Source organism: Scyliorhinus torazame, chromosome 31, assembly GCF_047496885.1.
Source record: "Scyliorhinus torazame isolate Kashiwa2021f chromosome 31, sScyTor2.1, whole genome shotgun sequence".
NCBI lineage: Eukaryota > Metazoa > Chordata > Chondrichthyes > Carcharhiniformes > Scyliorhinidae > Scyliorhinus > Scyliorhinus torazame.
This window is the reverse complement of record NC_092737.1, coordinates 15,210,198-15,271,631: the sequence shown is the minus strand read 5'-3', so window position 1 is coordinate 15,271,631 and position 61,434 is coordinate 15,210,198. Positions and strand designations below refer to the sequence as shown.

The following is a 61,434-nucleotide window of genomic DNA, read 5'->3' as shown; positions in this document are numbered from 1 at the left end:
AGCCTCCCCACCATGGAATTTGCTGGGTCACTCCCCCCCACCCCCCCACACAGTATGAAGGTGACCCAACACTCCCTGCCCCCCCTCCCTCCCCTATAACAGCCCCCTACCTGGAAGTCAGAGAGCAGTACAGCCAAAGACAGTGAAAAACTCACCTGTGCTTTAAAACTCACCTGTGCCTTACACCTGATGACTCAGGCAGAGAAAGCAGCACTTGTAAATTCCTGGGGGAAAAAATCCACATCCCAAGGGTTTACACCGCCTGAGATGTTTGACCTGCAAAGCTTCCATCGACATCAATGGGAACTTGTTTGTACTAGGCTGAAAGTCACAACTTCCAGGCAGCTGTCTGGATTGTTTACTTTTATTTCCCTTCACGCTTGAATGGACCTCAAGAACCCTGCCGTGTAACTAACCACAATGTTCACAAACATGATTGACGGCTCTTGACCACATCAAAAAGCGGGAGTGAGAGCACTTTACTGCATTTGATGTGGCCAAGCGCTGATCAAAGATCTGGGACAGGGTTCTTCAGTCTGCCAACTGCATTCGCCGGCAGTGGGATCCTCCGTTCCGGCAGCCGGCTAATGGACTGTCGGGAAACCCGTGGGCCTGGGTGAGCTGCTGGAGGAGCGGAGGGTCCCGTCGACGGAGAATTCCACCGCAGGCTCTCTGGGGGGGGGGGGGTGACTCTTGGGGGGCTCTATTATGGGGGAGGGGTGACGACTGGGGGGGGTCTCTGTTGTGCGGGGTCTCTGGTGGGGGTCTCTCTTATGAGGGTCTCTGGTCGGGGGGGGGGCCGGTGGAGTCTGGTGGGCAGGATTTGCATTATCGGGGGGCGGGGGGGGGGGGGCGGGAAGGCCCTCCAATGGACTTTGGGGGCGGCCACCTTGAAGGCTTGGTCCACGAGGCCCAAAGTGCCACGGCCCCGCTGGGAAATACCTACACGAATCTGGGACCCGAGAGTCAGAAAATCGCGGCGATTCCAGTGCCCCGTCTGTTAATCGGACGCAAATGGGTCAGTTTGATCTATTTGCATCTTCCCTCTGGCGCAGGGCGCGATCCTCGATGGCGCTGTCAGCGGGGGGGGGGGGGGGGGGCGCGGAGCATCAGAAACGGGCGGCGATCCCGTTTTTTCCATGATGCTGGATTCTCCGCTGCATCGGGAACTCCGCTACCCAAGGCGGGCAACGAAGAATCCAGCCCATGATTTCGTTCAACTGGCTGCATCCTCAAGGCGCACGTGGGTCCCCAGGCTTGGCGGAGATCACGGCTGAGAGTGGGCCACGCGAAAACCCCCACAGAGAAAGTATTTGAGATGGGCAGGTCTCCCTCTCCTCATCGCCGCTTAGCTCTGATTGAGGCCTTTATCCAGTCTGCAATATTATTGGCGATCCATAGTACAGGAATCTGCTGGATGCTGGTCTCTCTGTGGAGGAGGAGCTATTTCAGTGTAGCACTGACCGCCCCCCCCCCCCCCCCCCCCACCCCCCACCCCCACTCCACCCCCATTCTCTACAATTCAGCTCAGATGTAGACTATGTCGTGTTAGGTACACTGGTCTAACACTGGCTGCAACTGGATGCAGCTTAGATCAGAAAGATGCTCCAGACCTTGAAGTTAGTCCAATCAGGTTTATTGAACTAATAGCACAGTTAACACAGTTCTCCGCGAGTTCGACTCTCTGCTAACCTAAGTGTGGTTACTCTCTCTGACTGAACCAGACTAGCTCTTAGCCACGTGGTGGAGATGTGAGATTGTAACAACACCCTTGACTGTCTCTCTAGACGCTCAGCAGTGGAAAGAGGCGGAGTGTGAGTGTCTCGTGTCTTTTATAGTCAGATCCCACCCCTGAGTGTCCTGCCTGCTTATTGGTCATGTCCTGTTCTCTGTGTCCATTAGCTGCTTGTCTGTATATCATTCTGTGTGTGTGCCTGAATATCATGACAGATTAATAGCTACCTTAGAGAGACTTCGAGATTATAATCCCACGCTTGAAAGTATAAAATATATTGTGTATGGAAGAAAACATGGGCAACACTCACATCTCCTGAAAGCTATTGAAATAGCTGAGAATGGAATTGAAAACCGGGGTCTATCAGTGATGCACGATCAATGACCACTAAAGCGAGGTTGTAGTCCCACTGAAGGCTTTAACAAGCTAGATGTTTCCCCACGCAGCTCAGGTACAGAATGAAGGCTGCTGGGGCGGCATGGGCTCTTATACCCTGCCCAGCAGGGCGGAGCTACCATACATCCTAACCAATAGAAAGCATACAGTTTCCACCAATGGTGCTCCAGCCTATCAAGTACCGTAATACCTCTAATACCACAATCAGTAAACTGAATCTTCTGCATCTCTAACTGAGCTCTGCTAGCTCAAGGGGAGCCCAATAACTTATCCCTCTTGTCGCAATCCAGTATCGCGCTCCGTCACAGTCCAATAAACCCCGCCCTCCCGAAATCTAATCGGCAGGATGTTTGCCCCTGGTTATCAGAAAGATAGGGAACAGAGAAGGAATTGAGACAGTTTGCTCAGCGCTCCCGGGGATATTTACTCGAGCTCTTGTCGCTGTTAGACAAGGGCGGAGATGTGATTGACGAGGTGCCTTCCCAAGAATTCAGTGAGGCACCTGGTTTATTTATCTTTCATTCGCCAAGCTTTGTAGCCAGAGCCAGCAGGAGGGGAATGTAGGTGGGAATGCAGGCCGCAAGCTCAAGGTGGACTTGCATTTTTATAGCGCCTTTCAGCACCTCAGGGTGTCCCAAAGGGCTCTGCGGCCAATGAGGTTCTTTTTGAGGTGCAGCCGCTGTTTTAATATCCCCTTCACTGGGGGGGGGGGCGGCTCTGATGGGGTCTGGCCCGCGATTGGGGCCCACCAATCGGCGGGCCCGCCTCGCCAGCCCCGGTCCTATTTTGTTACGCGACCGCGCTAATCCCACTTCCCAGCACTTGTCCCATATTCTTGAACGTGACGGTGTTTCAAGTACTCATCCAAGTGATTTTTAATGTTTGAGAGGTTTCCAGGCTCCACGACCATCCCAGGCCGTGCATTCCAGACTCTCACCACACTCTGAGTGAAATTGTTTTTTTCCCAAATCCCCTCGGAATCTCCTGCCCTTACCCTAAAACGTTGCCCCCTTGTGATTGACCCCCTCAACCCAGGGGAACAGCTGCTCCCTATTTACCCTATCCAAACCCCCTCATAATCTTCGACACCTCAATTATATCCCCCCCCTCGGCCTTCTTAGAACATAGAACATAGAACATACAGTACAGAAGGAGGCCATTCGGCCCATTGAGCCTGCACCGACCCACTTATGCCCTCACTTGGGCCTGGTTTAGCACACTGGGCTAAATAGCTGGCTTGTAATGCAGAACAAAGCAGCAGCGCGTGTTCAATTCCCGTACCAGCCTCCCCGAACAGGCGCCGGAATGTGACGACAAGGGGCTTTTCACAGTAACTTCATTGAAGCCTACTTGTGACAATAAGCGATTATTATTAGGGGCTGGTTTAGCACGGGGATAAATCGCTGGCTTTGAAAGCAGACCAAGGCAGGCCAGCAGCGCGGGTTCAATTCCCGTAACAGCCTCCCCGAACAGGCGCCGGAATGTGGTGACTAGGGGCTTTTCACAGTAACTTCATTTGAAGCCTACTTGTGACAATAAGCGATTTTCATTTCATTTTTCATTTTTCACTTCCACCCTGTCCCCGTAACCCAATAACCCCTCCTAATCTTTTTTGGACACTAAGGGCAAGTTAGCATGGCCAATTCACCTAACCTGCAGGCCTTTGGACTGTGCTCCAAAGATAACAAGCCAAGCCTATCCAGTCTCTCCTTACAGCTCAGATGCTCCATCCCAGCCAACATCCTGGTGAATCTCCTCTGCACCCTCTCCAGTGCAATCGCCTCCTTCCTATAATGTGGCGACGAGAACTGCACACAGTGCTCCAGCTGTGGCCTCACCAACCTTCTGCATAGCTCCAACATAACCTCATTGCTCTTATATTCTCTGCCACGGCTGATAAAGTGTCCCACATGCCTTCTTAACCACTCTTTTCACCTGCTCTGTCACCCTCAGGGCTCTGTGAACAAGTACCCCAAGATCCAGCTGTTCCTCTGAGCTTCCTAGTGTGCTGCCGTTCATTGCATCCTCTCTTTCTCTGTTCCTTCGTCCAAAGTGCATTGCCTCGTACTTATCAGGGTTAAATACCATCTGCCTCCTTCCTATAATGTCTCTCCCCCTGACTTTCTCTTCCCCTCACTCTCTCCCTCGCTCGCTTCCCCTCTCCAGAATGAGACCGTAAGAAGCAGGAGCAGAAGTAGGCCATTCGGCCCATCGGGCCTGCTCCGCCATTCAATACGGAGGGGAGCAGGAAAGTGGACTTAATTTGTGTTAGCTGAGCCACGATCTTATTAAACAGCGGAGCAGGCTGGAAGGGCATCAATGGCCTACTCCTGTTCCTGGTTCTTCGTTTTATGGTCAACTAACGAGGCCACTGTGCTACTGTTCCCAAGTTATAGTGTAGGAAATACAGCAGCCAACTCCTCCATTTATCGCCTGATCAGAAAGCCTTTACGGAAGGCCTGACGGCGAAGCGGTCCCCCAGCTCTGGGCGGGACATGTCCCACAGCCCCTGCAGTGGGAGTTGAAGGAAAACCTTCTGACCCAGACCGTCTGTGTCACTGCTGACGCTGTATGTGAGACCCTTTCTGCCCCCCCCCCCCTTTGCACCCCCCCCTCATCCTCAGAATGACTATCCTCCTTTCTCCAGCCCTGACGATGGGGTTATTTTTTGATCCTTGAGAGTAAGGGAGGAACAGTGAATGAGCGTTCTGTGTCGATGTGAGAGACTGATTGTTAGCAGATGACCTCAGATCATGGATTCTCTCGGGGGACGTTTTATTTTAGGAATGCGGCATAAGTCGTGACCTAAACCTTGACCCACACAACCTTCTGGAATGCAGAGATGAATAGAACATTGCCCGTACTATGTGTACTGCAGTCTTTTTAATAGCTCTTCCCTTTCCGTTGGTTGAGCAATTGGATGTGGTTCACTCATTCCAGGGATGTTTAATGCCAGTATCAAATTCACGAAGAGCATCCTGTTTCCCATGGATGTTCTACCAGTTGGCTAGTTCCTTCCAAGGGCCAACACCAGCACAATGGGCTGAATGGCCTCCTTCTCTGCTGCATAATTCCACGATTCTTCCTATTTGTCGCTACAACCTGGTGATCGGGTTTCAAATCAATCGTGACGCCAAAGCCTGAACGAAAGTGGCCCCCGTGATCCTTGGCTCTGCAAAAGGCATCGAATTTTTTTTAAAAGGGAGGTGACTATGCTAAACATTTATTCATCGCTGGTGGAATCGCCGCTCATTTATCCAAATCCATCTGGTTCAAATGTCGCAGTGCGCCCATGTGGTGATACCAGGTATTGCAGTACCTGAGAGGTGGATGCCCATTGGCTAGACCTAGGGGTCTACCATTGGCCAACGTACGTAGCTCCGCCCTGAGAGGCGGGGTATAAGAACCCATGCCGTCCCAGCAGCCTTCACTTTCTGTATCGGAGCTGCTGGGTACAGTTCTAGCTGATTAACGCCGATTAGTTATGACTCACCTTGTCTCGAGAGTAATTGATTGTGCATCAGCCCAATTCTGGGAATCATCCTTTAAGGGCAGATGTCAAGGCCTTGGAAGACATGTAGATGGGATTTACCAGAATGTTTCCAGGGTTGAGGTAATTTAGTTCCAGGAAAAGACTGGAGAACCTGGTTACGTGCAGCTCCCAGCGACACTCAAGAAGCTCGACCACCCGGGACAAAGCAGCCCCGCTTGCTCAGCACCCCACTCCCCACCTTCAGCATTCGCTCCCCGCCACCATTGACGCACAGTGGCGGTCGTGTGTACCATCTTCGAGATGCACTGTAGCAACAAGCCAGGGCTCCTTCTCACCGCACCTTGGACTCCGCCACCAAGAAGGACGGGGGGCAGCAGACACAGGGGGGGTACATCACCCCTCGTAAACCCCCTTCCAAGCCACACACCATCCTGACTTGGAACTGTGTCGCCGTTCCTTCCCTGTCTCTGGGTTGAAAGCCTGGACCTCTCTTCCTAACAGCACTCAGGGTACACCTACACCACATCGGTTGCAGCGGTTCAAGAAGATGGCTCATTCTCGGGGGCACTTAGGGGCGGGCACAACATACATAATCCCACAAAATAATAATTTTTTTAAAAGCTGGGATTGTTATCCTCGAAGCAGAGAATGTGAACGGAAGGTTTAGTGTGCGTAGATGTTCAAAATAATGATGGATTTTGATAGAATAGTTGAGGTGAAAATGCTTCCACGTTTACACTGTCAGAGGACACAGATTTAAGATTAGGTTGTGGGCCGATGAGGAGAATTGTTTTTGAACAGTTGTGACCTGGAAAGGTGGAGGAAGCAGACTTAATAATAACTTTCAAAGGAGAATTGGAGAAGAGTTGCAGAGGAAAAATGTCACAGCGCCAGGGTCCCAGGTTCGATTCCGGCACGGGACACTGTGCGGAGTCTGCACGTCCTCCCCGTGTCTGCGTGGGTTTCCTCCGGGTGCTCCGGTTTCCTCCCACAGTCCAAAGGTGGATTGGTGATAAATGGCCCCTTAGTGTCCAAAGGTTGGGTGTGGTTACGGGGATAGGGCGAGGAATTGGGCCTAGGTAGGGTGCTCTTTCGGAGGGTCGGTGCAGACTCGATGGGCCGAATGGCACTGTAGGGATTCTATGATTCTATAAAATCAACTTGCCTTACTTGCTTCCAAGAACGTTGTCAAGCTTTTCCCATCGTCCACTCTTCTGGGCTGACTCGTTGATGACGGCACAAGGCAGCAGCTGTGTCAACGAAGACGCCCACCTGAATGCAGAGGAAACCGCGGCCAATGGTGACAGGGGTAACTCCCCTACTCACCTCTACCCCGCCCCACTGCTTTAACAGCTAACTCGGGTATGGGGTGTGGAAATTACACAGTCCCTGGGCGCGATTCTCCCAGCCCCGCGCCGGGCCGGAGAATAATGCCGCCCCGACGCCGGTGAGCGGGGCTCCAAGGTGCGGAGATGGCCCCCTGTAGAGGCCAGAATCGCTAGTGCCCGCGCCCGATCGGAGAATCGCGCCCCCTGTGTGTAAACCAGGACCCCCCTCGGGCGCCGGTTTTTGGCAGGACGGCTGCCCCCCCCCCCCCCCCCCGACCACAGCTTGCCTGGGAAGTTCTCAGGTTGGCCTTTCTGTAGTTGCACAAGTCAACCACTGTCCCACCCAAAACCAATTTCGAAACTAGTCTTGTTACGAATGCCACAGCCGGTTAAATGGGCATTTTGGCTGCTGTTGAAAATATGTTCAAGACCTCCACTGCACATCGTGCATCCACCCCCCCCCCCCGCCCGCCGCCTCCACCCCCCCCCGCCCGCCGCCTCCACCCCCCCCGCCTCCACCACCCCCCCCGCCCGCCGCCTCCACCCCCCCCGCCCGCCGCCTCCACCCCCCCCGCCCGCCGCCTCCACCCCCCCCGCCCGCCGCCTCCACCACCCCCCCCGCCCGCCGCCTCCACCACCCCCCCCGCCCGCCGCCTCCACCCCCCCCGCCCGCCGCCTCCACCACCCCCCCCGCCCGCCGCCTCCACCACCCCCCCCGCCCGCCGCCTCCACCCCCCCCGCCCGCCGCCTCCACCCCCCCCGCCCGCCGCCTCCACCCCCCCCACCCGCCGCCTCCACCCCCCCCCGCCCGCCGCCTCCACCCCCCCCGCCCGCCGCCTCCACCCCCCCCACCCGCCGCCTCCACCCCCCCCCGCCCGCCGCCTCCACCCCCCCCCGCCCGCCGCCTCCACCCCCCCCGCCCGCCGCCTCCACCCCACCCCCCCGCCCGCCGCCTCCACCCCCCCGCCCGCCGCCTCCACCCCCCCCCGCCCGCCGCCTCCACCCCCCCGCCGCCTCCACCCCCCCCGCCGCCTCCACCCCCCCGCCCGCCGCCTCCACCCCCCCCCGCCGCCTCCACCCCCCCCGCCCGCCGCCTCCACCCCCCCCGCCCGCCGCCTCCACCCCCCCCGCCGCCTCCACCCCCCCCGCCGCCGCCTCCACCCCCCCGCCGCCTCCACCCCCCCCCGCCGCCTCCACCCCCCCCACCACCACCACCCCCCCCCCACCTCCACCCCCCCCCCCACCTCCACCCCCCCCACCCCCCCCCCCCACCTCCACCCCCCCCCCACCTCCACCCCCCCCCACCTCCACCCCCCCCCACCACCACCACCCCCTCCCACCTCCACCCCCCCCACCTCCACCTCCACCCCCCCCCACCGCCTCCACCCCCCCCGCCGCCTCCACCCCCCCCACCACCACCACCACCACCCCCCACCCCCCACCACCACCACCCCCCCCCCCACCACCACCACCCCCCCCCCACCACCACCACCCCCTCCCACCTCCACCCCCCCCCACCCCCCCCCACCTCCACCCCCCCCCCCCTCCACCCCCCCCCCCCCACCTCCACCCCCCCCCACCTCCACCCCCCCCACCTCCACCCCCCCCCCCACCTCCACCCCCCCCCCACCTCCACCACCTCCACCCCCCCCCCCCCCCCCCCCACCACCACCACCACATCCGGTTACTTGAATGTGCCCTGCTTAATGTCTATATTTGAGTCAATGGGTTTACGAGCAGCCGTATAGTCAGTATAGTCTGTCAGTAAAATCCCACCCTAAAGTGATTGGAAGCATTGTAAGCAGTGGACAGGACCCTGTCGAACCTCAACAGGACATAGACAAGAGCGGGCACGTGGCATAATGGTTAGCACTGCTGCCTCAGGGCGCCGAGGTCCCAGGTTCGATCCCGGCTCTGGGTCACTGTCCGTGTGGAGTTTGCACATTCTCCCCGTGTCTGCGTGGGTCTCGCCCCTTCAACCCAAAGATGTGCATGGTAGGTGGATTGGCCGCGCTAAATTGCTCCATAATTGGAAAAAAAAATTTAAAAATTGGGTACGCTAAATTTAGAAAAAAAAGAGGACGCAGACAAGTTAGTGGAGTGGGCAGAGAGGTGGCAGATGCAGTCCGACGAGGAGAGGTGCGAGGTGATGCATTTTGGTAGGGAGGACATGGAGGGATAATGGGCTGGATTCTCCAGTCCTCCAGCCGCGATTCCCCAGTGGCGGGCCATTCACTGGCAGCGGGATTTTCTACTTCCGTTGCTTGCCAATGGGATTTCTCATTGAAGCCACCCTTTGCCACCGGGAAACCCACGGGCAGGATGCGCTGCCAGCGGGAATAGAAAATCCCAATGCCGGAGAATTCCAGGCAATATAAAATGAAAAAAATTCTTAAGGGGGTGAGGGAGTAGAGGGACCTGAGTACAGGTGCAGAGGGACCTGAGGGGAAAAAGGTGCAGAGGGACCTGGGTGTACATGTGCAGAGGGACCTGGGTGTACAGGTGCAGAGGGATCTGGGTGTACAGGTGCAGAGGGACCTGGGTGTACAGGTGCAGAGGGACCTGGGTGTACAGGTGCAGAGGGACCTGGGTGTACAGGTGCAGAGGGATCTGGGTGTACAGATGCAGAGGGACCTGGGTGTACAGGTGCAGAGGGACCTGGGTGTACAGGTGCAGAGGAACCTGGGTGTACAGGTGCAGAGGGACCTGGGTGTACAGGTGCAGAGGGACCTGGGTGTACAGGTGCAGAGGGACCTGGGTGTACAGGTGCAGAGGGACCTGGGTGTACAGGTGCAGAGGGACCTGGGTGTACAGGTGCAGAAGGACCTGGGTGTACAGGTGCAGAGGGACCTGGGTGTACAGGAGCAGAGGGATCTGGGTGTACAGGTGCAGAGGGATCTGGGTGTACAGGTGCAGAGGGATCTGGGTGTACAGGTGCAGGCAGATCTGGGTGTACAGTGCAGAGATCATTGAAGGGGGCAGGTCAGGTGGAGAGAGCAGTGAATAAAGCAGAGAGTATTCTGGGATTTATTAATGGGGGCGTAGAGTACAAGAGCAAGGACGTTACACTGATCTTATGCAAGACATTAGTTAGACCTCAGCTGGAATATGGGGCAGGATTCTCCGGCCCCCCGCTGGGCTGGAGAATCGGCGGGGGTCGGTGTGAATCCCGCCCCGCTGCCCCGACTCCTGGATTCTCCGGTGCCGGTTTTTCGGCGGGGGCGGGAATCGCGTCGCGCCAGTCGGGGGCCGTTGGCAGTGCCCCCCCCCCCCGGGCGATCCTCCGCTCCGCGATGGGCCGAGTGGCCGCCCGTTTTCGGCCAGTCCCGCCGGCGTAAATCAAACAAGGTCCTTACCGGCGTGACCTGGCTCTGCGGGCGGCCTGCGGATTCCCTGGCGGGGGGGGGGGGGGGGACCACGGTGGCCTGGCCCGCGGGCGGGCCTGTGCTGTGGGGGCACTCTTTCCCTCCGTGCTGGCCGCTGTAACCGTCCGCCATGGCCAGCGCGGAGACGAACCCCCCTGCGGATGCGCTGGGATCACGCCAGAACACGCTGGCTCTCCCGTGCATGCGCCAACACGCGCCGACAGGCGGAGGCCCTTCGGTGCCGATTGGCGTCGCAAACCCCACCGGTGCCGGCCTAGCCCCTGATGGTGCGGAGGATTCCGCACCTTCCGTGCGGCCCGATGCCAGAGTGGTTCACGCTACTCCGTGGCGCTGGTACGGCCCACCCCACCAGGTAGGGGAGAACCCCGGCCATTGTGTACAGTTCTGGGCCACACTATTGGAAGGATGTGAACACATTGGAGAGAGCGCAGAGGAGGTTCACAAGAACGGTCCCGGGGGTGAGAAGCTTCAGTGATGAGGATCTATTGGGAGAGGTTGGGACTGTTCCCCTCGGAGAGAAGACGGAGGGGATTTGATAGAGATGCCTCGGGGTTACTTAATCAACTTGTCTCAGTTCCACATCCCAACGAGGAGCTAGAGACAGGCAGACCAATGCTACATCCTGATTCCGAGCTGGGGACCGAGTTGAATCCGAGAGAACAATTGCGACTGAATTTTACTGAAGAGGGAGGGTTGAAAATGAAGCAAAGGAATAAAAAACTGTGGCCATCTTATGCTTGTTAAGACAGATATTTATTTTAAATCTTATTGCAAATCACAGAAAATACAAATGGCTCTATTTTTCCCTCACAATAAATTGAGTCACGTAAACAATATAAAAATACTCTTAAGGCCTGGGTAGACATTCATTCATACAATACGAATAAAAGAAACCACTTTAGTCATTTCCAAGTGGAGGACAGCCCAACTTTATTCCTCTTGGTCCATCCACTGGTCGATCTCAGTGTGGCTGGATTTAAAATATTGCCTGAACAAAAACCCTGGGACAGATGACCAGCGATCTGTACAACACTGGGCGGCGGGTCGAGGCATCAAATCGCCGACACCGGGCTGTACGTTTGTGGCGATGCATCCCGGCCGAAGGATCGAGGGAGCGGTCTTTCCCCCGGCATGTCCGCCAATCCTTGCTTAGTGCCGGAGCAGGAGGTTGGGGATCAAAGCTTGACGCTCGGTGAAAGTGCAGCGAGGGCTTTTAATCGTCCCACTGACTACTCCTTGCGAGAACTCATTGGGGGGGCTTGATGGCAGTGTAAAAATATTTCCCCGCTCCCAACCGAAGTACGGACTCTATGGTCAAAAAGCGGAAAGCAGAACTTGCGTACAGGAAATCTGGATCTCTTCCCCCCCCCCCTACACCACAACCTTAGGGGCGTCAACTCAAATTCCAAAACTGAGAGAGGTTTTCGTTAGGCGAGGTGGTTAAGCAATGGGGAAACAATAGGCAGGCGATTGGAGTTAACCGTGGTCGAGTTGAATGGTGGAGCAGGCTCGAGGGGCGGAATAGCCTCCTCCTGTCCCCAGAATCCACTACCTTCGTTGCACTGGGACCCATTGGAATTCCACTGAATGTCAAATTATTCCACAACGCTTACATTCCACGTATCGATATAGCTTTTAGGGTTTTCGTTTTTAATTAAAATACTAAACTCCGAAGAAATAAATTACATAAATCCCAAAAAATATATTACAAACTATACTATGAGGTTTCATATTTTCAATAGGAAAGCATTTAAAAAAAAATAATGCAACAGTGCAAGTCTTGCTATAGAGCTATACATGTAAATAAGGAGGGAGCTTGAATTTGTGCCCACACGCAATGGAATGGATGACGGATTGCTGGTCCCAAATATTCATCTCGAGCGACACCCTTGTGGGAAGTCAATGCAGGGTTGGAACTGGGGCAACAATTGGTTCGAGTGCCTCAGAGCTCAGGGCAGGGATGAAAGGGCGGCGCGAGTAGGGGGGTCTACAAGGGAAGGACTCTTGAAATGAATCAGACCACGCATTTATGTGGCCATGTTTATCAATGAAGGCTGAAGTTCAAAAGTTACTGCTGGTTCTATGTGAGCGAGTTCCAGGCAGGGAAACAGTCACCGTCTCCAGTGTCAAAATCCCAAATCTTCCATTCCTCATTATACATTTTTCTGCCAGTTAATTCCAGGACTGTATCCTCCTTGCCGGTTTCCACAGATAGAATACCTGAGTATTGTCTTGTCAGAATAGTTCCCACTTTTCTATGGCTCCATAACTTGTCCCATGAAGAGAATGGTGCCTGCAAAACAAGAGCGAGCGCCGTCATCAAACTAATGCCCAACTTTATTTCAGTCACACCTTTACAACATATTCCCTCATTCTCTCCCCCCTCCTGATCATCCTTAGACATCCCTCTCTTTCTCCCCCCCCCCCCCCCACTTGTGAGTCAGAGAATGCACATTTAAATTCCGCCGCTGTTGCAGAGTAGCACATCGAGTACAGAGTATTCTTATAAGCCTTTCCCCTCTGCAATTGTTTTCCTGGCATCTGTTGAGGGTTCTGGGCATGTGCGGGCTTTTTCATTCTGCAAGGGGGTGACCTGTTTTACCACAGCTCCTGTTTTCATAGTTATTACTGCTCTGCTGAGTTCAAAGAACAAAGAAAAGTACAGCACAGGAACAGGCCCTTCGGCCCTCCAAGCCCGTGCCGACCATGCTGCCCGTCTAAACTAAAATCTTCTACACTTCCTGGGTCCGTATCCCTTTATTCCCATCCTATTCATGTATTTGTCAAGATGCCCCTTAAACGTCACTATCGTCCCTGCTTCCACCACCTCCTCCGGCAGCGAGTTCCAGGCACCCACTACCCTCTGTGTAAAAAACTTGCCTCGTACATCTCCTCTAAACCTTGCCCCTCTCACCTTAAACCTATGCCCCCTAGTAATTGACCCTTCTACCCCGGGAAAAGCCTCTGACTATCCACTCTGTCTATGCCCCTCATAATTTTGTAGACCTATCAGGTCACCCCTCAACCTCCATCGTTCCAGTGAGAACAAACAGAATTTATTCAACCGCTCCTCATAGCTAATGCCCTCTGTGGTGAATGTATAACTACTGATAATTCACCAGTGCACTGTGTTATGTTATTAACCCTGTGGGCTCTACCTATGGGCCATTGTGTGGCTTCACCCTCAGGGGATATGTTGGGGCATGTACGGGCGCCGCCCATGGCTCCACCCCCTTTACAGGAAGTATAAGAGCTGCTGACCTGCGGGGCCGCCTTCAGTGTTGTACCGGTCACAGGCAGGCTCAGTTCTAAGCTGATTAAAACCATGGTTTACTTCTCCACGTGTCTGCGAGAGAATTGATGGTCGCATCACCCTCCATACCAGGCAACATCCTGGTAAATCTCTTCTGCGCCCTCTCTAAAGCCTCCACATCCTTCTGGTAGTGTGGCGACCAGAATTGAACACTATACTCCAAGTGTGGCCGAACTAAGGTTCTAAACAGCTGCATCATGACTTGCCAATTCTTATACTCAATGCCCCGGCCAATGAAGGCAAGCATGCCGTCTGCCTTCTTGACTACCTTCTCCACCTGTGTTGCCCCTTTCAGTGACCTGTACACCTAGATCTCTCTGACTGTCAATACTCTTGAGGGTTCTACCATTCACTGTATATCCCCTACCTATGTTAGACCTTCCAAAATGCATTAACATTTGACAGTTCCTGTTAAAACGATTATTTAGACAAAGAAGTTCCTTCTTTTGGACAATGCATTCGACAACCATCTTGATGGTCTCAGATTACCACAGCCGCATTTGAAAGAAAAACAAATTCTAGAAATTAAATATTGGCATCAAAACAGGGTGGTAATAAATCTGTCAAGAGTCTCATTAAAGGTTCATTAGGGAAGGAAACTTGGCTTTGTTATCCATTCTGGTCTGGAGTATGACTACTATTCCCTAATAATAAGGTTTGACTCTTAACTATCAATGAAGTAGCATAGGAGAGCAGCTTAATTGCAACTAGGGATGAGCAAAGTATAAAAATATTAACTTCCAGACATCTCGAGCTCCTGATTCTAAACTACTTTAGAGTTTTATTTTTCATTGATTTGGGAACCGCCTCCAACCCATTTACACCCTTGTTCAAATAAGGAGACCAAATCTGCATTCAGTATCCACCCATGTCCTGTATAATAATTTTTATTAGTGTCACAAGCAGGCTTACATTAACACTGCAATGAAGTTACTGTGAAAATCCCCTCGTCGCCACATTCCGGCGCACAGAGGGAGAATTCAGAATGTCCAATTTGCCCAACAAGCACGTCTTTCGAGACTTGTGGGAGGAAACCGACGCAGACACGGGGAGATTGTGCATACTCCGCGCAGACAGTGACCCAAGCCGGGAATCAAACCCGGGACCCTGGCGCTGTGAAGCAACAGTGCATAACTGAAGCATATAGCATCCTTGCTTTTATGTTCGATTCCCCTCATCATTAAGGACAACATTCCATTAGCCTTCTGAGTATTCCAGGTGTGGCCAAAAAACCCTTTCCAGCTGTGGCGAAGACGCCCTATTTTTGTGTTCCATCCCCCTTGCGATAAACGACAGCATTCCTCTCGCCTGCCTAATCACTTGCCGTACCGTACCTGCATACTGACATCTTGGCGATTCACGCACCCGGACCCCAGATCCCTCTGCGCCTCGAGAGGGCAGCAATTTAAGATCCAGTTGGTGACGGTGGGATTGCATTCTTCAGCCAGAACTCATCTCAGCGTGCTTTCTACCCAACCCAATCAAGGATCATGACAGCCTAGCTGGAGTCCTAATTTTGGCCAGCAAGGAGGACTCAAAAATGGGAAGACGGAAATGGGATTGCACGGAGAACCAGGAGCAGGCCATTCAGCCCCTCGAGCCTGTTCCGCCATTCAATGTGATCATGGCTGGTCTCGTCCCAGCCTCAACTCCACCGTCCTGCCCGTTCCCCATAACTCTTCAACCCATCACTAATTTAAATTTACTCACTGTCCCAGCATCCACCGCACGCTGGGGTCGCGAATTCCACAGATTCACCACCCTTTGAGAGAACTAGCTCTATTTTAAATCTGCTCCCCCTTATCCCAAGGCGAGAACCTCTCGTTCTGGATTGCCCCTCAAGAGGAAGCATCCTTTCTAATCATCTTATGTACTCCAATTAGATCTCCTCTCACTCTTCTGAACTCGAGTGTGTAGGCCTAACCTGCTCCATTCCTCTTCATAAGACAAACCCCTCATCTCCAGAATCAAGGCAGTGAACCTCCTCTGAGCTACTTCCAATCCCTCCTCAAGTAAGGGGACCAAAACAGTGCTCAACACTCCAATGCGGTCTCATCAATGCCTTGTACAGTTCTGCTCTACTTTTATACTCTGGGGGCGATTCTCCGAGCCCTGCACCGGGGCTGGAGAATCGCCGGAACCGCGATGCCCCGACGCCGGCGCGCGATTCTCCGAGGTGCGGGGGAATCGGCGCCTTTTGTGCCGGCGCGGCAACGGCGGGACCGCCGATCCTCCGGCCAGGATGGGCCGAGCGACCGCTCCGACACGACGGAGTCCCGCCGGCGGCCCCTGAACACCGACCCCGGCGCGCGTAATAAGTTCCCCGCGCATGCGCAGGATGGCGCGTCCCAACTGCGCACGATCGAGCTCACCCAACTGCGCATGCGCGGGTTGGCGCGGCCAGGATGCTGGAGCGGCGTGAAACGCTCCAGCGCCGTCCCCCCCCCCGTGGGGGCCAGAATAGGTCGCGCCCGGGCCCTGTTCGCGCCATCGTGAAACGCGACGGCCTCAATAATCGGAGAATCGCCCCCAGTATTCCTTTCGCCATCAATGCTGAATTCACCACAGCTGAGCAATTATCTAAAGCAATGATGGAGCAGGTGGGAGGAGGCTTACCTGTGGGGTTGTGTCGCACCAAGAATAGGAAGGGCCTGTCGATCACAACCTCGAGCGGAGCCATGCGCTCGTAAAAGATGGCGGCTGTTGGAAACAAAAACAAAATGGCAGCCATGGTTAGTCAGCGAGCGGATCATTGCCTCAATACAACCACGCCTACCCCTACAATTCACCCCGTCAGCCATGGAGTGGCAGCAGTGAAATATCCTTCGGTTGAATGTTGGCGAGGTGTGCGCGAACGGGAAGAGGATCGCATTTGAACCGAGGCGTTTACCCGGGCCCCGCATCCCTCGCCAGACTGACCTCTTAGCCAGAATGCCCGACGCTCGCTGACCTGAGCGAGCCTTCGACGGTGAGCTCGAGTCTGGGGTGGGCCTTCCTGATGGTCGGAGGAAGCACCACACCCTGAAAACATCACTTTGGAGTTTCGGTATCGACGCGGAGTCTAGATTGGCGGCAAATAGCGCAACCAAATTGTTTTTAAAAATGGCGCGGCCTCTCCCCAAAAGCAAGCGAGTATCAGAGGCAGAGGGAAAACGGGAAAGAGGCAACAACCCCGAGCCGGATACCCGTCCGAAACTCAGTCTCCTGCATTATTCTCTCCCGTTTGTAACAGAACCTTCCAGGACGAGATAGGTCCTAGCAGTCACCTACCGACCCATCGGAACCCTAACTCCACACGGTGACCCATCACCGCCTCAAAGGGCGAACACCAAAGGAAGGAATAGCAAAACTCTTGGTAGCTATTGAGTCCAGTCCAAAGATGTGCTGGTTAGGGCGGATTGGCCATACTGAATTGCCACTTTATTGTCCAGAGATGTGCCGCTTAGTTGGGGTTACGGGCATAGGATGCTCTTTCAGAGAGGGTCGGTGCAGACTCGATGGGCTGATTGGCCTCCTTCTGCACTGCAGGGATTCTATGAGTGACTGGAGGGCTCTTTGCTGGCAGTCCCCGAGGGGAAGGGGAGGTACTGGTATTGAGTTAGGGCGGAGCCGGGTGCGGTACAGAGCAGATACAGGCCCACGGCAGTCAGCTGACCTCAGCCAGGGACAAGCACAGCATTGGCTCTGGGTACCAATGGGCTGGGGAGTGGCCAACGTCAGCCGGCGTGCCGCTTCCACCAATCCCCGTCAGGAATCGGGACTCAGCTGTGATGCCCCATGTAACCAAGTAGCAGCCCCCCCCCCCCCCCCGAGTTTGGAAGGCTGGTGGGGGAGATGCAAGGTACCATCGAAGCGGACAGAACCCAGTCAGAAACGTTGAGTGGACGGTGGGGGTGTATATATGGGGCAGCCCACTGTGTATGTGACTCGCACTGGACCATCAGCCAGGTCTTGTGATGGGCAGTGGATTTGCCATCTGCCCACTGTGCACCCAACATCTGGAATAAACTTGCCACATTGGAGAGCTCAGCGAGGACGGGGAGACTCAGACTGAAGGGACGATCCTTATAGAGCGGAGGAGGAATTTCTTCAGCCAGAGGGGGGGGGGTGAATCTGTGGAACTCTTTGCCGCAGAAGGCTGTGGGGGCCAAATCACTGAGTGTCTTTAAGACAGAGATAGATAGGTTCTTGATTAATAAGGGGGTCAGGGGTTACGGGGAGAAGGCAGGAGAATGGGGATGAGAAACATATCAGCCGTGATTTAATGGCGGAGCAGACTCGATGGGCCGAGTGGCCTAATTCTGCTCCTATGTCTCATGGACTCACCTGTGGCCGAAGACGCTTTCGTTCCACTCTCGTTGACTTCAATCTTTACTTTCTGCAGAGCCTTTGACACAAACAGTGGCTCCGTTTCTGTAGCAGGGGAGAAGGAGAGGAAGGGGTTAAGTCTGAAATCCGACGGCGCTCGATTTCTCACAGTCAGCCATATCAGGGAGCGTTCCCTCTATCCGCATCCCCCCCCCCCTTAGAGCTGATGCCATCCCAAGGCTGCCTTGCCAAGTCTGCCCTGAGCGAACACTTACTGTTGATCTTTGTAAAGTCTGCCTTCCCCTCGTTGAACATGTCTGTTATTCCCATGCCCGACAGCGGCTTTCTCAGGTCCGTCTCGCTCTCCAGGGAAAATCTGCCAGGAAAACAAATGGGGAAAAATGTCACGGGAGCGGCCGAACAAAACCATCTCGTCCCGCTTGGGGGATGAGGTTACAAACGTACTCTGGGGGCCAGGCTGCCAAGAGTTAATCCCCTGGCAGTCGACGGACTTAATTTAACTGCATCGCACTTCCTTGGATAATTACTAAAACTCCACCTCGAATTCCCCTCCGCGCCATCCCGACTCCCAGATGTATCGTCCCTTCACTGTCGCTGGAACTCCCTCCCTAACAGCACTGTGGGTGTACCTACACCACACGGGATTGCAGCGGGTTCAAGATGGCGGCTCACCCACCACCTTCGAGGGGCAATTAGGGACGGGCAACAAATGCTGGGCCCGGCCAGCGACCCCCACATCCCGTGAATGAATTTTCAATGAAAATCGTTATTGATATCCCAGCTCTCTCAATCCGCCCAGCACCCTCTGTTACGGACTGCACTCAATAACCCCTCACCTCGAGGTTATTGCTGCATGTTAATCCAGTTCCCTCACACATTCCGGGCCCAGTAACTCCTCCCTGGTTAAGGCCTGGCTCCCGACTCAGGTGACTGCCTTTAGTTCAGTCGGCATGGTGGCGCAGTGGGTTAGCACGGCTGCCTCACAGCGCCAGGGACCCGGGTTCGATTCCGGCCTCGGGTCACTGCCTGTGCGGGAGTCTGCACGTTCTCCCCCGTGTCTGCGTGGGTTTCCTCCGGGTGCTCCGACTTCCTCCCACAGTCCAAAGATGTGCAGGTTAGCGCGGATTGGCCGCGATAAAATTGCCCCTTACTGTCCAGGTTAGGTGGGGTTACGAGGATAGGGTGGGGGAGCCGGCCTGGGTAGGATGCTCTATCGGAGGGTCGGTGCCGACACGATGGGCCGAATGGCCCCCTTCTGCATTATCGGGATTCTTTGGGGGCCATTGCTCTCCTCTTCCTGGGCTGAGGAACTGTTGAGCAGATGTGGCCTATACTCATTGGAGATTAGAGAATGGGAGGTGACCAGATTGGAGCGCAAGGTTTAAGATGGAGGTGAGCGTGAATTTTGTCTCTCAGAGGGTCGTACCTTTCAGTAATCCTCTCCCCCCGTGAGCAATGGAGGCTGGGTCACTGAATATATTCAGAGCTATGTTGGACGTGTTTTGATCTTGGGCGGGTTAAGGACAGGCAGGAAGGCAAGGCCACAATCAGATCAGCTTTGATCGTATTGTATGGTGGAGCATGTTTGAGGTGCCAAAGTGTCCTATTTCTTATGTACACGAGGGTCAGGTCAGGTAGGAACTCTGGGCACGAGAGATCCTCGGGGCCCCAGAGCAGGGAGATTGGGCCGCCATTTTCAAAATGGCTCCCCGATCTCTTGCACCCTGACGTGACCCGTGGACCCACCCCAATGCTCTCTGAGCCCCCCCTACCTCATAGGGCAGGGCAGCCCTGGGCCTGATCCCCGGCATGGGCAAAGTGCCACCTTGGCACCCCAGACTGACACCCTGGCAGTGCCCACGCCAGCCTGACATGCCACTTGGGCCCCTCGGCAGTGCCAGGGTGTCACTTGGGTGGCATTGCCAGCGTGCCCAGGTGGTCTCAGCAGTGCCAGAGTACAACCCTGCCCAGGTGGTACTCTGCTGGTTTAGCACAGCGGGCCAAACAGCTGGCTTGTAATGCAGTGCAAGGCAGCAGTGTGGGTTCAATTCCCCGAACAGGCGCAGGAATGTGGCGACTAGGGGGTTTTCACAGTCACTTCATTGAAGCCTACTTGAGACAATAAGCAATATTATAGGGCAGCATGGTAGCATTGTGGATAGCACACTTGCTTCACAGCTCCAGGGTCCCAGGTTCGATTCCGGCTTGGGTCACTGTCTGTGCGGAGTCTGCACATCCTCCCAGTGTGTGCGTGGGTTTCCTCCGGGTGCTCCGGTTTCCTCCCACAGTCCAAAGATGTGCAGGTTAGGTGGATTGGCCGTGATAAATTGCCCTTAGTGTCCAAAATTGCCCTTAGTGTTGGGTGGAGGTGTGGACCTTGGGTAGGGTGCTCTTTCCAAGAGCCGGTGCAGACTCAATGGGCCGAATGGCCTCCTTCTGCACTGTAAATTCTATGATACTAATCCCCTTGGGCCCTCAGTCACCAGGGAGACCCCCCGACCCGCTGTTTCGCTTGGTCCCCATTCGTGAGGACCAGTGCTAAATGGTACCCGTCTGGAGCCTCCTCAGCGAGGCCGGTAGATCATAGAATTTGCAGTGCAGAAGGAGGCAATTCGCCCCATCGAGTCTATACCGGCCCCTGAAAGAGCACCCTACCTACGCCCGGGTGCCGGTTAGATTGGCGTCGGCACAGAAAAGCTCACTTAACTGTGTGGATCTGGGTCGCGCCTATTGTGGCCGGAATCCAGAGATCTTGCCAGATCGCTCCAATTCCCATTTAAACCCCCCCTGCCCCCCCCATGATCACGAATCTAGAAAGCACCAGCGGTAAATACTGCCCCCACCCCGCGACACGAAGCCACTTACTTGGGCAGGACGAGATGGCGTTTCACCGTCTCCAGATTGTTCTTCCACTCGTTGATTAGCGAGGCAGTAATGATGTTCGTGAGGGCGGAGAGCGGGACCGTCTTCAGGTACGGAGCCACAATGTACATGCTGAGGGTCTCCCCGTGGTACGGCAGCTCAATGACATCGTAGTCCAGGCCAGTGGGGGTCACAAATTCACCTGGAGAAATAAAAGCATGGGGATTGATTCTCTGGCCCGCCAATCAAACGGCAGCTCCGCATAACGCCTCATAGGGTTGGTTTAATTACCTTGCGTTGTGCAGTAATGGCCGCAAGGACAGAGCACAGCATGAGCACGGGTTCGCTGGGTATCAGTCGCCCCTCCAAGCCAGGAGGGCGCGCTCTAACCCCACTCACTGCACAGGCCTGAACGCATAATCCAGGCCCGCACCCCACCAGAGTACTCGGGGAGTGCTGCACTGTCAGGTGAGACATTAAAAAGCCCGAGTCCTCGGGCCGTCAAGATGAACATAAAAGATCCCCCAAGTTCGAAGGAGAGCCGTTCAATTGGCCCTTGGCCAACATTCATCCCTCAACCCAGAGCGGCAGAAACAGACTATGTTGTCACAGGATTGTTACAGCACAGAATGAGGCCATTCGGCCCGTCGGATCTCCGAATGAGCAACAGGCCTCAGGCTACGCTCCCGCCTTCTCCCTGAACAGCCTTCCTTTTCCAATTCACAATCCGATTCCCCCTCTGGAAAACCCTCGATTGAACCTGCCTCCGCCACGCTCTTGGGCGGAGTCTTCCCGATCCTAACCCCTCGGTGGCTGAGAAGGGTTATCCTCCCGTCTCGGTCACTCCTTTAACCAATCCCGTGCCCCCTCGTTCTCAAACCTTCCACTGGTGGAAGCAGTTGCTCCCCACCCAGTCACTTACTCTGTTGGAGCTTATGTGTTTAGGCCCCAGGAATGAGGTTTTTAAACCACAGTTGACTCAGAGGACATCAATAAGAGTTTCCCTTTATTAGGAGAGACTTTTAAAGTCTCGGGAGGCCTCCCAGCACCTCAAAGTGTAGCCACTGGTGTAATAATGTAGTGTCGGAGAGTGGGATTAGACTCTGGGCGAGGGTCGCCGGGCCGAGTGGTTCGTTTGCCTGCCACTCCCTTTCTCAGACGCCGTCTCGCTCTTCAACTGTTGGCCGGAACCAGCTCGGAGGCGGGCGAGGGCAGCTCACGCCAGCCTCATGTGTCAGGAATGCACGAGGGGGGCTGCACCCATGAGTTAGGAAAAGCAGCTGCCCAAGTTGAGGCTGGCGTAATCCTTTGCCTCAGGCACCAGAACGCAGCACAATTTGGACCCAATGCACAGCCGGAGATACGTCAAGAAAAAAAGTAAACTACAAAGCGGCTTGCCATTCCGCTTTGGAAATGCATCGGACCTTCCCTCACTGCCGCTGGGCCGTAGAGCGAGGCAATTTCAGAGCTGATGACCCGGGCAACTGACAGGGGAGTAACTGTGAGTTATGTACAAAGAGGGAACTCCCCCGTCTACCCCACTCTTACCGCCATCCCCTGATGCCCGGCGGCCCATTTATACTCACTGGCATTTAATTTGGCGCTCAGTGACATCATCGGCACCAGCATCTTTGTGCCATCTTCCTTGTAGAACTCCCGCTGGTGCGTGCCCCCGACAGGGAATGGAATCTTCCACACGCCCTTGAAGTAGACGGCATTGAGCATCACCATGCGGGTTAGAACGGGGTCTAGCAAACCCGGACGGAGGAAGTTACGGATCATACCTGGACAGAGAGCGGGAGGGAAGAGAGGGGAACGGGTACAATTAGACTGGGTCTTAAATAGAGACGCCGCAAAGTAACAAAACCCAACGCCAAGGTAGAGAAGGAGCTGGCACAATATCATAGGTGTTCCGACCCTCCGATGCCCCTCTGCCTTCCCCCACAAACCCCTCTCTGCCAAGCCCCACTCCGTACCAAACCAACCCTTTTTTGGTCTCTCTGAAGATATATTATTTCCTGCACATCAACCTCAGCACAGGGTGCACTATTATAATTTTGTTCCCCAGTTGTCACTTTTGAAGTACAGGGACAGCACGGGGTTAGATACAGAGTAAAGCTCCCTCTACACTGTCCCCATCAAACACTCCCAGGACAGGTGCAGCACGGGGTTAGGTACAGAGTAAAGCTCCCTCTACACTGTCCCAATCAAACACTCCCAGGACAGGCACAGCACGGGGTTAGATACAGAGTAAAGCTCCCTCTACACTGTCCACATCAAACACTCCCAGGACAGGTACAGCACGGGGTTAGATACAGAGTAAAGCTCCCTCTACACTGTCCCCATCAAACACTCCCAGGACAGGTACAGCACGGGGTTAGATACAGAGTAAAGCGCCCTCTACACTGTCCCCATCAAACACTCCCAGGACAGGCACAGCACGGGGTTAGATACAGAGTAAAGCTCCCTCTACACTGTCCCCATCAAACACTCCCAGGACAGGTACAGCACGGGGTTAGATACAGAGTAAAGCTCCCTCTACACTGTCCCCATCAAACACTCCCAGGACAGGTACAGCACGGGGTTAGATACAGAGTAAAGCTCCCTCTACACTGTCCCCATCATACACTCCCAGGACAGGTACAGCACGGGGTTAGATACAGAGTAAAGCTCCCTCTACACTGTCCCCATCAAACACTCCCAGGACAGGTACAGCACGGGGTTAGATACAGCGTAAAGCTCCCTCTACACTGTCCCCATCAAGCACTCCCAGGACAGGTACAGCACGGGGTTAGATACAGAGTAAAGCTCCCTCAACACTGTCCCCATCAAACACTCCCAGGACAGGTACAGCACGGGGTTAGTTACAGAGTAAAGCTCCCTCTACACTGTCCCCATCAAACACTCCCAGGGCAGGTACAGCACGGGGTTAGATACAGAGTAAAGCTCCCTCTACACTGTCCCCATCAAACACTCCCAGGACAGGTACAGCACGGGGTTAGATACAGAGTAAAGCTCCCTCTACACTGTCCCCATCAAACACTCCCAGGACAGGTACAGCACGGGGTTAGATACAGAGTAAAGCTCCCTCTACATTGTCCCCATCAAACACTCCCAGGACAGGTACAGCACGGGGTTAGATACAGAGTAAAGCTCCCTCTACACTGTCCCCCTCAAACAGGTGAACACAGGGCCCAGGGGTGAAGCTGGGAGTCTCTGCCCTAACTGAGTGACTTCAAACAGAAAGAAAGGAGAGCGAGCGGAGATTGTTTTCGTCAGCCGGGTTGGGTCGGACTCCGAGGCCCAGAATAAAATATCACGATCAGCGTCCCGCCCAAAATCCCCCCCCCCCCACCCCCCGAGGAGTTTGTTGATAAATTGATGAAAACAGGAGCTGTGGCCTCACCTCTGGTTTGCGTTTCGACCCATTTGTTGATGATGTAGGTGGCCATCTTGGATTTCTGAAAGAACACTTGCTTTGGCCAACCATTGAACAGCCTGCGATAATTCTTCTGGTAAGCTCTCAGGAGCTGCATGTTCCTCTGGATGAACGCACTGTTGGCCACGAAGACTATGTCCCGGTTGCTCTTGGAGGTCAGATCTTTCTGGAGGTGCTTGAGGGCCAGAGGTACGCCCTTATCTGCCAGCGAGAAAATGAGTTCCATCAAGTCCGGAGCTCCCTCCTCCTTAACCCTCTCCATCTCCCGGGACGCTGGTGTCTCACTTTAAGGTTTAGAGTCCCCAATTCTTTCACAATTAAGGGGCAATGTAGCGCGGCCAATCCACCGACCCTGCTTGGGTTGTGGGGGTGAGACCCACGCAGACACGGGGAGAATGTGCAAACTCCACACGGACAGTGACCCGGGATCGAACCCGAGGCCGCAGTGCTAACCACTGCGCCACCGTGCCGCCCCTTCCCTCTTTAAGGTTTACAAGCCCAGTTCGTACCGGTATTCCAGTTTCATTTCCTTCTGGAATGGGCTGCCTGAGAGTGTGGTGGAGGCAGGTTCAATCGAGACTTTCCAACTCAATTGGACCGTCAGAAGAACAAAGAACAAAGAACAGTACAGCACAGGAACAGGCCCTTCGGCCCTCCAAGCCTGCACCGACCATACTGCCCGACTAAACTACAATCTTCCTGGGTCCGTATTCCTCTATTCCCATCCTATTCATATATTTGTCAAGATGCCCCTTAAATGTCACTATCGTCCCTGCTTCCGCCACCCCCTCCGGTAACGAGTTCCAGGCACCCACTATCCTCTGTGTAAAAAACTTGCCTCGTACATCTACTCTAAACCTTGCCCCTCTCACCTTAAACCTATGCCCCCTAGTAATTGACCCCTCTACCCTGGGGAAAAGCCTCTGACTATCCACTCTGTCTATGCCCCTCATAATTTTGTAGACCTCTATCAGGTCGCCCTCAACCTCCGTCGTTCCAGTGAGAACAAACCGTGTTTATTCAACCGCTCCTCATAGCTAATGCCCTCCATACCAGGCAACATTTTGGTAAATCTCTTCTGCACCATCTCTAAAGCCTCCACATCCTTCTGGCAGTGTGGCGACCAGAATTGAACACTATACTCCAAGTGTGGCCTAACTAAGGTTCTATACAGCTGCAACATGACTTGCCAATTCTTATACTCAATGCCCCGGCCAATGAAGGCAAGCATGCCGTCTGCCTTCTTGACTCCCTTCTCCACCTGTGTCGCCCCTTTCAGTGACCTGTGGACCTGCACACCTATCCGAAAAGGGAGATTATGCCGGGTTACGGGAGCAGGTGGGAGTGTGGCAGCAAGTGCTCATCCGGCGAGCCGGGCCGGGCAGGAGGCGCCGGATGGCCATTCTCCTGCACCGTCACAATTGTGCGGCCGATGAGCTGTAATTGTCAGGTCTGGCAATGGCTGACTGCTGCCAGCAGAGGGCCTCGGTGAGCTGTCGCAGACGCTGCCACTCAGCGTTTCAATTCAGCCTGGAAGGGTTTTGTTTTTTGCCGCGAGTACGGTTTCCCCGATCTGCACCTCCAGCCTTCCGAGTAACCCGCACCTGGTCGGGTGTACCGTCTGACTCAGGGCCGGGCGGCTCAAATGCAGGATGAGACGGAGAGCTGATTCACACCGGCAGGTTCAACACCGCCCCGTTAACTCAAGACCCTCACATGCCCGGTGTCCAGATCGCGAATGCCCCCGGGCTCAATCCGCCCGTTAGCGCACAAGACCCAGCGGAGAGAAAGCAGACGGATGGAGAGGGTGATAGAGGTGACGGAGGTAGAGAGTGTGATAGAGACAGAAAGGGAGAGAGAGAGAGAAGGAGGTAAAGTGAACAAGAGAGAGTATAAGGCAAGTGGGGCAGAGCAGTAGGAGGGAAAGAGGCAGTGAGAGAGGGTGAGCGAGAGAGAGAGTGACGTGGAGCAATAGTGCAGGGCGAGGGAGGTGTGGTAGTCACCACTATCTGTATATTAAATGTAGTACGGTAAGGCTCCTGTACTAGAGGTACAGGGGTAAATCCCTGCCTGCTGGCTCCGCCCAGTAGGCGGAGTATAAATGTGTGTGCTCACCGAGCTGCAGCCATTTTGGCAGCAGCTGTAGGAGGCAACACATGTCTGCTTAATAAAGCCTCGATTATTCTCTACTCTTGTAGTAATTGAAAGTGCATCAGGAGGACACAGCAATAGAGCGAGAGGCATAATGAGAACGAGATTAATAAGTGGGAGCAGGAGGAGGACCATTCGGCCCCTCGAGCTCGCTCCACCTTTCAATACGATCATGGCCGATCGTCACCCTTGACCCCACTATCCTGAGAGATGGAAAATCGATGAATAAACTCAACGGCTGATCTTCCGCAGCCCTTGGAGTTCCGAAGATTCACTCGGAGTGAAGTGGCTTCTCCTCATCTGAGAGGGTGAGAGACAGAGGGTGAGAGACAGAGGGTGAGAGACAGAAAGAGGCACAACAGGAGGATAAGGGAGGGAGAGAGAGAGAGAGACAGATGGTGAGACGAGAAAGAGACTCTGGTGATGGAGCACAAATTTTAAAAAAAAAAAAAATTTGCCCTGAAAGGGACAATCACCACAGAGAGCTGGACGGAGAACACAGAATGAGCAGGAAGGACTGGGTAAAAGAGAAACAGCACGTAGCACCTCTATCAGAACCAAACTGAGAGATGGAAAGGTACAGAGACAGTGAAAGACTGAGACAAGGGGGCAAGAGAGAGACACAAAAAGAGACAGGCAGGAAGAGAGAGAGACACACACACACACTTGCTCACCCACACACACACACTTACTCACTCCCTCACACAAACACATTCATCCACCCACACACCGCTCACTCACCACTCACATACTCATTCATACAAACACATTCATCCACCCAAACACACACTCGCTCACACTCATTACACACACACACGCGCACTCGCTCACACACACACTCACCACTCGCGCACACACACTCGCTCACACTCACGCACAGACACACGCACTCGCTCACACACAGACACACACACACTCACGCACAGACACACGCACTCGCTCACACACACACTCACCACTCGTGAACACACACACACACACACTCGCTCACACTCATTACACACACACGCGCGCACTCGCTCACACACACTCACCACTCGTGCACACACATTCGCTCACACTCACGCACAGACACACGCACTCGCTCACACACGCCACTGTGCACACACACACACACACTCGCTCACACTCACGCACAGAGACACGCACTCGCTCACTCACAAACATACTCACTCACTCACACTCGCTCGTACAAACACATTCATCCACCCACACACACTACTCACACTCACGCACTCGCTCAGACACACTCACTCACTCATATATACACAGACAGAAAGACACATACACACAGGGACAGAGAGAGACGCACAGAGAGTGATACTGAGACTCACTCACACACTCACCCACAGGCCGGTGCCGTGAGGTTTCATGTGTGGATTACAGAGAAGGCGGCCACGTTGACAAACCTCCCAGCGGCCAGAGGGAAAGCCCAGCTCACCTTCCAGCCGAAACCCCATGGCGCTCGCCAGCTGTGCCAGCGTGTCCCCGGCTGCCCCCAGTTGCACCATTCCCATCAGGGTCGCCGCGCCGTGGGGCGAGAACACCGCGTTCCGGTCCCCGGCAGAGGCGGCAATTTCCCGGAAGAGGCGAATCCCAAAGTCGGCGCTGAGCTCGGCCAGGGGCTTGGCGGCGTCGGAGACGGTTGCTGTGACAACCAGGAGGGCGGCCAAGCACAGGGCGGACATGCTGCTGATCTTCATGGTCCCCAGGGCACCTGAAAAAGGCGAGGAGAGTGTGAACGGTGAGAGAGAGAGAGAGAGAGAGAGAGAGAGAGAAACATCACAAACACCAACCGATCTGGTCAGTACCAAATTATACATTAGTGGGAGCTTGCTGTGCACTAATTGACAGCCAAGGCCAAGACGGCAGCTGTGACTCACAAAATTGATGCTGGATAACTTTAAATTCGGAGATAGATAAATACATTTTTGCTAAGCAAGAGGGATTAAGGGCCAACAGCAGGTGTATGGGGTTAGGCCACAGAACTGCCATCGAATCCCTACAGTGCAGGAAGAGGCCATTCGGCCCATCGGGTCCGCAACGACCCTCTGAAAGAGCAGCCTTCCTAGGCCCGCGACTGTCCTATCCCTTTAGCCCCACCTGACCTCTTTGGACACCAAGGGGCAATTTTATCACGGTCAATCCATCCTAACCGGCACATCTTTGGACTGCGGGAGGAAACCGGAGCACCCGGGAGGAAACCCACGCACACACGGGGGAGAACGTGCAGACTCCGCACAGAGAGTCGCCCCAGGCCGGAATTGAACTGGGTCCCCGCTTCTGTGAGGCAGCCGTGCTAACCCACCGTGTCACCCAATGGTCACATTGAATGGAGGAGCAGGCTCGAGGGACTGAATGGCCTACTCCTGTTCCTATGCTGCTATATTAGAGCACACAAGAAGGCCGTTTGGCCCGTCATCGCTATACTGGATTACTCAATGAGCAGTTCACCCAACGCCACTCCCTCGCCTTCTCTCCAAAACCTTGTAAAACCTCCCCTCTTCCAATATCCTGTAGAACGTATCGATTGGGCCTGCCTGCACCACACCACGCTCCAGCTCCTAACCTCTACGCTGTGCGAAGAAGCGGGATCTGGGGTGTCCCCCCCAGCTGGTGTCAGGCGCTGCATCAATGCAGCGGTCTCCCGGTTCCCCTCACCCCCCACTCCACCCTCAAACCCCGATGATGCCCCCTCTGCCTCCACCGCCAGGGAAATGAGCGCACCCGGGCGCCAGAGGGGCAAGGAAGGTTTCAAGGAGCGCGATGCCTCTGCAGTCGAATAACCCGGCGACACCGTTCCAGACGCAGACCGTGAGGCGCCACAGGGCTGCCGGTGAGGCGGGCACGCCCCCAGGAGAAGGCAGCACCTTGAGGGAGAGTGGGGCGGGGGTGGGCAGAGATGGGGGGGGGGGGTGGGAGGCGTGGATAGAGGAGCCAATCGGGCTGGGGGAAAAGGGGCAGCTGCTGAATTTACACGCACAGGAAGACCCCACGGGCGGCCACCGATCCGCCGTCTTTTTATCCGTTTCGGGGGTGGAATGGGAAGAGGGATTAAGAGGCAGTTCTGCAGGTACAGGGGTGGGGGGGTTGCTTGCATTCGGAGTCTCCAACACTGTGGCATCATTTAACCTGCACTTCAACCACTTGAGCCGATTAGACAGCGATCTCCACTTAATCTCTCTACTCAAGACAGCACCGCTAACAGTGCAGTATTCCCCAGATGGGATGCAAGGTCGGTGGAGTGGGATTTGAACCCACAGCCTCCTGACTCAGAGGGCGAGTGCGCTCTCCATTGAGACAAACAGAGGACAAATAAAGACTCTAGTCTGCTACTAATTAAAACAAAGCCACTTCCTGACGCGGACAGAATTAGAAACTCGCTGCCCCCGATCGCAAACCAGTGTTGTGTCTCGGGAGGGATTGGTGAGCACCTCTGCCCATGTTGGCTCCAGCTGGCCGTGCATCGCCGATTTACAGCACGAATCGTCTCCAGTCCCTATGGTTCGGGCCGGATCGATCCCATCAGAAGCATGTCACCAACTTGCCAGCCCAGCTCTATCGACTGCAGCAAAAGTTCACCGGAGTACACGGGGATTCCAAGCAGAGAGAGAGAGAGAGACTCGTGCAAGTTTCCAAAGCTCTTTCCCTCCACGATTGCGACACTCCCCAGGCAGAGAGACACACGCACATAACAGACACGCAGGAGTGGGATGGAATACTCTCCACTTGCCTGGATGAGCGCAGCTCCAACAACACTCAAGAAGCTCGACACCATCCAGGACAAAGCAGCCCCGCTTGATTGCTCCCCTCCCACAAACATTCACTCCCTCCACCACCGACGCACAGGGGCAGCTGTGTGTACCGCCTACAAGATGCACTGCAGCAACTCACCAAGGCTCCTCAGGCAGCACCTTCCAAACCCACCACCTCTACCATCTAGAAGGACGAGGGCAGCAGATACCTGGGAACCCCACCACCCGGAGGCTCCCCTCCGAGTCACTCCCCGCCCCGACTGGGAAATATAATCGGCCGTTCCTGCACTGTCGCTGGGTCGAAACCCTGGAACTGCCTCCCTAACAGCACTGTGGGTGTACCTACACCGCGGGGACTGCAGCGATTCAGAAGGCAGCTCACCCACCACCTTCTCGAGGGGCAACTAGGGATGGGCAACGAATGTTGGTCTAGTCAACAACACCCACATCCCGTCAATTAATTGCAAAAAGACGTGCACACGCACAGAACCATGCACACACAGCCATACACACACACACATGGACACAGCCATACACACACACACACCTGGACACAGACAGAAACACACACAGACATACATGGACACATGCACAAATGCAGACGTGCAAACAACAGACACGGACGAACACAGATGCACACACAGGGGCACACAGAAACATGCACAATTACATACTTTCTTTCTCTCTGACAGTGATGGAACTATACGAATTGGGCACACACACACAGGGCGTCTAGGGTTAAACATTAATTGCACAGAGTTACGACAAGGAGAGACAGTACAGACCAGGGGAGGGATGCACACACAACGATAGGTAGACCCACTCACGTCCATTACTGAGGGAGACACAGAGGGAGATATAAACATACAAACAGGGTTAGAGGAATAAACGTACACACAAGGTACACAGTGTGCATTGAGTGACTTACGGTGCCAGACTCTCTCACTCTCTCTCTGCTGCGCTGGACACTCTGTGCTCGGTCTGGACACTCTGTGCTCGGTCTGGACACTCTGTGCTCGGTCTGCAGTCACTTCAGCCTCGCTTCCCAACTCTACTCACTCACCGCTGGCTCCGCTCCCTTTTATACACCTCCGGACGGAAGCTGGGGCGCTGAGTAAATCACATCTGCTCCACGAAACGCCGCCACCCGCCCCTCAAACATGGTTACTGGAAACAAGCCAACTCAGGCTTTCCCAACACCATCTCCAACAGCACCGCCTTCCGGGATCCTAGTGTCCGTCAGGATCTGTCAAAATCATCTACTCAGCATGTTCAAGGCCAGCCTGCAGTACCCTCTGATATGATTTGTACGACCTCTCCCTCTTTCCTGGCAATGCTGATATTTGGTGGTACTGTGTAACACTGGGGTACAGTACTGGTGGAGACGGGTCTGTCACTGTATAACACTGGGGTACAGTACTGGTGGGGACGGGTCTGTCACTGTATAACACTGGGGTGCAGTACTGGTGGGGACGGGTCTGTCACTGTATAACACTGGGGTACAGTACTGGTGGGGACGGGTCTGTCACTGTATAACACTGGGGTGCAGTACTGGCGGGGATGGGTCTGTCACTGTATAACACTGGGGTACAGTACTGGTGGGGATGGGTCTGTCACTGTATAACACTGGGGTACAGTACTGGTGGGGCCGGGTCTGTCACTGTATAACACTGGGGTACAGTACTGGTGGGGAGGGGTCTGTCACTGTATAACACTGGGGTGCAGTACTGGTGGGGACGGGTCTGTCACTGTATAACACTGGGGTACAGTACTGGTGGGGACGGGTCTGTCACTGTATAACACGGGTACAGTACTGGTGGGGATGGGTCTGTCACTGTATAACACTGGGATACAGTACAGGTGGGGATGGGTCTGTCACTGTATAACACTGGGGTACAGTACTGGTGGGGACGGGTCTGTCGCTGTATAACACTGGGTGCAGTACTGGTGGGGACGGGTCTGTCACTGTATAACACTGGGGTACAGTACTGGTGGGGACGGGTCTGTCACTGTATAACACGGGTACAGTACTGGTGGGGATGGGTCTGTCACTGTATAACACTGGGATACAGTACAGGTGGGGATGGGTCTGTCACTGTATAACACTGGGGTACAGTACTGGTGGGGACGGGTCTGTCACTGTATAACACTGGGGTACAGTACTGGTGGGGACGGGTCTGTCACTGTATAACACTGGGGTACAGTACTGGAGGGGACGGGTCTGTCGCTGAATAACACTGGGGTGCAGTACTGGTGGGGACGGGTCTGTCACTGTATAACACTGGGGTACAGTACTGGTGGGGACGGGTCTGTCGATGTATAACACTGGGGTACAGTACTGGTGGGGACGGGTCTGTCGCTGTATAACACTGGGGTACAGTACTGGTGGGGATGGGTCTGTCGCTGTATAACACTGGGGTACAGTACTGGTGGGGACGGGTCTGTCACTGTATTACACTGGGGTACAGTACTGGTGTGGACAGTCTGTCACTGTATAACACTGGGGTACAGTGCTGGTGGGGACGGGTCTGTCACTGTATAACACTGGGGTACAGTACTGGTGGGGACAGGTCTGTCACTGTATAACACTGGGGTACAGTACTGGTGGGGACGGGTCTGTCGCTGTATAACACTGGGTACAGTACTGGTGGGGATGGGTCTGTCGCTGTATAACACTGGGGTACAGTACTGGTGGGGACGTTCGGTCACTGTACAACACTGGGGTACAGTACTGGTGTGGACGGGTCTGTCACTGTATAACACTGGGGTACAGTACTGGTGGGGACAGGTCTGTCACTGTATAACACTGGGGTACAGTACTGCTGGGGACGGGTCTGTCACTGTGTAACACTGGGGAACAGTACTGGTGGGGATGGGTCTGTCACTGTATAACACTGGGGTGCAGTACTGGTGGGGATGGGTCTGTCACTGTAAAACACTGGGGTACAGTACTGGAGGGGACGGGTCTGTCACTGTATAACACTGGGGTACAGTAATGGTGGGGATGGGTCTGTCACTGTATAACACTGGGGTACAGTACTGGTGGGGACGGGCCTGTCGCTGTATAACACTGGGGTACAGTACTGGTGGGGACGGGTCTGTCGCTGTATAACACTGGGGTACAGTACTGGTGGGGACAGGTCTGTCACTGTATAACACTGGGGTGCAGTACTGGTGGGGACGGGTCTGTCACTGTATAACACTGGGGTGCAGTAATGGTGGGGACCGGTCTGTTACTGTATAACACTGGGGTACATTACTGGAGGGGACGGGTCTGTCGTTGTATAACACTGGGGTACAGTACTGGTGGGGAAGCGTCTGTCACTGTATAACACTGGGGTACAGTACAGGTGGGGATGGGTCTGTCACTGTATAACACTGGGCTACAGTACTGGAGGGGACGGGTCTGTCACTGTATAACACTGGGGTACAGTACAGGTGGGGACGGGTCTGTCAGTGTATAACACTGGGGTACCGTACTGGTGGGGACGGGTCTGTCACTGTATAACACTGGGATACAGTACTGGTGGGGATGGGTCTGTCACAGTATAACACTGGGATACAGTACTGGTGGGGATGGGTCTGTCACTGTATAACACTGTGGTACATTACTGGTGGGGATGGGTCTGTCACTGTATAACACTGGGGTACAGTACTGGTGGGGATGGGTCTGTCACTGTATAACACTGGGGTACAGTACTTGTGGGGATGAGTCTGTCACTGTATAACACTGGGGTACAGTACTGGTGGGAACCCGTCTGTCACTGTATAACACTGGGGTACAGAACTGGTGGGGACGAGTCAGTCACTGTATAACACTGGGGCACAGTACTGGTGGGGACGGGTCTGTCACTGTATAACACTGGGGTACAGTACTGATGGGGACGTGTCTGTCACTGTAACACTGGGGTACAGTACTGGTGGGGACGGGTCTGTCACTGTCGAACACTGGGGTACAGTACTGGTGGGGAGGTGTCTGTCACTGTATAACACTGGGGTACAGTACTGGTGGGGACGGGTCTGTCACTGTATAACACTGGGGTACAGTACTGGTGGGGAGGGGTCTGTCACTGTATAACGCTGGGGTACAGTACTGGTGGGGACGGGTCTGTCACTGCATAACACTGGGGTACAGTACTGGTGGGGAGGGGTCTGTCACTGTATAACACTGGGGTACAGTACTGGTGGGGACAGGCCTGTCACTATATAACACTGGGATACAGTACTGCTGGGGACAGGTCGGTCACTGTATAACACTGGGGTACAGTACTGATGGGGACGTGTCTGTCACTGTAACACTGGGGTACAGTACTGGTGGGGACGGGTCTGTCACTGTTTTACACTGGGGTACAGTACTGGTGGGGACAGTCTGTCACTGTATAACACTGGGGTACAGTACTGGTGGGGATGGGTCTGTCACTGTATAACACTGGGGTGCAGTACTGGTGGGGACGGGTCTGTCACTGTGTAACACTGGGGAACAGTACTGGTGGGGATGGGTCTGTCACTGTATAACACTGGGGTGCAGTACTGGTGGGGACGGGTCTGTCACTGTATAACACTGGGGTACAGTACTGGAGGGGAGGGGTCTGTCGCTGTATAACACTGGGGTACAGTACTGGTGGGGATGGGTCTGTCGCTGTATAACACTGGGGTACAGTACTGGTGGGGACGGGTCTGTCACTATATTACACTGGGGTACAGTACTGGTGTGGACAGTCTGTCACTGTATAACACTGGGGTACAGTACTGGTGGGGACGGGTCTGTCACTGTGTAACACTGGGGAACAGTACTGGTGGGGATGGGTCTGTCACTGTATAACACTGGGGTGCAGTACTGGTGGGGACGGGTCTGTCACTGTAAAACACTGGGGTACAGTACTGGAGGGGACGGGTCTGTCACTGTATAACACTGGGGTACAGTACAGGTGGGGACGGGTCTGTCAGTGTATAACACTGGGCTACCGTACTGGTGGGGACGGGTCTGTCACTGTATAACACTGGGGTACAGTACAGGTGGGGATGGGTCTGTCACTGTATAACACTGGGGTGCAGTACTGGTGGGGACGGGTCTGTCACTGTATAACACTGGGGTACAGTACTGGAGGGGACGGGTCTGTCGCTGTATAACACTGGGGTACAGTACAGGTGGGGACGGGTCTGTCAGTGTATAACACTGGGCTACCGTACTGGTGGGGACGGGTCTGTCACTGTATAACACTGGGGTACAGTACAGGTGGGGATGGGTCTGTCACTGTATAACACTGGGGTACAGTACAGGTGGGGACGGGTCTGTCAGTGTATAACACTGGGCTACCGTACTGGTGGGGACGGGTCTGTCACTGTATAACACTGGGGTACAGTACAGGTGGGGATGGGTCTGTCACTGTATAACACTGGGGTGCAGTACTGGTGGGGACGGGTCTGTCACTGTATAACACTGGGGTACAGTACTGGTGGGGACGGGTCTGTCACTGTGTAACACTGGGGTACAGTACTGGTGGGGACGGGTCTGTCACTGTATAACACTGGGATGCAGTACTGGTGGGGACGGGTCTGTCACTGTATAACACTGGGGTACAGTACTGGTGGGGACGGGTCTGTCACTGTATAACACTGGGGTACAGTACTGGTGGGGACAATCTGTCGCTGTGTAACACTGGGGTACAGTACTGGTGGGGACGGGTCTGTCACTGTATAACACTGGGGTACAGTACTGGTGGGGTTGGGTCTGTCACTGTATAACACTGGGGTACAGTACTGGTGGGGACGGGTCTGTCACTGTATAACACTGGGGTGCAGTACTGGTGGGGACGGGTCTGTCACTGTCTCACACTGGGGTACAGTACTGGAGGGGATGGGTCTGTCACTGTATAACACTGGGGTGCAGTACTGGTGGGGATGGGTCTGTCACTGTATAACACTGGGGTGCAGTACTGGTGGGGACGGGTCTGTCACTGTAAAACACTGGGGTACAGTACTGGAGGGGACGGGTCTGTCACTGTATAACACTGGGGTACAGTACTGGTGGGGACGGGTCTGTCACTGTGTAACACTGGGGTACAGTACTGGTGGGGACGGGTCTGTCACTGTATAACACTGGGGTACAGTACTGGTGGGGACGGGTCTGTCACTGTATAACACTGGGGTGCAGTACTGGTGGGGACGGGTCTGTCACTGTATAACACTGGGGTACAGTACTGGAGGGGATGGGTCTGTCACTGTATAACACTGGGGTGCAGTACTGGTGGGGATGGGTCTGTCACTGTATAACACTGGGGTGCAGTACTGGTGGGGACGGGTCTGTCACTGTATAACACTGGGGTACAGTACTGGTGGGGACGGGTCTGTCACTGTATAACACTGGGGTACAGTACTGGAGGGGATGGGTCTGTCACTGTATAACACTGGGGTGCAGTACTGGTGGGGACGGGTCTGTCACTGTATCACACTGGGATGCAGTACTGGTGGGGATGGGTCTGTCACTGTATCACACTGGGATGCAGTACTGGTGGGGACGGGTCTGTCACTGTATAACACTGGGGTACAGTACTGGTGGGGACGGGTCTGTCACTGTATAACACTGGGGTACAGTACTGGTGGGGACGGGTCTGTCGCTGTGTAACACTGGGGTACCGTACTGGTGGGGACGGGTCTGTCACTATATAACGCTGGGGTACAGTACTGGTGGGGACGGGTCTGTCACTGTATAACACTGGGGTACAGTACTGGAGGGGACGGGTCTGTCGCTGAATAACACTGGGGTGCAGTACTGGTGGGGACGGGTCTGTCACTGTATAACACTGGGGTACAGTACTGGAGGGGATGGGTCTGTCACTGTATAACACTGGGGTGCGGTACTGGTGGGGATGGGTCTGTCACTGTATAACACTGGGGTGCAGTACTGGTGGGGACGGGTCTGTCACTGTATAACACTGGGGTACAGTACTGGTGGGGACGGGTCTGTCACTGTATAACACTGGGGTGCAGTACTGGTGGGGACGGGTCTGTCACTGTAAAACACTGGGGTACAGTACTGGAGGGGACGGGTCTGTCACTGTATAACACTGGGGTACAGTACAGGTGGCGACGGGTCTGTCACTGTATAACACTGGGGTACAGTACAGGTGGGGACGGGTCTGTTACTGTATAACACTGGGGTACAGTACAGGTGGGGACGGGTCTGTCACTGTATAACACTGGGGTACAGTACTGGTGGGGACGGGTCTGTCACGGTATAACACTGGGATGCAGTACTGGTGGGGACGGGTCTGTCACTGTATAACGCTGGGGTACAGTACTGGTGGGGACGGGTCTGTCACTGTATAACGCTGGGGTACAGTACTGGTGGGGACGGGTCTGTCACTGTATAACACATGGGTACAGTACTGGAGGGGACGGGTCTGTCACTGTATAACACTGGGGTACAGTACAGGTGGGGACGGGTCTGTCAGTGTATAACACTGGGATACAGTACTGGTGGGGACGGGTCTGTCACTGTATAACACTGGGGTACAGTACAGGTGGGGATGGGTCTGTCACTGTATAACACTGGGGTACAGTACTGGAGGGGACGGGTCTGTCGCTGAATAACACTGGGTTGCAGTACTGGTGGGGACGGGTCTGTCATTGTATCACACTGGGGTACAGTACTGGTGGGGACTGGTCTGTCACTGTATAACACTGGGGTACAGTACTGGAGGGGACGGGTCTGTCGCTGTGTAACACTGGGGTACAGTACTGGTGGGGACGGGTCTGTCACTGTATAACACTGGGGTGCAGTACTGGTGGGGACGGGTCTGTCGATGTATAACACTGGGGTACAGTACTGGTGGGGACGGGTCTGTCGCTGTATAACACTGGGGTACAGTACTGGTGGGGACGGGTCTGTCGATGTATAACACTGGGGTACAGTACTGGTGGGGACGGGTCTGTCACTGTATAACACTGGGGTACAGTACTGGTGGGGACGGGTCTGTCGATGTATAACACTGGGGTACAGTACTGGTGGGGACGGGTCTGTCGCTGTATAACACTGGGGTACAGTACTGGTGGGGATGGGTCTGTCGCTGTATAACACTGGGGTACAGTACTGGTGGGGACGGGTCTGTCACTGTATTACACTGGGGTACAGTACTGGTGTGGACAGTCTGTCACTGTATAACACTGGGGTACAGTGCTGGTGGGGACGGGTCTGTCACTGTATAACACTGGGGTACAGCACTGGTGGGGAAGCGGCTGTCACTGTATAACACTGGGGTACAGTACTGGTGGGGACGGGTCTGTCGCTGTATAACACTGGGTACAGTACTGGTGGGGATGGGTCTGTCGCTGTATAACACTGGGGTACAGTACTGGTGGGGACGTTCGGTCACTGTACAACACTGGGGTACAGTACTGGTGTGGACGGGTCTGTCACTGTATAACACTGGGGTGCAGTACTGGTGGGGACGGGTCAGTCACTGTATAACACTGGGGTACAGTACTGCTGGGGGCGGGTCTGTCACTGCGTAACACTGGGGTACAGTACTGGTGGGGATGGGTCTGTCACTGTATAACACTGGGGTGCAGTACTGGTGGGGACGGGTCTGTCACTGTGTAACACTGGGGAACAGTACTGGTGGGGATGGGTCTGTCACTGTATAACACTGGGGTGCAGTACTGGTGGGGACGGGTCTGTCACTGTAAAACACTGGGGTACAGTACTGGAGGGGACGGGTCTGTCACTGTATAACACTGGGGTACAGTAATGGTGGGGATGGGTCTGTCACTGTATAACACTGGGGTACAGTACTGGTGGGGACGGGCCTGTCGCTGTATAACACTGGGGTACAGTACTGGTGGGGACGGGTCTGTCGCTGTATAACACTGGGGTACAGTACTGGTGGGGACTGGTCTGTCACTGTATAACACTGGGGTACAGTACTGGTGGGGATGGGTCTGTCACTGTATAACACTGGGGTGCAGTACTGGTGGGGACGGGTCTGTCACTGTATAACACTGGGGTGCAGTAGTGGTGGGGACGGGTCTGTCACTGTATAACACTGGGGTACAGTACTGGAGGGGACGGGTCTGTCGTTGTATAACACTGGGGTACAGTACTGGTGGGGAAGCGTCTGTCACTGTATAACACTGGGGTACAGTACAGGTGGGGATGGGTCTGTCACTGTATAACACTGGGCTACAGTACTGGAGGGGACGGGTCTGTCACTGTATAACACTGGGGTACAGTACAGGTGGGGACGGGTCTGTCAGTGTATAAACTGGGGTACCGTACTGGTGGGGACGGGTCTGTCACTGTATAACACTGGGATACAGTACTGGTGGGGATGGGTCTGTCACAGTATAACACTGGGATACAGTACTGGTGGGGATGGGTCTGTCACTGTATAACACTGGGGTACAGTACTGGTGGGGATGGGTCTGTCACTGTATAACACTGGGGTACAGTACTTGTGGGGATGAGTCTGTGACTGTATAACACTGGGGTACAGTACTGGTGGGAACCCGTCTGTCACTGTATAACACTGGGGTATAGAACTGGTGGGGACGAGTCTGTCACTGTATAACACTGGGGCACAGTACTGGTGGGGACGGGTCTGTCACTGTATAACACTGGGGTACAGTACTGGTGGGGACGGGTCTGTCACTGTATAACACTGGGGTACAGTACTGGTGGGGACGGGTCTGTCACTGTAGAACACTGGGGTACAGTACTGGTGGGGAGGTGTCTGTCACTGTATAACACTGGCGTACAGTACTGGTGGGGACGGGTCTGTCACTGTATAACACTGGGGTACAGTACTGGTGGGGAGGGGTCTGTCACTGTATAACGCTGGGGTACAGTACTGGTGGGGACGGGTCTGTCACTGCATAACACTGGGGTACAGTACTGGTGGGGAGGGGTTTGTCACTGTATAACAATGGGGTACAGTACTGGCGGGGACGGGTCTGTCACTGTATAACACTGGGGTACAGTACTGGTGGGGACAGGCCTGTCACTATATAACACTGGGATACAGTACTGCTGGTGACAGGTCGGTCACTGTATAACACTGGGGTACAGTACTGGTGGCGACGGGTCTGTCACTGTGTAACACTGGGGTACAGTACTGATGGGGACGAGTCTGTCACTGTAACACTGGGGTACAGTACTGGTGGGGACGGGTCTGTCACTGTATAACACTGGGGTACAGTACTGGAGGGGAGGGGTCTGTCGCTGTATAACACTGGGGTACAGTACTGGTGGGGATGGGTCTGTCGCTGTATAACACTGGGGTACAGTACTGGTGGGGACGGGTCTGTCACTGTATTACACTGGGGTACAGTACTGGTGTGGACAGTCTGTCACTGTATAACACTGGGGAACAGTACTGGTGGGGATGGGTCTGTCACTGTATAACACTGGGGTGCAGTACTGGTGGGGACGGGTCTGTCACTGTAAAACACTGGGGTATAGTACTGGAGGGGACGGGTCTGCCACTGTATAACACTGGGGTACAGTACAGGTGGGGACGGGTCTGTCAGTGTATAACACTGGGCTACCGTACTGGTGGGGACGGGTCTGTCACTGTATAACACTGGGGTACAGTACAGGTGGGGATGGGTCTGTCACTGTCTAACACTGGGGTGCAGTACTGGTGGGGACGGGTCTGTCACTGTATAACACTGGGGTAGAATACTGCTGGGGACGGGTCTGTCACTGAATAACACTGGGGTACAGTACTGGTGGGGATGGGTCTGTCACTGTATAACACTGGGGTGCAGTACTGGTGGGGACGGGTCTGTCACTGTATAACACTGGCGTGCAGTACTGGTGGGGACGGGTCTGTCACTGTATAACACTGGGGTACAGCACTGGTGGGGAAGCGGCTGTCACTGTATAACACTGGGGTACAGTACAGGTGGGGATGGGTCTGTCACTGTATAACACTGGGGTACAGTACTGGAGGGGACGGGTCTGTCACTGTATAACACTGGGATACAGTACTGGTGGGGATGGGTCTGTCACAGTATAACACTGGGATACAGTACTGGTGGGGATGGGTCTGTCACTGTATAACACTGGGGTACAGTGCTGGTGGGGACGGGTCTGTCACTGTATAACACTGGGGAACAGTACTGGTGGGGACGGGTCTGTCACTGTATAACACTGGGGTACATTACTGGTGGGGAAGCGGCTGTCACTGTATAACACTGGGGTACAGTACAGGTGGGGACAGGTCGGTCACTGTATAACACTGGGGTACAGTACTGGTGGCGACGGGTCTGTCACTGTGTAACACTGGGGTACAGTACTGATGGGGACGAGTCTGTCACTGTAACACTGGGGTACAGTACTGGTGGGGACGGGTCTGTCACTGTATAACACTGGGGTACAGTACTGGAGGGGAGGGGTCTGTCGCTGTATAACACTGGGGTACAGTACTGGTGGGGATGGGTCTGTCGCTGTATAACACTGGGGTACAGTACTGGTGGGGACGGGTCTGTCACTGTATTACACTGGGGTACAGTACTGGTGTGGACAGTCTGTCACTGTATAACACTGGGGAACAGTACTGGTGGGGATGGGTCTGTCACTGTATAACACTGGGGTGCAGTACTGGTGGGGACGGGTCTATCACTGTAAAACACTGGGGTATAGTACTGGAGGGGACGGGTCTGTCACTGTATAACACTGGGGTACAGTACAGGTGGGGACGGGTCTGTCAGTGTATAACACTGGGCTACCGTACTGGTGGGGAAGGGTCTGTCACTGTATAACACTGGGGTACAGTACAGGTGGGGATGGGTCTGTCACTGTCTAACACTGGGGTGCAGTACTGGTGGGGACGGGTCTGTCACTGTATAACACTGGGGTAGAATACTGCTGGGGACGGGTCTGTCACTGAATAACACTGGGGTACAGTACTGGTGGGGATGGGTCTGTCACTGTATAACACTGGGGTGCAGTACTGGTGGGGACGGGTCTGTCACTGTATAACACTGGCGTGCAGTACTGGTGGGGACGGGTCTGTCACTGTATAACACTGGGGTACAGCACTGGTGGGGAAGCGGCTGTCACTGTATAACACTGGGGTACAGTACAGGTGGGGATGGGTCTGTCACTGTATAACACTGGGGTACAGTACTGGAGGGGACGGGTCTGTCACTGTATAACACTGGGATACAGTACTGGTGGGGATGGGTCTGTCACAGTATAACACTGGGATACAGTACTGGTGGGGATGGGTCTGTCACTGTATAACACTGGGGTACAGTGCTGGTGGGGACGGGTCTGTCACTGTATAACACTGGGGAACAGTACTGGTGGGGACGGGTCTGTCACTGTATAACACTGGGGTACATTACTGGTGGGGAAGCGGCTGTCACTGTATAACACTGGGGTACAGTACAGGTGGGGATGGATCTGTCACTGTATAACACTGGGGTACAGTACTGGTGGGGATGGGTCTGTCACTGTATAACACTGGGGTCCAGTACTGGTGGGGATGGGTCTGTCACTGTATAACACTGGGGTACAGTACTGGAGGGGACGGGTCTGTCACTGTATAACACTGGGATACAGTACTGGTGGGGATGGGTCTGTCACAGTATAACACTGGGATACAGTACTGGTGGGGATGGGTCTGTCACTGTATAACACTGGGGTACAGTGCTGGTGGGGACGGGTCTGTCACTGTATAACACTGGGGAACAGTACTGGTGGGGACGGGTCTGTCACTGTATAACACTGGGGTACATTACTGGTGGGGAAGCGGCTGTCACTGTATAACACTGGGGTACAGTACAGGTGGGGACAGGTCGGTCACTGTATAACACTGGGGTACAGTACTGGTGGCGACGGGTCTGTCACTGTGTAACACTGGGGTACAGTACTGATGGGGACGAGTCTGTCACTGTAACACTGGGGTACAGTACTGGTGGGGACGGGTCTGTCACTGTATAACACTGGGGTACAGTACTGGAGGGGAGGGGTCTGTCGCTGTATAACACTGGGGTACAGTACTGGTGGGGATGGGTCTGTCGCTGTATAACACTGGGGTATAGTACTGGTGGGGACGGGTCTGTCACTGTATTACACTGGGGTACAGTACTGGTGTGGACAGTCTGTCACTGTATAACACTGGGGAACAGTACTGGTGGGGATGGGTCTGTCACTGTATAACACTGGGGTGCAGTACTGGTGGGGACGGGTCTATCACTGTAAAACACTGGGGTATAGTACTGGAGGGGACGGGTCTGTCACTGTATAACACTGGGGTACAGTACAGGTGGGGACGGGTCTGTCAGTGTATAACACTGGGCTACCGTACTGGTGGGGAAGGGTCTGTCACTGTATAACACTGGGGTACAGTACAGGTGGGGATGGGTCTGTCACTGTCTAACACTGGGGTGCAGTACTGGTGGGGACGGGTCTGTCACTGTATAACACTGGGGTAGAATACTGCTGGGGACGGGTCTGTCACTGAATAACACTGGGGTACAGTACTGGTGGGGATGGGTCTGTCACTGTATAACACTGGGGTGCAGTACTGGTGGGGACGGGTCTGTCACTGTATAACACTGGCGTGCAGTACTGGTGGGGACGGGTCTGTCACTGTATAACACTGGGGTACAGCACTGGTGGGGAAGCGGCTGTCACTGTATAACACTGGGGTACAGTACAGGTGGGGATGGGTCTGTCACTGTATAACACTGGGGTACAGTACTGGAGGGGACGGGTCTGTCACTGTATAACACTGGGATACAGTACTGGTGGGGATGGGTCTGTCACAGTATAACACTGGGATACAGTACTGGTGGGGATGGGTCTGTCACTGTATAACACTGGGGTACAGTGCTGGTGGGGACGGGTCTGTCACTGTATAACACTGGGGAACAGTACTGGTGGGGACGGGTCTGTCACTGTATAACACTGGGGTACATTACTGGTGGGGAAGCGGCTGTCACTGTATAACACTGGGGTACAGTACAGGTGGGGATGGATCTGTCACTGTATAACACTGGGGTACAGTACTGGTGGGGATGGGTCTGTCACTGTATAACACTGGGGTACAGTACTGGTGGGGATGGGTCTGTCACTGTATAACACTGGGGTACAGTACTGGTGGGGATGGGTCTGTCACTGTATAACACTGGGGTACAGTACTTGTGGGGACGAGTCTGTCACTGTATAACACTGGGGTACAGTACTGGTGGGGACGGGTTTGTCACTGTATAACACTGGGGTACAGTACTGGTGGGGACCCGTCTGTCACTGTATAACACTGGGGTACAGAACTGGTGGGGACGAGTCTGTCACTGTATAACACTGGGGCACAGTACTGGTGGGGACGGGTCTGTCACTGTATAACACTGCGGTACAGTACTGGTGGGGACGGGTTTGTCACTGTATAACACTGGGGTACAGTACTGGTGGGGACCCGTCTGTCGCTGTATAACACTGGGGTACAGTACTTGTGGGGACGAGTCTGTCACTGTATAACACTGGGGTACAGTACTGGTGGGGACCCGTCTGTCACTGTATAACCCTGGGGTACAGTACTGGTGGGGACCCGTCTGTCACTGTATAACACTGGGGTACAGAACTGGTGGGGACGAGTCTGTCACTGTATAACACTGTGGCACAGTACTGGTGGGGACGGGTCTGTCACTGTACACCACTGGGGTACAGTACTGGTGGGGACGGGTCTGTCACTGTATAACACTGGGGTACAGTACTGGTGGGGACGGGTCTGTCACTGTAGAACACTGGGGTACAGTACTGGTGGGGAGGTGTCTGTCACTGTATAACACTGGGGTACAGTACTGGTGGGGACAGGTCTGTCACTGTATAACACTGGGGTACAGTACTGGTGGGGAGGGGTCTGTCACTGTATAACGCTGGGGTACAGTACTGGTGGGGACGGGTCTGTCACTGCATAACACTGGGGTACAGTACTGCTGGGGACAGGTCGGTCACTGTATAACACTGGGGTACAGTACTGGTTGGGATGGGTCTGTCACTGTGTAACACTGGGGTACAGTACTGATGGGGACGAGTCTGTCACTGTAACACTGGGGTACAGTACTGGTGGGGAGGGGTCTGTCACTGTATAACGCTGGGGTACAGTACTGGTGGGGACGGGTCTGTCACTGTGTAACACTGGGGTACAGTACTGATGGGGACGAGTCTGTCACTGTAACACTGGGGTACAGTACTGGTGGGGACGGGTCTGTCACTGTATAACACTGGGGTACAGTACTGGTGGGGACGGGTCTGTCACTGTATAACACTGGGGTACAGTACTGGTGGGGATGGGTCTGTCACTGTATAACACTGGGGTACAGTACTGGTGGGGACTGGTCTGTCACTGTATAACACTGGGGTACAGTACAGGTGGGGACGGGTCTGTCACTGTATAACACTGGGGAACAGTACTGGTGGGGTTGGGTCTGTCACTGTATAACACTGGGGTGCAGTACTGGTGGGGACGGGTCTGTCACTGTATAACACTGGGGTACAGTACTGGAGGGGAGGGGTTTGTCACTGTATAACACTGGGGTACAGTACAGGTGGGGATGGGTCTGTCACTGTATAACACTGGGGTACAGTACTGGTGGGGACTGGTCTGTCACTGTATAACACTGGGGTACAGTACAGGTGGGGACGGGTCTGTCACTGTATAACACTGGGATACAGTACTGGTGGGGATGGGTCTGTCACTGTATAACACTGGGAGACAGTACTGGTGGGGATGGGTCTGTCACTGTATAACACTGGGATACAGTACTGGTGGGGATGGGTCTGTCACTGTATAACACTGGGGTACAGTACTGGAGGGGACGGGTCTGTCACTGTGTAACACTGGGATACAGTACTGGTGGGGATGGGTCTGTCACTGTATAACACTGGGGTACAGTACTGGAGGGGACGGGTCTGTCACTGTGTAAGACTGGGGTACAGTACTGGTGGGGATGGGTCTGTCACTGTATAACACTGGGATACAGTACTGGTGGGGATGGGTCTGTCACTGTATAACACTGGGGTACAGTACTGGTGGGGACGGGTCTGTCACTGTATAACACTGGGATATAGTACTGGTGGGGATGGGTCTGTCACTGTATAACACTGGGATACAGTACTGGTGGGGATGGGTCTGTCACTGTATAACACAGAGATACAGTACTGGTGGGGATGGGTCTGTCACTGTATAACACTGGGATACAGTACTGGTGGGGACTGGTCTGTCACTGTATAACACTGGGGTACAGTACTGGTGGGGATGGGTCTGTCGCTGTATAACACTGGGGTACAGTACAGGTGGGGATGGGTCTGTCACTGTATAACACTGGGATACAGTACTGGTGGGGATGGGTCTGTCACTGTATAACACTGGGATACAGTACTGGTGGGGACGGGTCTGTCACTGTATAACACTGGGGTACAGTACTGGTGGGGACGGGTCTGTCACTGTATAACACTGGGGTACAGTACTGGAGGGGACGGGTCTGTTACTGTGTAACACTGGGGTACAGTACAGGTGGGGATGGGTCTGTCACTGTATAACACTGGGATACAGTACTGGTGGGGATGGGTCTGTCACTGTATAACACTGGGATACAGTACTGGTGGGGATGGGTCTGTCACTGTATAACACTGCGGTACAGTACTGGTGGGGACGAGTCTGTCACTGTATAACACTGGGTTACAGTACTGGTGGGGACGGGTCTGTCACTGTATAACACTGGGATACAGTACTGGTGGGGCCGGGTCTGTCACTGTGTAACACTGGGGTACAGTACTGGTGGGGACGGGTCTGTCACTGTATAACACTGGGGTACAGTACTGTTGGGGACCGGTCTGTCACTGTATAACACTGGGGTACAGAACTGGTGCGGACGAGTCTGTCACTGTACAACACTGCGGCACAGTACTGGTGGGGACGGGTCTGTCACTGTAGAAATCTGGGGTACAGTACTGGTGGGGAGGGGTCTGTAACTGTATAACACTGGGATACAGTACTGGTGGGGGCGGGTCTGTCACTGTAGAACGCTGGGGTGCAGTACTGGTGGGGGCGGGTCTGTCAGTGTATAACACTGGGGTACAGTACTGGTGGGGACGGGTCTGTCACTGTAGAACACTGGGGTACAGTACTGGTGGGGGCGGGTCTGTCAGTGTATAACACTGGGGCACAGTACTGGTGGGGACGGGTCTGTCACTGTAGAACACTGGGGTACAGTACTGGTGGGGAGGGGTCTCTCACTGTACAACACTGGGGCACAGTACTGGTGGGGACGGGTCTGTCACTGTATAACACTGGAGTACAGTACTGGTGGGGACGGGTCTGTCAGTGTATAACACTGGGGCACAGTACTGGTGGGGACGGGTCTGTCACTGTAGAACACTGGGGTACAGTACTGGTGGGGAGGGGTCTCTCACTGTACAACACTGGGGTACAGTACTGGTGGGGAGGGGTCTGTCACTGTATAACACTGGGGTACAGTACTGGTGGGGACGGGTCTGTCAGTGTATAACACTGGGATACAGTACTGGTGGGGACGGGTCTGTCACTGTATAACACTGGGGTACAGTACTGGTGGGGACGGGTCTGTCACTGTATAACACTGGGGTACAGTACTGGTGGGGACGAGTCTGTCACTGTAGAACACTGGGGCACAGTACTGGTGGGGACGGGTCTGTCAATGTATAACACTGGGGTACAGTACTGGTGGGGACGGGCCTGTCACTGTATAACACTGGGGTACAGTACTGGTGGGGACGGGTCTGTCACTGTATAACACTGGGATACAGTACTGGTGGCGACGTGTCTGTCACTGTATAACACTGGGGTACAGTACTGGTGGGGACGGGCCTGTCACTGTCTTACACTGGGGTACAGTACTGGTGGGGACGGGTCTGTCACTGTATAACACTGGGGTACAGTACTGCTCGGGACGGATCTGTCACTGTATAACACTGGGGTACAGTACTGGTGGGGACGGGTCTGTCACTGTATAACACTGGGGTACAGTACTGGTGGCGACGGGTCTGTCACTGTATAACACTGGGGTACAGTACTGGTGGGGACGGGCCTGTCACTGTATAACACTGGGGTACAGTACTGGTGGGGACGGGTCTGTCACTGTATAACACTGGGATACAGTACTGGTGGCGACGGGTCTGTCACTGTATAACACTGGGGTACAGTACTGGTGGGGACGGGTCTGTCACTGTATAACACTGGGGTACAGTACTGGTGGGGACGGGTCTGTCACTGTATAACACGGGTACAGTACTGGTGGGGACGAGTCTGTCGCTGTATAACACTGGGGTACAGTACTGGTGGGGACGGGCCTGTCACTGTATAACACTGGGATACAGTACTGGTGGGGACGGGTCTGTCACTGTATAACACTGGGGTACAGTACTGGTGGGGACGGGTCTGTCACTGTATAACACTGGGGTACAGTACTGGTGGGGACGGGTCTGTCAGTGTAGAACACTGGGGTACAGTACTGGTGGGGAGGGGTCTGTCACTGTACAACACTGGGGTACAGTACTGGTGGGGAAGGGTCTGTCACTGTATAACACTGGGGTACAGTACTGGTGGGGACGGGTCTGTCACTGTATAACACTGGGGTACAGTACTGGTGGGGAGGGGTCTGTCACTGTACAACACTGGGGTACAGTACTGGTGGGGACGGGTCTGTCACTGTATAACACTGGGTTACAGTACTGGTGGGGACGGGGCGTTCAGTGTATAACACTGGGGTACAGTACTGGTGGAGACTGGTCTGTCACTGTATAACACTGGGGTACAGTACTGGTGGGGACGGGTCTGTCACTGTATTACACTGGGGTACAGTACTGGTGGGGACGGGTCTGTCAGTGTAGAACACTGGGGTACAGTACTGGTGGGGAGGGGTCTGTCACTGTACAACACTGGGGTACAGTACTGGTGGGGAGGGGTCTGTCACTGTATAACACTGGGGTACAGTACTGGTGGGGGGGGCTCTGTCACTGTATAACACTGGGGTACAGTACTGGTGGGGACAGGTATGTCACTGTATAACACTGGGGTACAGTACTGGTGGGGACGGCTCTGTCACTGTATAACACTGGGGTACAGTACTGGTGGGGATGGGTCTGTCACTGTATAACACTGGAGTACAGTACTGCTGGGGACAGGTCTGTCACTGTATAACACTGGGGTACAGTACTGGTGGGGAGGGGTCTGTCACTGTATAACACTGGGGTACAGTACTGGTGGGGACGGGTCTGTCACTGTATAACACTGGGGTACAGTACTGGTGGGGATGGGTCTGTCACTGTATAACACTGGGGTACAGTACTGGTGGGGACGGGTCTGTCACTGTATAACACTGGGGTACAGTACTGGTTGGGACGGATCTGTCACTGTATAACACTGGGGTGCAGTACTGGTGGGGACGGGTCTGTCACTATAACACTGGGGTTCAGTACTGGTGGGGGCGGGTCTGTCACTGTATAACACTGGGGTTCAGTACTTGTGGGGGCGGGTCTGTCACTGTATAACACTGGGGTACAGTACTGGTGGGGACGGGTCTTTCACTGTATAACACTGCGGTACAGTACTGGTGGGGACGGGTCTGTCACTGTGTAACACTGGGGTAAAGGACTGGTGGGGACGGGTCTGTCACTGTATAACACTGGGGTACAGTACTGGGGGGACGCGTCTGTCACTGTAAAACACTGGGGTACAGTACTGCTGGGGGCGGGTCTGTCACTGTATTACACTGGGGTACAGTACTGGTGGGGACGGGTCTGTCACTGTATAACACAGGGGCACAGTACTGGTGGGGACGGGTCTGTCACTGTATAACACTGGGGTACAGGACTGGTGGGGACGGGTCTGTCACTGTATAACACTGGGGTACAGTACTGGTGGGGACGCGTCTGTCACTGTATAACACTGGGGTACTGTACTGGTGGGGACGGGTCTGTCACTGTATAACACTGGGGTACAGTACTGGTGCGGACAGGTCTGTCACTGAATAACACTGGGTTACAGTACTGGTGGGGATGGGGCTGTCACTGTATAACACTGGGGTACAGTACTGGTGGGGACGAGTCTGTCACTGTATAACACTGGGTTACAGTACTGGTGGGGACGGGTCTGTCACTGTATAACACTGGGATACAGTACTGGTGGGGACGGGTCTGTCACTGTGTAACACTGGGGTACAGTACTGTTGGGGACCGGTCTGTCACTGTATAACACTGGGGTACAGAACTGGTGCGGACGAGTCTGTCACTGTAACACTGGGGTACAGTACTGGTGGGGACGGGTCTGTCACTGTATAACACTGGGGTACAGTACTGGAGGGGAGGGGTCTGTCGCTGTATAACACTGGGGTACAGTACTGGTGGGGATGGGTCTGTCGCTGTATAACACTGGGGTACAGTACTGGTGGGGACGGGTCTGTCACTGTATTACACTGGGGTACAGTACTGGTGTGGACAGTCTGTCACTGTATAACACTGGGGAACAGTACTGGTGGGGATGGGTCTGTCACTGTATAACACTGGGGTGCAGTACTGGTGGGGACGGGTCTGTCACTGTAAAACACTGGGGTATAGTACTGGAGGGGACGGGTCTGTCACTGTATAACACTGGGGTACAGTACAGGTGGGGACGGGTCTGTCAGTGTATAACACTGGGCTACCGTACTGGTGGGGACGGGTCTGTCACTGTATAACACTGGGGTACAGTACAGGTGGGGATGGGTCTGTCACTGTCTAACACTGGGGTGCAGTACTGGTGGGGACGGGTCTGTCACTGTATAACACTGGGGTAGAGTACTGCTGGGGACGGGTCTGTCACTGAATAACACTGGGGTACAGTACTGGTGGGGATGGGTCTGTCACTGTATAACACTGGGGTGCAGTACTGGTGGGGACGGGTCTGTCACTGTATAACACTGGCGTGCAGTACTGGTGGGGACGGGTCTGTCACTGTATAACACTGGGGTACAGCACTGGTGGGGAAGCGGCTGTCACTGTATAACACTGGGGTACAGTACAGGTGGGGATGGGTCTGTCACTGTATAACACTGGGGTACAGTACTGGAGGGGACGGGTCTGTCACTGTATAACACTGGGATACAGTACTGGTGGGGATGGGTCTGTCACAGTATAACACTGGGATACAGTACTGGTGGGGATGGGTCTGTCACTGTATAACACTGGGGTACAGTGCTGGTGGGGACGGGTCTGTCACTGTATAACACTGGGGAACAGTACTGGTGGGGACGGGTCTGTCACTGTATAACACTGGGGTACATTACTGGTGGGGAAGCGGCTGTCACTGTATAACACTGGGGTACAGTACAGGTGGGGATGGATCTGTCACTGTATAACACTGGGGTACAGTACTGGTGGGGATGGGTCTGTCACTGTATAACACTGGGGTACAGTACTGGTGGGGATGGGTCTGTCACTGTATAACACTGGGGTACAGTACTGGTGGGGATGGGTCTGTCACTGTATAACACTGGGGTACAGTACTTGTGGGGACGAGTCTGTCACTGTATAACACTGGGGTACAGTACTGGTGGGGACGGGTTTGTCACTGTATAACACTGGGGTACAGTACTGGTGGGGACCCGTCTGTCACTGTATAACACTGGGGTACAGAACTGGTGGGGACGAGTCTGTCACTGTATAACACTGGGGCACAGTACTGGTGGGGACGGGTATGTCACTGTATAACACTGCGGTACAGTACTGGTGGGGACGGGTTTGTCACTGTATAACACTGGGGTACAGTACTGGTGGGGACCCGTCTGTCGCTGTATAACACTGGGGTACAGTACTTGTGGGGACGAGTCTGTCACTGTATAACACTGGGGTACAGTACTGGTGGGGACCCGTCTGTCACTGTATAACCCTGGGGTACAGTACTGGTGGGGACCCGTCTGTCACTGTATAACACTGGGGTACAGAACTGGTGGGGACGAGTCTGTCACTGTATAACACTGGGGCACAGTACTGGTGGGGACGGGTCTGTCACTGTACACCACTGGGGTACAGTACTGGTGGGGACGGGTCTGTCACTGTATAACACTGGGGTACAGTACTGGTGGGGACGGGTCTGTCACTGTAGAACACTGGGGTACAGTACTGGTGGGGAGGTGTCTGTCACTGTATAACACTGGGGTACAGTACTGGTGGGGACGGGTCTGTCACTGTATAACACTGGGGTACAGTACTGGTGGGGAGGGGTCTGTCACTGTATAACGCTGGGGTACAGTACTGGTGGGGACGGGTCTGTCACTGCATAACACTGGGGTACAGTACTGCTGGGGACAGGTCGGTCACTGTATAACACTGGGGTACAGTACTGGTTGGGATGGGTCTGTCACTGTGTAACACTGGGGTACAGTACTGATGGGGACGAGTCTGTCACTGTAACACTGGGGTACAGTACTGGTGGGGAGGGGTCTGTCACTGTATAACGCTGGGGTACAGTACTGGTGGGGACGGGTCTGTCACTGTGTAACACTGGGGTACAGTACTGATGGGGACGAGTCTGTCACTGTAACACTGGGGTACAGTACTGGTGGGGACGGGTCTGTCACTGTATAACACTGGGGTACAGTACTGGTGGGGACGGGTCTGTCACTGTATAACACTGGGGTACAGTACTGGTGGGGATGGGTCTGTCACTGTATAACACTGGGGTGCAGTACTGGTGGGGACGGGTCTGTCACTGTATAACACTGGGGTACAGTACTGGTGGGGACTGGTCTGTCACTGTATAACACTGGGGTACAGTACAGGTGGGGACGGGTCTGTCACTGTATAACACTGGGGAACAGTACTGGTGGGGTTGGGTCTGTCACTGTATAACACTGGGGTGCAGTACTGGTGGGGACGGGTCTGTCACTGTATAACACTGGGGTACAGTACTGGAGGGGAGGGGTTTGTCACTGTATAACACTGGGGTACAGTACAGGTGGGGATGGGTCTGTCACTGTATAACACTGGGGTACAGTACTGGTGGGGACTGGTCTGTCACTGTATAACACTGGGGTACAGTACAGGTGGGGACGGGTCTGTCACTGTATAACACTGGGATACAGTACTGGTGGGGATGGGTCTGTCACTGTATAACACTGGGAGACAGTACTGGTGGGGATGGGTCTGTCACTGTATAACACTGGGATACAGTACTGGTGGGGATGGGTCTGTCACTGTATAACACTGGGGTACAGTACTGGAGGGGACGGGTCTGTCACTGTGTAACACTGGGATACAGTACTGGTGGGGATGGGTCTGTCACTGTATAACACTGGGGTACAGTACTGGAGGGGACGGGTCTGTCACTGTGTAACACTGGGGTACAGTACTGGTGGGGATGGGTCTGTCACTGTATAACACTGGGATACAGTACTGGTGGGGATGGGTCTGTCACTGTATAACACTGGGGTACAGTACTGGTGGGGACGGGTCTGTCACTGTATAACACTGGGATATAGTACTGGTGGGGATGGGTCTGTCACTGTATAACACTGGGATACAGTACTGGTGGGGATGGGTCTGTCACTGTATAACACAGAGATACAGTACTGGTGGGGATGGGTCTGTCACTGTATAACACTGGGATACAGTACTGGTGGGGACTGGTCTGTCACTGTATAACACTGGGGTACAGTACTGGTGGGGATGGGTCTGTCGCTGTATAACACTGGGGTACAGTACAGGTGGGGATGGGTCTGTCACTGTATAACACTGGGATACAGTACTGGTGGGGATGGGTCTGTCACTGTATAACACTGGGATACAGTACTGGTGGGGACGGGTCTGTCACTGTATAACACTGGGGTACAGTACTGGTGGGGACGGGTCTGTCACTGTATAACACTGGGGTACAGTACTGGAGGGGACGGGTCTGTTACTGTGTAACACTGGGGTACAGTACAGGTGGGGATGGGTCTGTCACTGTATAACACTGGGATACAGTACTGGTGGGGATGGGTCTGTCACTGTATAACACTGGGATACAGTACTGGTGGGGATGGGTCTGTCACTGTATAACACTGCGGTACAGTACTGGTGGGGACGAGTCTGTCACTGTATAACACTGGGTTACAGTACTGGTGGGGACGGGTCTGTCACTGTATAACACTGGGATACAGTACTGGTGGGGCCGGGTCTGTCACTGTGTAACACTGGGGTACAGTACTGGTGGGGACGGGTCTGTCACTGTATAACACTGGGGTACAGTACTGTTGGGGACCGGTCTGTCACTGTATAACACTGGGGTACAGAACTGGTGCGGACGAGTCTGTCACTGTACAACACTGCGGCACAGTACTGGTGGGGACGGGTCTGTCACTGTAGAAATCTGGGGTACAGTACTGGTGGGGAGGGGTCTGTAACTGTATAACACTGGGATACAGTACTGGTGGGGGCGGGTCTGTCACTGTAGAACGCTGGGGTGCAGTACTGGTGGGGGCGGGTCTGTCAGTGTATAACACTGGGGTACAGTACAGGTGGGGACGGGTCTGTCACTGTAGAACACTGGGGTACAGTACTGGTGGGGGCGGGTCTGTCAGTGTATAACACTGGGGCACAGTACTGGTGGGGACGGGTCTGTCACTGTAGAACACTGGGGTACAGTACTGGTGGGGAGGGGTCTCTCACTGTACAACACTGGGGCACAGTACTGGTGGGGACGGGTCTGTCACTGTATAACACTGGAGTACAGTACTGGTGGGGACGGGTCTGTCAGTGTATAACACTGGGGCACAGTACTGGTGGGGACGGGTCTGTCACTGTAGAACACTGGGGTACAGTACTGGTGGGGAGGGGTCTCTCACTGTACAACACTGGGGTACAGTACTGGTGGGGAGGGGTCTGTCACTGTATAACACTGGGGTACAGTACTGGTGGGGACGGGTCTGTCAGTGTATAACACTGGGATACAGTACTGGTGGGGACGGGTCTGTCACTGTATAACACTGGGGTACAGTACTGGTGGGGACGGGTCTGTCACTGTATAACACTGGGGTACAGTACTGGTGGGGACGAGTCTGTCACTGTAGAACACTGGGGCACAGTACTGGTGGGGACGGGTCTGTCAATGTATAACACTGGGGTACAGTACTGGTGGGGACGGGCCTGTCACTGTATAACACTGGGGTACAGTACTGGTGGGGACGGGTCTGTCACTGTATAACACTGGGATACAGTACTGGTGGCGACGGGTCTGTCACTGTATAACACTGGGGTACAGTACTGGTGGGGACGGGCCTGTCACTGTATAACACTGGGGTACAGTACTGGTGGGGACGGGTCTGTCACTGTATAACACTGGGGTACAGTACTGCTCGGGACGGATCTGTCACTGTATAACACTGGGGTACAGTACTGGTGGGGACGGGTCTGTCACTGTATAACACTGGGGTACAGTACTGGTGGGGACGGGTCTGTCACTGTATAACACTGGGATACAGTACTGGTGGCGACGGGTCTGTCACTGTATAACACTGGGGTACAGTACTGGTGGGGACGGGCCTGTCACTGTATAACACTGGGGTACAGTACTGGTGGGGACGGGTCTGTCAGTGTATAACACTGGGGTACAGTACTGGTGGGGACGGGTCTGTCACTGTATAACACAGGGATACAGTACTGGTGGGGACGGGTCTGTCACTGTATAACACTGGGGTACAGTACTGGTGGGGACGGGCCTGTCACTGTATAACACTGGGGTACAGTACTGGTGGGGACGGGTCTGTCAGTGTATAACACTGGGGTACAGTACTGGTGGGGACGGGTCTGTCACTGTATAACACTGGGGTACAGTACTGGTGGGGACGGGCCTGTCACTGTATAACACTGGGGTACAGTACTGGTGGGGACGGGTCTGTTACTGTATAACACTGGGGTACAGTACTGGTGGGGACGGGTCTGTCACTGTATAACACTGGGATACAGTACTGGTGGCGACGGGTCTGTCACTGTATAACACTGGGGTACAGTACTGGTGGGGACGGGTCTGTCACTGTATAACACTGGGGTACAGTACTGTTGGGGACGGGTCTGTCACTGTATAACACGGGTACAGTACTGGTGGGGACGAGTCTGTCGCTGTATAACACTGGGGTACAGTACTGGTGGGGACGGGCCTGTCACTGTATAACACTGGGATACAGTACTGGTGGGGACGGGTCTGTCACTGTATAACACTGGGGTACAGTACTGGTGGGGACGGGTCTGTCACTGTATAACACTGGGGTACAGTACTGGTGGGGACGGGTCTGTCAGTGTAGAACACTGGGGTACAGTACTGGTGGGGACGGGTCTGTCAGTGTAGAACACTGGGGTACAGTACTGGTGGGGAGGGGTCTGTCACTGTACAACACTGGGGTACAGTACTGGTGGGGAAGGGTCTGTCACTGTATAACACTGGGGTACAGTACTGGTGGGGACGGGTCTGTCACTGTATAACACTGGGGTACAGTACTGGTGGGGAGGGGTCTGTCACTGTACAACACTGGGGTACAGTACTGGTGGGGACGGGTCTGTCACTGTATAACACTGGGTTACAGTACTGGTGGGGACGGGGCGTTCAGTGTATAACACTGGGGTACAGTACTGGTGGAGACTGGTCTGTCACTGTATAACACTGGGGTACAGTACTGGTGGGGACGGGTCTGTCACTGTATTACACTGGGGTACAGTACTGGTGGGGACGGGTCTGTCAGTGTAGAACACTGGGGTACAGTACTGGTGGGGAGGGGTCTGTCACTGTACAACACTGGGGTACAGTACTGGTGGGGAGGGGTCTGTCACTGTATAACACTGGGGTACAGTACTGGTGGGGGGGGCTCTGTCACTGTATAACACTGGGGTACAGTACTGGTGGGGACGGGTATGTCACTGTATAACACTGGGGTACAGTACTGGTGGGGACGGGTCTGTCACTGTATAACACTGGGGTACAGTACTGGTGGGGATGGGTCTGTCACTGTATAACACTGGGGTACAGTACTGCTGGGGACCGGTCTGTCACTGTATAACACTGGGGTACAGTACTGGTGGGGAGGGGTCTGTCACTGTATAACACTGGGGTACAGTACTGGTGGGGACGGGTCTGTCACTGTATAACACTGGGGTACAGTACTGGTGGGGATGGGTCTGTCACTGTATAACACTGGGGTACAGTACTGGTGGGGACGGGTCTGTCACTGTATAACACTGGGGTACAGTACTGGTTGGGACGGATCTGTCACTGTATAACACTGGGGTGCAGTACTGGTGGGGACGGGTCTGTCACTATAACACTGGGGTTCAGTACTGGTGGGGGCGGGTCTGTCACTGTATAACACTGGGGTTCAGTACTGGTGGGGGCGGGTCTGTCACTGTATAACACTGGGGTACAGTACTGGTGGGGACGGGTCTTTCACTGTATAACACTGCGGTACAGTACTGGTGGGGACGGGTCTGTCACTGTGTAACACTGGGGTAAAGGACTGGTGGGGACGGGTCTGTCACTGTATAACACTGGGGTACAGTACTGGGGGGACGCGTCTGTCACTGTAAAACACTGGGGTACAGTACTGCTGGGGGCGGGTCTGTCACTGTATTACACTGGGGTACAGTACTGGTGGGGACGGGTCTGTCACTGTATAACACAGGGGCACAGTACTGGTGGGGACGGGTCTGTCACTGTATAACACTGGGGTACAGGACTGGTGGGGACGGGTCTGTCACTGTATAACACTGGGGTACAGTACTGGTGGGGACGCGTCTGTCACTGTATAACACTGGGGTACTGTACTGGTGGGGACGGGTCTGTCACTGTATAACACTGGGGTACAGTACTGGTGCGGACAGGTCTGTCACTGAATAACACTGGGTTACAGTACTGGTGGGGATGGGGCTGTCACTGTATAACACTGGGGTACAGTACTGGTGGGGACGAGTCTGTCACTGTATAACACTGGGTTACAGTACTGGTGGGGACGGGTCTGTCACTGTATAACACTGGGATACAGTACTGGTGGGGACGGGTCTGTCACTGTGTAACACTGGGGTACAGTACTGTTGGGGACCGGTCTGTCACTGTATAACAATGGGGTACAGTACTGGTGGGGAGGGGTCTCTCACTGTACAACACTGGGGTACAGTACTGGTGGGGAGGGGTCTGTCACTGTATAACACTGGGGTACAGTACTGGTGGGGACGGGTCTGTCAGTGTATAACACTGGGATACAGTACTGGTGGGGACGGGTCTGTCACTGTATAACACTGGGGCACAGTACTGGTGGGGACGGGTCTGTCACTGTAGAACACTGGGGTACAGTACTGGTGGGGAGGGGTCTCTCACTGTACAACACTGGGGTACAGTACTGGTGGGGAGGGGTCTGTCACTGTATAACACTGGGGTACAGTACTGGTGGGGACGGGTCTGTCAGTGTATAACACTGGGATACAGTACTGGTGGGGACGGGTCTGTCACTGTATAACACTGGGGTACAGTACTGGTGGGGACGAGTCTGTCACTGTATAACACTGGGGCACAGTACTGGTGGGGACGGGTCTGTCACTGTATAACACTGGGGTACAGTACTGGTGGGGACGGGCCTGTCACTGTATAACACTGGGGTACAGTACTGGTGGGGACGGGTCTGTCACTGTATAACACTGGGGTACAGTACTGGTGGGGACGGGTCTGTCAGTGTAGAACACTGGGGTACAGTACTGGTGGGGAGGGGTCTGTCACTGTACAACACTGGGGTACAGTACTGGTGGGGAGGGGTCTGTCACTGTATAACACTGGGGTACAGTACTGGTGGGGAGGGCTCTGTCACTGTATAACACTGGGGTACAGTACTGGTGAGGACGGGTATGTCACTGTATAACACTGGGGTACAGTACTGGTGGGGACGGGTCTGTCACTGTATAACACTGGGGTACAGTACTGGTGGGGAGGGGTCTGTCACGGTATAACACTGGGGTACAGTACTGGTGGCGACGGGTCTGTCACTGTATAACACTGGGGTACAGTACTGGTGGGGACGGGTCTGTCACTGTATAACACTGGGGTACAGTACTGGTGGGGATGGGTCTGTCACTGTATAACACTGGGGTACAGTACTGCTGGGGACAGGTCTGTCACTGTATAACACTGGGGTACAGTACTGGTGGGGAGGGGTCTGTCACTGTATAACACTGGGGTACAGTACTGGTGGGGACGGGTCTGTCACTGTATAACACTGGGGTACAGTACTGGTGGGGATGGGTCTGTCACTGTATAACACTGGGGTACAGTACTGGTGGGGACGGGTCTGTCACTGTATAACACTGGGGTACAGTACTGGTTGGGACAGATCTGTCACTGTATAACCCTGGGGTGCAGTACTGGTGGGGACGGGTCTGTCACTATAACACTGGGGTTCAGTACTGGTGGGGGCGGGTCTGTCACTGTATAACACTGGGGTTCAGTACTGGTGGGGGCGGGTCTGTCACTGTATAACACTGGGGTACAGTACTGGTGGGGACGGGTCTTTCACTGTATAACACTGCGGTACAGTACTGGTGGGGACGGGTCTGCCACTGTGTAACACTGGGGTAAAGGACTGGTGGGGACGGGTCTGTCACTGTATAACACTGGGGTACAGTACTGGGGGGACGCGTCTGTCACTGTAAAACACTGGGGTACAGTACTGCTGGGGTCGGGTCTGTCACTGTATAACACTGGGGTACAGGACTGGTGGGGACGGGTCTGTCACTGTATAACACTGGGGTACAGTACTGGTGTGGACGCGTCTGTCACTGTATAACACTGGGGTACTGTACTGGTGGGGACGGGTCTGTCACTGTATAACACTGGGGTACAGTACTGGTGCGGACAGGTCTGTCACTGAATAACACTGGGTTACAATACTGGTGGGGATGGGGCTGTCACTGTATAACCCTGGGGTACAGTACTGGTGGGGACGGTTCTGTCACTGTATAACACTGGGGTACAGTACTGGTGGGGACGGATCTGTCACTGAATAACACTGGGGTACAGTACTGGTGGCGACGGGTCTGTCACTGTATAACACTGGGGTACAGTACTGGTGGGGATGGGTCTGTCACTGTATAACACTGGGGTACAGTACTGGTGTGGACGGGTCTGTCACTGTATAACACTGGGGTACAGTACTGGTGCGGATGGGTCTGTCACTGTATAACACTGGGGTACAGTACTGGTGGGGACGGGTCTGTCGCTGTATAACACTGGGGTACAGTACTGGTGGGTACGGGTCTGTCTCTGTATAACACTGGGGTACAGTACTGGTGGGGACGGATCTGTCACTCTATAACACTGGGGTACAGTACTGGTGGGGACGTATGTGTCACTGTATAACACTGGGGTACAGTACTGGTGGGGACGGGTCTGTCACTGTATAACACTGGGGTACAGTACTGGTGGGGACGGGTCTGTCACAGTATAACACTGGCGTACAGTTCTGGTGGGGACGGGTCTGTCACTGTATAACACTGGGGTACAGTACTGGTGGGGCCTGGTCTGTCACTGTATAACACTGGGGTACAGTACTGGTGGGGCCTGGTCTGTCACTGTATAACACTGGGGTACAGTACTGGTGGGGCCTGGTCTGTCACTGTATAACACTGGGGTACAGTACTGGTGGGGACGGGTCTGTCGCTGTATAACACTGGGGTACAGTACTGGTGGGGACGGGTCTGTCACTGTATAACACTGGGGTACAGTACTGGTGTGGACGGGTCTGTCATTGTATAACTCTGGGGTATAGAACTGGTGGGGATGGGTCTGTCACTGTATAACACTGGGGTACAGTACTGATGGGGACGGGTCCCTGTATAACCCTGGGGTACAGTACTGGTGGGGACGGGTCTGTCACTGTATAACACTGGGGTACAGTACTGGTGGGGACGGGTCTGTCGCTGTATAACACTGGGGTACAGTACTGGTGGGGACGGGTCACTGTATAACCCTGGGGTACGGTACTGGTGGGGATGGGTCTGTCACTGTATAACACTAGGGTACAGTACTGGTGGGGAGGGGTCTGTCACTGTATAACACTGGGGTACAATACTGGTGGGGACGGGTCTGTCACTGTATAACACAGGGGTACAGTACTGGTAGGGACGGGCCTGTCACTGTATAACACTGGGGTACAGTAGTGGTGGGGACGGGTCTGTCACTGTATAACACTGGGGTACAGTACTGGTGGGGACC

The 61,434-nt window shown here is 54.5% G+C and overlaps 1 protein-coding gene across 2 annotated transcripts; it reads right to left on the bottom strand.

Moving 5' to 3' along the window:
* Positions 1 to 11,069: 11,069 nt before the first annotated feature.
* serpine1 (serpin peptidase inhibitor, clade E (nexin, plasminogen activator inhibitor type 1), member 1) lies at positions 11,070 to 31,339 on the bottom strand. 2 transcript variants are annotated; one of them, XM_072493383.1, is made up of 9 exons: positions 31,251 to 31,339; positions 27,874 to 28,149; positions 24,249 to 24,482; positions 22,429 to 22,626; positions 20,846 to 21,044; positions 18,235 to 18,335; positions 17,978 to 18,064; positions 16,268 to 16,351; positions 11,070 to 12,631 (listed from the first exon to the last, which is right to left on the bottom strand). In XM_072493383.1, the coding sequence occupies exons 2-9, from the start codon at positions 28,133 to 28,135 to the stop codon at positions 12,594 to 12,596; spliced, it is 1,203 nt and encodes a 400-aa protein (XP_072349484.1). In that variant the 5' UTR covers positions 28,136 to 28,149; positions 31,251 to 31,339; the 3' UTR covers positions 11,070 to 12,593. The 2 variants fall into 2 exon arrangements, with proteins under 2 accessions (XP_072349484.1, XP_072349483.1); XM_072493382.1 differs by having other exon boundaries at positions 31,116 to 31,328.
* Positions 31,340 to 61,434: the final 30,095 nt, after the last annotated feature.

What these genes read in the sequence shown, in the direction of transcription:
- serpine1 (XM_072493383.1), bottom strand. Translation starts at nt 28,135, where the DNA reads ATGAAGATCAGCAGCATGTCCGCCCTGTGCTTGGCCGCCCTCCTGGTT. An exon ending in GAGCGCCAAATTAAATGCCA is followed by an intron (nt 21,045 to 22,428) that starts GTGAGTATAAAT and finishes TTATTTCTCCAG; the next exon opens with GTGAATTTGTGACCCCCACT. An exon ending in GAAAGCGTCTTCGGCCACAG is followed by an intron (nt 16,352 to 17,977) that starts GTGAGTCCATGA and finishes TGTTTCCAACAG; the next exon opens with CCGCCATCTTTTACGAGCGC.